The sequence below is a fragment of the Antechinus flavipes genome, chromosome 2 (genome assembly GCF_016432865.1).
Source record: "Antechinus flavipes isolate AdamAnt ecotype Samford, QLD, Australia chromosome 2, AdamAnt_v2, whole genome shotgun sequence".
Lineage (NCBI taxonomy): Eukaryota > Metazoa > Chordata > Mammalia > Dasyuromorphia > Dasyuridae > Antechinus > Antechinus flavipes.
The window spans coordinates 548,911,454-548,983,542 of NC_067399.1; the positions used below are offsets into that span (position 1 = coordinate 548,911,454).

The 72,089-nt window shown below is 38.1% G+C and overlaps 2 long non-coding RNA genes across 2 annotated transcripts; one reads left to right on the plus strand and one right to left on the minus strand.

Annotated features, from left to right (window-relative positions):
* The first annotated feature begins 13,717 nt into the window (after positions 1 to 13,717).
* Positions 13,718 to 29,428, plus strand: LOC127551314 (uncharacterized). The gene is made up of 2 exons (XR_007951056.1): positions 13,718 to 14,319; positions 28,319 to 29,428. It is a non-coding gene; the product is annotated as an uncharacterized LOC127551314 (long non-coding RNA).
* Positions 29,429 to 38,735: 9,307 nt separating this feature from the next.
* On the minus strand, positions 38,736 to 56,721 carry LOC127551315 (uncharacterized). The gene is made up of 4 exons (XR_007951057.1): positions 56,529 to 56,721; positions 49,483 to 49,523; positions 39,624 to 39,777; positions 38,736 to 38,986 (listed from the first exon to the last, which is right to left on the minus strand). It is a non-coding gene; the product is annotated as an uncharacterized LOC127551315 (long non-coding RNA).
* Positions 56,722 to 72,089: the final 15,368 nt, after the last annotated feature.

Here is a 72,089-nt window from a genome sequence, read left to right on the forward strand (position 1 = left end):
TTCTTTCTTTGGGTATAGCTGCTTCTGTCCATCATTGATCAACTGGAACTGAATTAGATCTTCTCTTTGCTGAAGAAATCCACTTCCATCAGAATACATACTCATACAGTATCATTGTTGACGTATATAATGTTCTGGTTCTGCTCATTTCACTTAGCATCAGTTCATATAAGTTTCTCCAGACCTCTCTGAAAATCATCCTGCTGGTCATTTCTTACAGAAAAATAATATTCCATAATATTCATATACCACAATTTACCCAACCATTCTCCAATTGATGGGCACCCATTCATTTTCCAGTTTCTGGCCACTACAAACAGGGCTGTCACAAACATTCTTGCACATACAGGTCCCTTTCCCTTCTTTAAAATCTCTTTGGGATATAAGCCCAGTAGTAATACTGCTGGATCAAAGGGTATGCACAGTTTGATAACTTTTTGGGCATAGTTCCAAATTGCCCTCCAGAATGTTGGATTCAATCACAACTCCATCAACAATGCATCAGTGTCCCAGTTTTCCCACATCCCCTCCAACATTCAAATGAGAAATTATTTTATGATCTCCAATGCCATCCATCTGCCATGAAGGATACAGTGTCAGAGATCTTGCCAACAGCATTGACTAAAGTTCTAGCAGTCTCTCCCTTGGTTTTCAGAGGGTGGCCAAGGAAGAGAGGTTTACAGCAATATAATATACAGTAGAAAGCCCTCAGTGCCATCTGACACAGTGGAAGATAAGATTCAGGTTAAAAAATGTTTTAATTTTAAGAATTTTTGTTGTACAATATTTGTGGTATTGTAGATTTTATGTGTTATGAAAAGTGATTATTTTTTGAAATTTTTAAAATTGAGATGTTGGCACAAAAAGTCAGAATTCTAAGAAATTACAAAAAGAAAAATATTTTGCATGTTGCCAGTTTTATTTTGTGATCTGGGAATTTTTTGGATTGTTTCATAGTTATTGTTAGGAAATGTGCATATAATCAGAATTAATATTGTATTATAAAGAATTATATGCAGAAAAGTGTATTTTAACAAGATCTACTGAAAGATTATGAGTTTTAATGGCTATGGAAATCTAACCTTCTATTTCCTATCGGTTCAATGTATCAACATTTGGTTTTTTTTTTTTTACTTCTATGCCATTTTTTAGGAATAGCAACTTTGTGAAAGTTGAAAATTGACTGTAATTTCAATTCAATAAATATTTATGCTGCTACATGCACAACACCATTCTTAAGACAAAAATTTGATAAGACTGGGTTTACAATTTAGAAGAGAAGTGAATAACATATATAAATAACTATAATATAATATATTAGAAATGCAGGGGATAGATATAAGAAAAACAAAATGAGATCCAAGGGAAAGTCTAAACTGGAAAATTAGGAAAGGCATTCAGGAAGAATGGGATTTTAAAGAATAGGCAGGAATTTGAGAGTTGAAGTTGGGTTAAGAGAATACATTTTAGGTAGAGATTATGATAAATAAAGGCAAGAAAATGGGAAGGTATAAAGCATATACAAGGAATAGTAAGTGATGTAGTTTGGCTATTGAGTTCAACATGTTTCAGGCATTTGGGAGCCAAGTAGGACTGAGGTAATGAGACATACAAATAAGGAAGATTAGTTTGGTGTCTGATTGAAGGATGGCCAGTAAAGACAAGAAAATGAAGACAGCAGGAAAATGTCTTAAGGGACAAGTTATTATTGTTTTAATTGGTCTTTATTTTATTTTCAGATTCACATTTTCTCATTCCTATCTTTCTTTTTTCCTCAGTCTCCAACCCAGTTGAGAAAACAAGAAAAACAAAATTCTTGTTACAAAGAATCTTTTATAACAGTGAAGGCAAGTGCTAATAAAGGGCTGTCAGGGTGGCAGCAGTGAGAAAGAAGTGGATTTACAATACAGCAGAAAGAGCAATGAGTCAAAGAACCTGGATTCAGAAATTATTTCTGATCATACCTGGATGAGCTGAGGCAAGAAACAACTTTGTCAGGTCTTAGCTTCTCATCAATAAAATGAGAAAGTTGGGCATCTAATTAGGCTGTTTCAGGGATTGGAGAAGTAAAGTGATCCTCAATTCCACATATACTTTCATAGCCCTATTTTTCCTACTCAAATCTGATCTCTGATCTTTATTCAAAGTAAGATGGAAATGACTAATACATTAAAATGGTACCTTTCCCAGAATGCTTTTTCTTTAACGGGAATAAAAACATCAAGATAAAATTGGCATATTTCCATTCTTAAAGCAGGGAAGATAGAATATTGGGGAAGGGGGAGGTCAGCCAGGATCTTTTTTTGTATACCAGAATGAGGTACAGATGGGGGGAAAAATAGTATTGAATAAAGAAGGAGGGATAGGGCAAGAATAAGAAACTGAAAGAAGAAAAGTGCAGGGGTGGGCAAAAAAAGGCAAGTCTGTGAAAGAAAGAGGAAAATGGAATACCTTAAAATAGATCAAGAAAAATTGGAGACTGAGAAAGACCCACAGGAGAGAGAGAGAAACTTTCTTGAGAAAAAAGAAAGGAGTCAAGATAATGTACTTAGTATATGTGGCATATCAATGTTCTTATCTCCTTCTACCTCTATTGATTATAACTCCATCTGTGCCTTGCCATCTTGTGCTTAAATCTTCCACAAAGTGTCCACTTAACAGAAAGGCCGTTTTATTCTGGTTCTTGTTTTACCAATCTAGGGGCACTATGAGTATAGTACTTTGGATGCCATCTCTTGCCACTCATCCTTAATATACAATCTGGCTCATCTTTTTTTCTATCATACCTGAGTACCAAATGGGGAAAGAGCACTGACTGTGAAATTCAAGGCCCTAGGTATGAACGAACCCAATCCTGCTCTACTAACTGTATGATGTTTGGCAAATTATTTAATTAACCTGTGACTCATTTTACCCATCTGTAAAATGAAAGGATTAACCTGAGTGACTTTTGGGATTTTCTTCAGTTCTAGATTTATGATTTCATGTCTTTTATACCAGTATATGAAACTCAAATAATAAACAGAAACAGAAATAATTCTCATCCTCCTCACACCCTATTTTCTTATTTTAATTTGCTCTGATGCACTGGAAATTCCTCTCCTCGGCTCCACCTTGGGCTCCATTCACCTACCTTCAATTGGGGAGAATGGATCTTCAGTTTAAGACTTATCTCTGCTCACAGGATCATAAATTCAGATGGAAGAGGCTTCAGAACCCCTCCAATGCAACGCCCTCATTTAATATCTGATGCAACTGAGGGCCAAGTGGGGAGGACATTGGGAGAGGGAGGAGTCAGAATATAGGGAGACCTTTTTAGTGTCTCAGATGGGGGAGAAGGAGAATATTGGAGTGTTAAATGACTTGACCACATGGGTAGTTGGCTTCAGAACTGGAATTTGAACCCAGATTTCAGCTCCAGACCCTCCCTGTTCTTTTTACCCTGACATTCTCCTCCCCTCAAATGTAATACAATATAAAAAACTTATTTTTGAACATTATCTAAGCATTCCTTTGCATTTCTGTGTGATTTACACAGTTTCTGACGATTCCTAGAGTCTCAATGGTTTCATTTTGTTCTGTTTAGGGGAAGACAGTAGGAGGAGGAGAGAATGGAAGGAGGGGGGAGTGGGAGAGGAGGAGGAGGAGGAAGAGGAAGGTTGGTCATTCTTCCCTGTGTTTATGTGTGTGTGTGTGGCGGGGAGGTTGTATAAAAGAGACATGCTAGGGCTGGGAGAGTGGTGCTGCAATTTTAGAATTGGGGCTTTCTGAATAGCATCCCTGAGTGATGAGATGTTATTCCATTTTCCCACCCCGCCCCACCCTGCGTCTGAGCCCCCTCCACTTTCCTGATCCCCGTCTTCCTCCCCCAAAATTCTTGCCTTTTCTCTTTGCCTCCCCAGCCCAGCTGTTCCCCCATCCCCTCCCTGGAGGGACAGAACATGCTGCACAAGGCATTTGGCACCGGGGCTGTCGGTATCAGTGTGAGCCATGCCTCAGAGTGTGAAGTACCCTAAAATAACAAGCTTCCCTTCCTCCAGAGCACACTCATGAGTCACAGAGCGCAGCCCGGCCCAGCCCGGCCAGCACAACTCGGGGCTTGGGAGGCATGTCTCTGAAATGTCTACAGCAATTTGCTAACCAAAGGAAACCAGCCCTTCCCTCTGAAAACTCACTCTCTCCACTATGTACAGCGGCTTCATTTTACAGGAGCGGCGAACCGCTCTTCCCCGCCCCTCTCCTTTCGCAGAGGCAGCCTGCAGTCTCCGGGTTCTGCTGGAGGGATGGTTGAGGATCAAGGTCACCTTCCACCCAAGCCTTTCATTGCTCTGGGAAAGCCTGAACATGGCTTGATGCGCCCCTCTCACCTCCAGGCAGTGGAGCTCTCAACTCTTTTAATCCCCGAGTCCATCCCTGTGGTCCCCACCATTTATTTACCCAGGACTGCCCACTATGTTGGTGCTCACTCAGACTCATCCCAAAAGCCAGACCGGCGCTTTCTCCCATGTCATCTCCATCTATGCTGGAGAACCCATGAACCACATTGCACTAAACTATTAATAGCAGATAATTGGTTTTTCTTGTTATTATTCAGTCTTTTTTTTTTTTTTTTCAGTCACATCCAACCCTTTGTGACCCCATATGGGGTTTTCTTGGTAAAGATATTGGAACGGCTTTACAATTTCCTCCTCCAACTCATTTTACAGATAAGGAAACTGAGGCAAGCCAGCTTAAGTTACTTACCCATGTTAGTAAGTCTCTGAGGCCAGATTTGATGAGTTTTCCTGATTCTAAATCCAGTACAGGATACATTGTGACACTTAGCTGCCCACATAATGGCTTAATCTCACCCAAAGTGAGGTAGGATAAATCATAATATAGACAGAGCTGGCTTTGCAGTGGGAAATCCTGAGTGAATCCTACTCTGGCTCTGCCTATGCAGATGACTTTGGACAAGTTATTATACAGTGTCTCATGTTTTAGCGTGCTTAGTGTATTTAGTCAAGAAGTCCTGAGTTCAAATCTTGCTTCAGGCACTTACTGCTCATGAGAGGGTGAGTCAGTCACTTAACTTTTCTATCCCCAACTTTCCTCATCTATCAAGTGAGGGTTTTGGACTAGTTGGCTTGAGATTTCCCTTCAAGCTCTCAATTCATGAATCAGCACTGATGATTTAACAAGATACATTGATAGAGCCTTCAGTTACTCAACCCAGCATTTCTTAAACTAATTTGGCCAGAGAGCATTCTGGAGCTTGAAATCAATTGACAGAATCTGGATCATAAATTGTGGCTCAGAGCGTCACAGAATCAGGAGGATTTTGGAACAAAATACAGGAACTTAAGCCTGGTTTTGTACCAAACATTTTTCACACGTAATAATTTCCCCATACTCATTCAATAAACATTTATTAAAAGCCCATGAATAAACAACAAGGCAACTAAACGGTGTTGTGGACAAAGGGCCAGGTCTGGAATCAGGAAGACCTGAGTTCACATGTGACCTCAGACACTAGCTGTATGGCGCTGGGCAAGTCACATAAACCTAATTGCCTCAGTTTCCTTATCTTATGAAAAAAGTTGGAGAGGGAAATGGCAAATCACTTCAGTGTCTTTACTAAGAAAACCCCAAGTGTCATTATCATAAGGAGTCAGACATGACTGAAAAGGACTGAACAAAATTAATAAACATTTATTAAGAGCCTACTATGTGCCAGGCACTATGCTAAATTCTGGGGATACAAGAAGAGGCAAAAGACAGTCCATACTCTGAAGGAGCTCACAGACTAATGGGAGAGACAACAGGAAAGCAAACATGCACAACCTATATATAGAATACGTAGAAAATAATTAAAAAAAGAAATTATTTTCTGGTAAATGTCATTTCTCTTCCTCAAAAACTTTGGTACCTGTATTACAATTTCTTGTTTTCCCAACTCCTGCCCTCATACTTAGGGACTTCAAGATACCAGATACTTAATTTCACATGTGATATTTTAGAAGGGATCCCTCACTCACACAATAGGAATTACTCATCCAGATCCATAGAATATCGGTTGGGAAATACTGCCTTAAATCTCTAGTTCTGTTGGGAATTTTAGCCAGAAGGGCTCTCAGGAAGCCACCATGGGTGTTAACCCACAATCCCCACATGTACATCTGGGCCTGTGCCAGGAAACAGCAGCAAGTTTCAAAGGTCTGGAAATTGGCCATATTTGTCCACAGCTTCCAAAGCATAGCTCAGGGCTCAGAAGCTACCCTCACATCCACACAAGGCCTCTCCCTATCCAATTCCTTTCCCGATACCTCAACCCCCAATTTGTTAGTGTTAGCAGCCTCTAGCAGAAATTGTTTTAATTTTATATTTACTTATCTATGTCCTGAATTATAAGATATTTGAAGGCAAAAAAAATTTTGTGTGTGTGATTTTGGCTTTGTGTTTTGAATATCTGGCCCAACTCTTTATTCCCTTGATCAGGCCCGAAGTTGTCCCTTGACGTATATACTCCAATCTCTTAGTTCTGGGCTTTTTCTCTGGCTCTCCCCTATACCTGGAATACTTTCATCCTGCCCTCTTACTACTTACAGGCTTCTCTGGCTTCCTTTAAGTCCCAACTAAAATCCCATCTTTTAATTCCTCAACCACTCTCCATCCCAGTGCCTATTTATCCTGTGTACAGCTTTCTTTGAAAGAATTTGATCAAGTGACGTCTCCCCCAGTGGATTGTGAGTTCCTGGAGGACAGAGACCGCTTTTTGCCTCTTTTTGTTGCCTGACCGCTTAGCACGGTGCTGGGACCCAGCCGACATTTGTTTAGTTGTTTTTCAGTTAGGTCCCAGTCTTTGTGACCCCCATTTGAGGCTTTCTGGGTAAAGATACTGGAGGGGTTGACCATTGACTTCTCCAACTCGTTTTGCAGATGAGGAAACTGAGGCAAGAGAGGTTTGTGTTGGCCTATTTGGCAAAAGCATTCTCTAGATTTTGTGCCAAAATCACACACAAAAATTTTTTTTTGCCTTCAAATATCTTATAATTCAGGACATAGATAAGTAAATATAAAATTAAAACAATTTCTGCTAGAGGCTGCTAACACTAACAAATTGAGGGTAGAGGTGTCGGAAAAGGAATTGGATAGGGAGAGGCCTTGTGTGGATGTGAGGGTAGCTTCTGAGTCCTGAGCTATGCTTTGGAGGCTGTGGACAAATATGGCCAGTAAATGGCTAGTAAATGTAGTAATAAGTACTTTATAAATGTCCTTGCATCGAATCACAAGACACTTTTTTCACTATAAAAGCCTTGGGAAGCAAGTCACGAGAGAACGTTCGTTATCGCTGTTGATCTCTATTTCTAGCTGAAGAAACAGGTTCAGAGAATTGAGGTGACTTGCCATCAGCCAGAAGAGGGCCACCCCAGAGGTCCCATCCTTTGGCTCCAAGGCCTAGTTTTATTTTGTTTTGTTTCTGCCTCTTCATAAAAATGCTTTTTATTTACAAAGTGGTTTGTAGACATAGCTCCGAGTCTCCCCCCAGCCTCCCAGCCCAGAGGGGCAGGAGATGGGCACCGATAAGTTCCTTTTGCAGGCCGGGATGCCAGCGGGCCTGCCAGGGCCACACAGCTAGGTCGTAAGTGACGAGTCATCGTCCAGTTCTAGGTGTTCCGAGGCCAAATCCATGCTCCTTTGGCCCCACCAGGCTGCTCCTTTCAGGGACATGCTGGTAATTCTCTGCCATTTGCGAGGGGGTGAGTCTCTCTGTAAATATTCCAAGCAAATATTCTGCAAGCCTCTTGAGAGGTTTGTGTTGGCCTATTTGGCAAAAGTATTCTCCAGCAAATTCTCATGGCTTGACAGCACGATGTGCAAAGAGTGTGATTACTCACCGAGCAGAGGGAGGAGCTCCCTTGGTGAGAAGAACCAGGACTGATTTAGTCCCTTTTACTAATAAACCATCTGATCTTAACTTCTGGAAGCTTCTTTTTTTTCTTAATTTGTCAATTGGATCCATTTTTTAAAAATTCAGTTCAACAAACATTTATCAAGATAATGATATGAAATATAGACTCCTCTGTCGCGCATTTAAAGCCTTTCATAAATTAACTTTCTAGTCTTATTATACAGACCTCCACTGCCTCCTCATTCACCATCCCTGTCTGCCATGAACTTCCTCCCTTCTCAGAAACCAGTTTTCCACAAGGCTCAGTTAAATTCCAGCTAGTATACGAGGCCTTTCCTGCTCTCCACAGTAGCTAGTGACATCCTCTTAAAATAACTTTTTATCTATTTTATACATTATATATTTTGTATGCATGTATACACATATAGGCTGCATGCTTCTTGAGGGCACAGATTCCTTCTAATTTCAAATCTATTCTACCATCATGTAACTGTTTTTACTTTTGTTTTTGTGTCCTCAGTGCCTAATGCACGGCAGGTATGCTTATTGATTAACTGATTGATGAAGGTAGGCCCAATACCTGGAGTAATTCTTGCATTGTTATGACTAAGAAGGGTCCGCCAAAATTCCTTCCTTGGTTGTTTCTGCCCAGATTAAATGCCATCTATCCCCATCCTAGATGCTACACTAGACTTTGTTTATACCATTCCCAGCTTTTGTGTTTGGAATTTATTAATTTGTCTTAGAGATATTTGTGTTTGTATCTCTCTCCTTGCCACCTGTATAGACTGCAAGCTTTATGAAGGCAGGGTCTATGTTTTATTTAATTTTTAAATCTTGTCCAACACCTAGCAGAGTGAGTTGCATATTGTAGTTATGTTTGTTGCATTGAATGATGGTGATGCAATTTGGGAGATCTTCTCTCAAAGATTTCTTCTGTTTACCATGCTGTCTGAAATTCCACCATTAGAGCTAATTTTCTAACAGGTGCTTGATAAATATTTGATGAATGAAACTAGAAAAAATCATGAACTAGACATACCATCTCGCAGTTCCAGAAGCTATTTTTTTTGGACTGTTTCCCATGCCTGGACTGCTCAACCTCCTCATTGCCACCTCTGGCTTCTCTATCTTCCTTTGAGTTCTAGCTGAAATCTCTCCTATAAGAAACTGTTTCCAATTCCCTCTTGTTATGTCTAATTTTTCCTCTAAGTAGCTTATTTGCCCATTAGTCTGTAAGCTGCTTGAGGGAAGGGGCTGTCTTGTCTCTTTTTGTCTTCCCAGCATTTAGCATAGAACCTTGTATGTAGGAAATCCTTAATAAATTCTTATTTATTTGACTTGATGAATAAAAGATCACATGAGATAATAAATGAAGAGAGAAAGCAAGGACATAAGTATTTATTAAAGGCCTATTATATGCCAAAATTCTTTACAAATATTATCTCATTTGATTCTCTCAATGATCATGGGAGGTAGGTGCTATTATTGTCTCTATTCGGTAGTTGAGAAAACTGAGGCAAAAGTTAAATGAATTGTCTCATGTCATCCAGTTAGTGTGTGAAGCTGAATTTGAACTCAGATCTTCTTGACTCCAGATTCACTAATCTATCTTCTGCACCACCTAGCTATCTCTAAAATGTGGGAAAAGGTGGGAAAAGATGAAATTTATACAAATACAAGATTTCTGTTATTGTTAACATAACACTAATACGTGAAAAAGTCAATAGAAGGAAAACGTTTCCTGATTTAACTGGTTTTTATTTGTTTTGTTTTATTTTGTTTTTTTGCTGAAGCAGTTGGGATTAAGTGATTTATCTAGGGTCACACAGCAAGTGTTGAGTGTCTGAAGCTGCATTTAAACTCAGGTCCCTCCTGACTGCAGGATGGGTGCTTTATCCACTGTGTCATCTCACTGCCCCCAGGTAACTGCTTTTGGGGGGGGGAAAGGGATATCTATCATAGATAATGAAATCTAGAGGCTGAATAGGTCAGGTCAGACATGAAACTCAGGAAGGATTTAGTTGTACCATTTGGGGAACACCCTCTGGGGTCTATTTTATTGCGTTAGGGATTTGCCAACAGTGAGGAAAGTATAGCAGATGTCATCAGGGAGCTGCCAGAGATGACTGAGACAGCACACATCCTGACTCCTTACAAAGTCCTTTGCTCTAACTCTTCTTTGAAGCCCAATTTTTTTGACTGAGGATAAGAAAAAGGATTTAAAAGACTCTCTCATGAACTACTAACTGTTGTCTTCTTGCCTTTGGCAGGGAGGGTGGGGATGCAGAGGAGGGAAGTGAGAATCATGATGTTAGAGTTGGAAGGGGAACTTAAAAACAATCTCATCCAACTTACTCATTTTACAGATAAGGAAACCAAAGGGCAAAATAAATAATCTGCCCAAGGTCACACTGGTAATAAATCAGGACTGAGTTTCTAATCTAAACTCTGAAGGCAATTTCCAGAGATACTCAGGAGCAGGGAGGATAAAACTCAAACAGACACACACACACACACACAATCATACATACACTTCATATGCACACACTGCAACACATATGTATACTTGTATTTTATAGGTGCATATAATATGCACACACATGTATTTTATTTATATAATGAGTATAAGTGTCTAGTATATATGTATATGTATATGGCTATATGTATATATACACATGTATATATGAATAAATGTGTATATATATTTATGTTTTATTCTCTCTGTTCCTTAGTATTGGAGAAATTGCCTTCAGAAAACCTAGTTTAGAAAACTAATTCTACAATTATTACCAGTGTGATCTTGGACAAATTATTTAACCTCTGCTCTTCAGTTTCCTCATCTATAAAATGAAGAAGTTGAACTAGATGGGTTTTAAGATTTTTTTCCAAGATCTATCAATCTATCTACTGACTTATCTATGTATCTCCTCTCTCCCTTTCTCCCTCTATCCATTTCTCCTTCTCTCCCTCTCTCTTCCTCTTCCTTTGTCTCCCCTCCACCCCACTTTTCTCTCTTTGAGGGCTGATTATTGAAAAATGGAGGCAAAGGAAAGATCTGAAGCATTTGGTCCACAACAGTTGGAAGGGGCAAATATCCAAGTATTATTGTTTTCCTCTTACAGATGAGAAAATGGAAGCTTTAAGAAGGCCAATGACTTACTCAAGATTTTTTGACTCCTAAATATCAAAGTGGGATTTGAATCCAAGACTTTCCCACTCGGAAAGCCGATACTTTTTTCTTTTATAAGGTTATCAAATGATTGGTCTGAAGTAAGAGGAAGAATTTCTCCTCAATGCAAGAAATATCAATGGAAATTCTTTCAGAATGGAATCCCAGAGAACTCAGTAAAAGGGAGGCAGATGAATGCTACCCTGGACTTGCACACAAAAAGATCAGGGTTAAACTGCTGATTCAAGACACCTAGCAATGTAGATCAGTCACTTCACCTCTTGGGGTACCTTACTCTCCTCATTTATAAACTGAGAAGGTTGGACTTAACAATCTCCAAGCCTTCCATATCCCTTCTTAGGAAACAGGTCCATGGCTAGAGATTGTGTTGTAGTTTTGCATTGCAGAGTGATGCTGGGAAAGTAATTTCATTCTCTAAAGCTACGATGGAACAAATGACCTTGATCTCAAATTATAGGTTTGTCCCCTTCTCTTTCCTACTCTTTTTTTGCTCTCATCTTTTCCAATACTGATACTAGTTAGGACAGGGTCATTTCTTAGCAGAGAAGCTGCGTGGCTGCTGATGCAGGTAAAGAGAAGTTAACCTTGGGAAGAATCCAGTAGAAAACTAAAGTTCCTCTGGGTTTGTCGGCTCCCATTTTCACATTTCTCTACTCAGATTCATCCACATCAAATGACAGACCTAAGGTTAAATCTCTTCACAGTGAGTAACACAGCAACAGCAAGATGGATATGATGATCAATTCTGAAAGACGGGGCTCTTTTCAATAGTGAAACCAATGATTTAGGCCAATTTCAATGGTCTTGTGATGAAGAGAGCCATCTGTACCCAGAGAGAGAACTGTGGGAACTGAGTGTGGATCACAACATAGCATTTTCACCTTTTTTGTTGCTGTTTGTTTGCTTTTTGTTTTCTTTCTCATTTTTTTCCATTTTGATTTGATTTTTCTTGTGCAGCATATTTGTGGAAATATGTATAAAAGAACTGCACATATTTAATATATTGGATTACTTGCTGTCTATGGAGGAGGACAGCGGGAAAGGAGAAAAAATTTTAGAATACAAAATTTTGCAAGGGTGAATGTTGAAAATTATCTATGCATGTTTTGAAAATCAAAAGCTATTAATTAAAATATTATGAATTAAAATCTAGATCAATGTAACTATATGTGAAGAGAAAAAAAGGTAAATCTTCATCTCAGACACATACTATGTGACCTGTCCAACTCACTTAACTACTTCAAGCCTCAATTCCTCATTTGTAAAATGGTGATAACCATTGTACCTACGTCACAAAATTGTTGTGAGGATCAAATGAGGTTACATATGAAAACTGCTTTGTAAACTTTAAAGCATTATATAAATGTTAGCTATTACTACTAGTAGTATTGTTATTATGACACCGAATCCTAAGATTTAGAGGGAAAAAAGACATAGAAGTCATCTACTTAACCCTTTCATTTACAGATAGAAACTGAGGCCCAGAGAGAATGTAGATTTGGAGATCAAATGGTTGTCAGAGATCATTTAGACCTTAGCTTCTTAAACTATACATTGTGACCATGGAGTCTCACCTGAATGTGGAGTCACAAAATTATGATATATTATCAGGAAATATTTGATTTGTTTACCTCCTTTATATATCTATATGAAAGTGTGTGTGTGTGTGTGTGTGTGTGTGTGTGTGTGTGTGTGTGTGTGTGTGTATAAAACCCAGATTCATATAAAGATTTCTCAGGCAAAAAAGGGATTGTGAGTGGGAAAAGTTTAAGAAGCTCTGTTCTAGACAATCCCTTCATTTGACAGAGTAGGAAAGCAAGCTCTAGGGATGTGAAATGACTTGCTCATTCAGATGGAAAATGGTGATCTGGGATTTCACGTTATATCCTCTGACTCTTATTGCATCATGACTGCCTCCAAGCATGAGCTGGACTGGGGATCTCCTGTAGAGCGAGACAGATGCTGTTCTGCTTTCTGAAGGATTCCCATCCTCACTGGGGTCCAGCACACATGTCCTGGTCCATGCTTTTTCCTCTCCCCCCAACTTTCCCACTATTAAAATCTGCCTCAGGAAAGAACCTAGTCATTCACACTTAAGTACAATGTGCTTAATAAGTCTCTCCTCCCAGGGCCATTTGCATTGTAAAGGAGGACCAAACCTGGGGAGAGAAAGACCCTTGCCACAAAATTTCAGAGATGTAGTAAGCTAGTTCCAGAAGCTGGTTGTTTTGGGTGTCTTTTTAATTTATTTTTTAAAGGGGAGGGCTCTAGGGTTAAGGTGGTTTTGTTCTGAGCTTCTAAAGTCCTATCCCATTGGTGGGTGGCCTCCCATTCAAAAGGTGTCATTGTGCTACCATAATAGAGCTGATTCTCTTGGATCATGCGGTTTAATCTCTGGGGGATGGGAGAGAGCTGTGGCCTTTTGCTAAAACACACACACAACCTTGTGGGCCTGCTCCCCACCCCATAATGGCTTGTGGACATCAAAGAGGATGAGTCATTGAGCCAGGAAGAGCCACCTATTTAGTAAATTTTAAAGAGAGAAAATATCCACCCTAAATCTCTTCTTACTCTCTTCTGAACATGTCTCTTGGAATTTTCTGTGGGTTTTCCCGCAAGGTGGAGAGGGAAAGAGCTTTCCCTTCCCCACCCTGCACCCTACCCTCTGGGAACATGCATATGTACAACAAGGTGAACCTGAGCCTGACTCACTAGGCCTTGGCTGCCTCTTGGGCTTTGAGGAGCTTTCCCTGAGCATAGGTGATTGAACAATGACACACTTCCAACCCTGAGAGATTAGGAGCTCCTGGATCCCCCAGTCAGTGCTGACTGTCCCTGGGGGGGCTGCTCCCTACAACCGTAGTAATCCTTCTCCAAGGAGGGGGCCACTTACAGAAGGGACTACCCAAGGCATTGACCTGATTTGTTGGAAGATATAGACCTTGAGGGAGCACATTACTGACTCAAGATGAAATGGCTTTTCAGCAGTGTCACTGTTCCATGATTTTTTGTTTTTAAGAATTAATCTTGAGAGAGGATTTTGGGAAAATAGCAGCGGGTCAGAAAATCCCAAGATCTCCAGGTTCCTTTTCAAACAAGACAAAAGAGCAGCAAAAGTAAATGAGAGTTGGGGCAGAACAACGATTCTCCTGGGACAACTGGAGAAGATTGAAGAAACATCCCGGGACGAAGGTTCAGCTGAGTGAAGTGTAAATCTCTCCCGAAGCATCAAGAGGTGAGCCCTAGAGGCAGCTGGGTTGGGAGGTAGGCTCAGATTTAGCCACCTGAATTTTCACCTCCCAGACAGTGAGGGGGAGGGAAGGTCAGCATTTGCTTTTTAGGGACACCAAGCCAAACTGTGCTGCCCAAAGGGTCCCTGGGTAGGAGGAAAGCAACACAAGCAGTTCTGAGCACAGAAGCAGGGGCGCTGCTGGCAGTGAGTATTTGCAAGAGTAAGTAAGTTTGAGTTCCAGGCCAGAGGGGAGAACTGAAGATTACAGCTCCCACAGGGTCCTCAGGGAGCAAGAGCATTTTGAGCACAGTGTGTCACAGAAAGGGGTCTGGGGGGCTACTCTAGCTGTGCAGTGGGAAAGGAGTTAAAAGGTTGGCCCAGGACAAAGCTTAAAAAATAAAAAGAATGAAAAAATAGAAGAGAATGTGAAGCAACTCATAAGAAAAATAAGTAATCTAGAGAAGAGATCAAGAAGAGAAAATAGGACTACCTGATGATCAAAAAGAGAAAGGAGTTGGGGAGAGAGAGAGGGAGAGGGAGGAGGAGAATCTTAATAAAATAATATAAGAGGGGCAGCTAGGTGGTGCAGTGAATAGAGCACCAGCCCTGAAGTCAGGAGGAGCTGAGTTCTAATCTGATCTCAGAAACTTAACTCTTCCTGGCTGTGTGACCCTGGGCAATCACTTAACCCCAATTGCCTGGGCAAAAATAAATAAATAAATAAAATAATAGAAGAAATAAAGAAAATTCTCCTGAAGTTTTAGAATAATAAAAAAAGTAGAAATAGGGGGAAAATTCATTGATCACCTGAAAGAGGATGAAGAAAATCTATAGGAATATCACAGCCAAATTTTGAAATGTCCAGATTATGGAGAAAATATTACAAGAAACATGAAAAAAAATTAAAATATAGTGGAACTACAATTAGAATTATATAAGACCTAGCAGTGGCTATGCTAAATGATTATAGATCTTGGGACACTATATATTGAAGAACAAAAGAAATGAAGTTGTGGCCAACCAGCAAAGTTAAGTAAAATCCAAAACAAGAAAAAAAATGGACATTCGGTAAATTGACAGACTTTCAGAATTTTGTCACAAAAAGGACCAGAACTTAAAAGAAAATTTGATGCACAAGATCCAGGAGAAATAAAAGGTAAAGATAACAAACCAATTGCAAAGGACTCAATAAGGACAAATTGTTTATTTTTTATATGTGGAAATGTAAACAGTATGTCTAAGATTACCATTAGCAATTTGGTAGTTTGAAAGAATTATTAGCATAGAGATGAATATGATGTGATTCTAAAAAGCAACATGGTGTGGGAAAAGGTAAAAAAAAGTTATTATCTCATACAAATGAGGCACAAGAGGAAGAACTGATATAAAGAAATTAGATGGGGGAGGAGGGCTGGTAGTTCTGGCATCCTACTCACATTAGATATGGATTAGAGAATAACATTTATTGAGGTTATAAAACTCTTCTAAATTTGCAAAGAAATAAGAGGGTGAGGGAATAGGATAAAAGGGATATGAAGAGCATGTGAATGAATGAGAATGACATATTTTAAAAAGTTTTCAAAATTCAGAAAAAAATAAGAGTCAAGGGGATAGAGTAGGGGAAGAGGATAAGGGAGGAATTTTTGAAGGGGGGTAAATTAAGGATGGTCAAGGTAGAAGGCAGAAGTAAAGTAGAGGAGTGAGGAGAGATAGGAATAATAAGTAGAATAATAAGAAAAATATGAAGGAGGAAAATATACAAGAAGTAATTATATCTTAGAATGTGAATGAGATGAATTTACCCATAAAATAGAAGCTGATAGCAGATTAAAACTTTGAATTCAACAATATGTTGCTTTCAGGGAATGCTATAAAAATGAGAGATACACATAAACCTAAAATAAAGATCATGAGTGGAAATTATTATGTAAGAAAAACAGTGGAAATAATTATGATCTCAGAAAAAGTTAAAGCTAAGATAGATTTACTCAAAAGAGAAAAAATAAGACTACATTTTGTGTCAACCATATTAATAAATATTATTTTAGACCTCTTAAAATAACCAGACAGTATAAAACATCTGAGAGTATATCTGCCAAAAGAGACACAGGAATGTTATAAACCCAAAGAGATTTTATACTAATAAATTTAGATCTAAATAATTGAAATAATATTTATTGTGCATGTGTGGGTAAGTCAATATAAATTTCTAAATGACTGTTTTACCTAACCAATTTATATAATGTCATCTCAATTAATTTACTAGAAAAAAACTTACTGAGTTAGAAAAATAATAAGAGGGTTCATTTGGAAGAGCAGAGGGTCAGGAACTTCAAGAAAACCAGGGGGGAAAGATGTAAAGTAACTAGATTCTGTAATATAAACCCTTAAATCAAATTATAAAGTAAGAGCTACGTTGAAGTATAAAGTGGATAATTCTGATTAGTTTAAATTAAAATTTTCCTGCATAAATAAAACCTATGTAGCCAAGAACAGAAGGAATGAAAGAAATGGGGGACAAACTTTCACAGACAACTTCTCAGATAGAATGTGATTAGCTTGGAATATCACTGTGGTGTAGGAAATCATGAACTGATGAATTTAAAAAAATATGGAATGACTTGGATTCTTGAAGGAAGAAGCTATCTGTCTTCAAAGAAAGAGATGAAAAGTAGAAGTAAGCATTAGTATAGTCTTAACTTATATAGATGAGTGTATATGTGTATATATGTATGTTTATAGATATTTATTCATATGTGTAAATATATATTTGGGGGGGTGTATGTGGATGTGTGTGTGTGTGTGTATCCACACTTAATTATAACCTGGGGCAGGTAGGGAAAAAATAAAACAAAAAGCACACAGCAGAGAACAACAACAACAACCTAGAAAGAAGCAAAGAAAACATGGATAGCTTTGAAAATAAAATGTGGTATTTATTATATAGGTTTTGAAATGAAAATGTATTGTTTAATATTGAATCTTCTCATGTTCTGTGTAATTGTCAATGTGTTTTTTTTTTCTTTTCTCATTTTGTATTTGTTTAAAATATATTTTAAAATTAAAAAATCAATCTCCTCCCAAAATACAATAGAAATTATAGGTGATACTATTATCATATTTTGTCTTTGTCAGTGCATACTTATAATTCTTTCATGCTTAAAGAATGTCTTATGTTTGAAGAATGTTTTTGTGTGTGCATGAAATAAATGGTTATCTTATATTAGATCTAAACTGTTCAATGAATATCTTTCTCTTTTGGGAAGACTCTAGGCATGAACCAACCCCAAACTCTAGATGATTCCAATGGGGTTCCAATGGGGAGTTCTAAAGAGCTAAAGAAAATGAGGAAAGAAGGAGCCTTGTCCCTCTTTCAAGAGTTCAGACTCCCCTGGGACTGAACTGCCCCCCTTGTGTGAGACCAGAACAAGGACTTCTTAATAGGAAAATGCATTACCCCCCACCTCCCTTGAGCCAAAAACAGGATCTGTGGTTACTCTAATAATAATAATCCTAATAGGAAAAACCTTACTGAGAACAATGGTTTGCATTTGACTCGCTGAGTAATAACATGTAGGTCCCAGCCAACGGAGAATTTTGGTTCTGTGTAAGCAGAATGGAGAAGAACTCATGGTTCATCCAGTATGAGGGCTGGTCTGAGTCTAACATTAAACAAGGGCTTTGTGAGGGGGATCAGCTCTTTAAAATCTGTCTTCCCTTCCTACAGCGTGGGCCCCAGCAGGTCCAAATCTAAGGAGGAGATTTGAGTCATGCCAGTGCCTGTGTTTCCTTCCAGAAATGGATATGCCTCAAATCCAGGTGTTCTATTATGAGAACATCATAGGGGCAGGACCTAAAGGAAATTTACTGACGAAGACCTGGGGGAGAGGGGTGGGACCTGGCAGCCCTGTGGAGTACTGATCCACCCTCCATCCAGTGTGCCAGTATTTGTACCTCTACCCACGCTGTTCCTTTGTAACATAACATAAGTCTTTCTCTGGAAAATGGACATGTGACCGAACTCTCTCACTGGGCTAACACTGGCTATAGATGAACGGATTCTTCCCGGATAAGCCTCAGAATGCAGCAAGGCATCCCTTCACTGGATATCAGGAGAAAAAAAAAAAAAAACTGAGGGGGAAAAAAGTATAATTCTAGCAATTTTGATCAAGGGAATCTCATAATATGATGATAAAGGACAAAAAACCCCAAACAGTTCTTACAGATAGGTAGAATCATAAGGTCTTTGACATAGAAATGTTTGTTGCATTGAATTAATGTGGTATGATATGAAAGCTATTTGGAAGTTCCTCCCACCTCCCTGGTCTACTCCCAAATATGCTCCCTATTTTCCTACCACACTGGCTGAAATCCCACCACTTAAGTGGAGAAGGGGAAATATTTAACAGTCCTTCTCCTTTAAAATCCAAATAATTTCATCCTATTTGCTTAAAAAGGACATAACTTGTATAATCTGGTACCCAAAGATTCAACAATGTTATTTCAATTAATATGACCTAGATAGAAGGGACTACCTTTTTTCTCTTCCCCACTCCATATTTGTAGAGGCAAATCAGTATATTGAATATACTTCAGAATCGGGAAGACTTGAATTCTAGTTCTATCTCTGACAGATATTCCCTACATGTCCCAGGCAAGTAATAGTGACCTCTCAGTATCCCCAGGCAACTGGCTAGAATTCACTTATTCTAATTAGCTTAGAATAAGCTAAATTCGAGTTGCCCATCTTCTTTGCCTACCCCTTGGTAGAGGGAATTTTCTGTATTAATAAAACTGAACACCAAAAAATTATCTGTGTAGGTCAGTGGTCCTTTTTTCTTTTCTCACTCCACTTTGTTCTTCTTGAAACTACACACTTCACAAGAGAGAATAGCTAGAGAAATAGGGTTTTCCTTCATTCAAAGATAGACTTACTAGTTTATTGTGATTTTATAGTTTTGTTTGGTTTAAAAATCTGATCACTCTTTGAAAAATTCCACTGGGAAACTAATGCTTTATGGTATTATTTGTCATTGATATTGTTGCTGTTTGTTCTTGTTCTTGAAGAGGACTCTGATGTCAGGGAGGTGATGCCATGACAAGCAAGTGAATTGGATTTAAGTGAGGGAGGGATATGCAAAGTCACCAGCTTCATTTCTCCTCTGGAGCCATCTGGGTTCAGTACTTAGTGTGTGAAGGAAGAACAGAAAGAGAATTTTGGCATGAAAGTCAATCTACTTATTTACTTTTAATCCTGGCAACTAGATTCCTCCCTGGTAGATTCAATACTAGTCCAGATTTTGAAACTAGCCCTGACTCCAAGGCAATGCTTCCATCGATGTAAAATGAGGGAGTTGGACATGATGAATTCTGGAATCCTTCCACCTCTGTGGATTTGGAATATAATCTTATGTCAATAGTACCACAGCTGCCCAGACAGGCTCCTTCCCACAAAAAGTCTCCAACTCTAGACCCACACAGATTGGATTCAGATCTGGGAGCGCTTGATCCCAAAAAGGGACAGTTCAGGTTTTTCTCAATCTCTTTGGCTCATCACAACCCTACCCTGGAGTAGCATTCCCAGGCAAAATTTTGAAGCAAATCCCCAAAACTGCTAACAGTTTTCTTTCTAAATAGAATACTCAATGTACAAAGTAGATCTCAGATATAGGATAGCTATTTATTTCTTCTGTCACAATTAATAATGATCATAACACAAAAAAGCAACTAGCATGAACAGAAAAGATGCTTAAAACATGAAACTGCTCCTAGGAGGAAAAGATAACTTTGTAAGACTGCTCAACAGACAATTCACATTCACTCTGAATCAGTATTTTTAAGCATGGTCCTTAAGGAAGAAATCTAGCTGATAAACCCCAAGATGTCTTGGGAGATGTCAGCAATCAAAATTTACATTTCTTTGGGAAGAACACCTGCTGGTAATGGTATGATATCCTATGTGGTTGCAGGAAAGGAAAGAAAAGAAAAAGAAAGAAAGAAAAAGAGAGAGGGGGAGAGGGAGGGAGAAATGAAATGAGAAGAAAGGAGGGAGGAAAGAAAAGAGGGAGGGAGGGCAGGAAGAAGAAAAGGAGGAAGGAAGGTAGGAAGGAAAGAAAGAAGGAAGGAATCATGCCTTAAACCCAAATCACTCTAGCTCCAATAGGCCCCAGTTGATCAGTTTGGGCCCTGATTGGCTCAGAATAAATAGCAATTATTTCTATTTTGATCAGAAAATCCAAGGGCATTTCTCTCCCAGATTGATTTTTTTTGATTAGGCAAAAGTAGCCATTCTTTGCCTTAATATTTCCCTAGCTTTTAATGAGTGTTGCTTCAGTCAAACTGAGATCTCTTAAATCCCTTAGCTTAAAAAGGCCAAGATCCAGGCTCTGGAGGAGAAAATGAGACTTGTGACTTTGCACAGTACTCCCTCACTTAAATTTAATTCACTTGCATGTCATGGCATCTCTAATCCATAGTCCTCTTTGTGAACAAATGGCAAACAAACAACAACATATGTTTAAGCAACTCACAAGTCTATATCTTCTGGTCAGCCAGGCTACAGAATCCCTCTGGCATAGCATCATTATCTTTTGAGTTATGGAAATCATTTTCCACAAGGCTCATGTCTTCTCTAGCTAATGAGGTCACCATCAGACATGAAAATATCAGTTTCTCAAAATCATTGTTCAATGACCTGGATTTAGATAAAGAAATACAAAATAGGGTGGCAAGTAGGTAGTATAGTGGATAAAGCACTACCCCTGAAGTCAGGAGGACCTGAGTTCAAATGTGGCTTCAGACACTTAATATCTCCTAGCTGTGTGACCCTGGGCAAGTCACTTGACCCCAATTGCCTCAGCAAAAAAGAAAAGAAAAAGAAATACAAAAATAGAAGAGGGAATCGGGAACTTGAGGTGTAGATCCATACTTACTTACATTAGCATTTATCCTTGTTTCCCTGAATATGAAGTCAGTTAAAAAATAAACATTTATTAAGTGCCTACTACATGCCAAACATGATCCTAATCATGGGAATATAAAAAGAGGGAAAAGATACTACCTTCCCTCAAAGAAGAGCTCATAATCTAAATATGTAAAAACAAGCTAGCAGGAAGTCATTAAAAAAGGGAAGACCCTAGAATTAAAAGGGATTGAGAAAGACTTTCTGTAGAAAATAGGATTTTAGGTGGGACTTAAATGAAGCCAAGAGGAATTAGAAATCAGAGATCAAGAGGAAGAGCATTCCAGACATAAGGGACAGCCAAGGAAATTGCCTAGAAATGAAAAAATGGAAGAATTTTGTTCATAGAACACTAAGAAGGTCACTAAGAAGAGGATGGCATAGGATGTGGCTGGAAGTAAGGGGTAAGAAAACTGGAAGTCCAAGAGTTTGGCAAATGCCAAACAGTATCATCATTGTTGCTATTGGGAGAAATTGCTAGTGGTGGTAGGAGAACTGGCATTAGATGTGTCTCAACAAAGATGCCCCACCTATAAAAAAAGAAAATGTTTTCATGATCCTTAGAGTTTACAGAATGGGTGCTTCTTCCAAGATCAGTTACAATCTTTAATGAAATTATCTGTTGTTTTTATGACTTGTTCTTTAACCTATTCTTTTTGGGGGGATTAAATTATTTAGTCTACCTTTTTTTTTTTTTTTTGGTTTTAAATACATTTTTATTGAAGTTCACATTAATTTAAATCACTTTCTCAGGGGCCCTTTATTAAACATAATTTTTAATTGCATTGAGTTTAATAGCTCTGTTTTTCCTCATGTATATGTAAGGGTTTTATGCCTTAATACATGAGTAATTTTCATAAAGTTGTTGTGAAAATTAAGAAATCTGTATGCTTCTTTCAAAATAGAAAGCATAGAAGCATATTGTGACTCAAAAATTGTTGAAGATCTATTATACCTAATTTCTATAAAATTCTATTCAGTACCTTAACTTCTTATCAATTTTGAGGCAGTTTAACTTGTCTAGGTCTGAAAGAGATACATTAAAGTCCCCAGCATTTGAATTTTATTGTCTATATAATTTAATTTTGCTTTAAGAATTTGTATGCTATGAAATTTGGTAGATATATTAGTATTTATATTAATTTATTATCTATGGTATCTTTCAATATAATGTAATTTTCTGTTTATCTTATTTAATTAAGTCTCCTCTTGTTGTTTCCTTGACTGAGGTCATGATTGCTTTCATTAAAGCACAACTTGGCTTTGGGATATGAGTGACATAATTACACAGTCAAGTATTCCTACTTCCAAAACAGTATTAGAGTCCTCTGGATCCTAAATCTCATCTTACTCTAGTGCATGGTTTCAGGACATAGTAAGTCCCTAAATTGGAAAACTCTGCATAGAACCCTGTAGACTTCTGTCTCCCCATGCAAAATGGAATGGAAAAATGATTCACTCTGCCTTTTTTCTTGAGTTTCTTGAGTTGGATTTGGTCTGGTGCATTTTCCATGTTTTTGTAGAGTAGTTTGTAGGGGCAGCTAAACTATGTAGCTTCTTTCTATTCTTCCATTTTGACTGGTTCTTTTCAGTTACCAACAATCAATCAACAAACATTTAGTTAGAGCTTATTACTTACATATTAGCCACTATGCTAATTACTGGGCATATCAAGAAAGGCAAAAAAAAAAAAAAAAAAAATGCCTGTCCTCAAGAAGTTAATATTCTAATGGGGGTAGACAAAATGCAAATAACTACATCCAAACAAGGTATATGTGATGAATTAGACATTATCTCAGAGGGGAGATACTAGTGTAATGAAAGATTTGGAAAAACTTGTTAGAGAAGATGTGATTTTTAGGTGAGACCTGAAGAAGTCAGAGAATCCAGGAAGTGAAGATGGGAAAGGAGAGCATTCTAGTTATAAGGAACATAACATGAAAATATATGGAATCAGAAGATTAAATGTCTTCTTTGAGGAACAGCAAGGAGACCAGTGTGTAAAAATTCTGGAAAGAGGAAAACACTAGGCTAGAATGAGCTGTAAAAGCTAAACAGAAGATTTTGTATTTGATCCTGAAGGTTATGTGAGTGACATGCAGACCTGTATTTTAGAAAGAGAAATTGATAGCTAAATAAAGGATAGGCTAGAGTGGGGAGAAATTAGAGGCAGGAAGACCAATTGGAAGGCTATTGAAATATTTCAGGTATGCAGAGATGAATATCTATAGCAGGATAGCAGTAGAGTCAGAGAAGGAAGGTACTATATATATATAATGTATATGTATATATGTTTCTACATTTATAAAATGAACTAGAGAAGGAAATGATTAATCCCCTCCAATATTTTTGCCAAGAAAACTCCAAAAGGGGTCACAAAGAGTCAGACATAACTGAACAATAACAACAACAAATATATATATATATATATATATATACACACACACACACACACATACATACAAGCGATGTTACTAGGATAGAATAAACAGGACTTAGCAAAAAAATAGATATGGGGGGAGAGAGACAGAGACAGACAGAGACAGAATGAGAGAGAGAGATACCCAGACACAGAGAGAGAGAGAAGTCAAAGATGATATGTGAACGTGACTGACTAGGAGAATGGTGATTTTCCCATTGTCTAGAGTGAACTCTAGACAATAATAGCGAAGTTAAGAAGAAATGTGGGAGAGGGGTTAGAAGAAAGATGATGAGTTCTGTTTCACACATGGAGTTCAAGATGTCTATGGGACATTCAATTTAAGAAATCCAATAGGCAGTGGAAATGTAAGATTTTTGAGTCCCCAGTCACAGGGATAAATATGGGATTGCTACATTGCCCAAAAGCACAAATGCTTCTATGCTGAATCTAAATACTTGTCCTTTCCAATGGAACCAGACTACTAATAGCCTCTGTTACCTCCACAAATCCTGGGATCAACATGATATCAACATCACTGCCAATGACTTTGGTATGATAGTATCCAGTGATTAGGCTTATAACTTAATTTCCCAGTGAAGGACTTCTGGCCTTGGACCCCAATCTCTAGGGTAAAACTAAGTAGTTTCAAAAATTTACAGATGGGAGAGACCTTAGATGCAAGGTTGATAGGGATCTCTGGAGTCATCTTGTCCAACCTTTTGATTTTACAGATAAGGACATTATGGCTCAAGGAGGTTAACTGACTTATAGAAGATTACACAGGTAGGAAGAGAGACAAAGATAGAGAGACAGAGACAAAACGAGTTAGAGCTCAGGTTTTTTTAATACCAAATCCAGTGTTCTTTTGTTCACTGCATTCTTATGGAACCGAGGAGCTGATTACTCCTACAAACTTCTCTCATACAATTGTCTGTCTGCTTCTCTCCCTCAGCTACCAGGATTTCTTGCCCCAGACGTACTTAAATCATCAACCCTGTTTGAATCTCATGTTTTTCTGTGATCCATCCTAGAATAATAGATACCTGACCCAGCTTCCACATTTAGTATTAGTATCACTTCATGGCTTTTTGTCTAGTCCTATTGTCCTTTAATCTCCAAACTGTCAATTCTGGCCTTCCCAAGTGTGTCCCCTCTGTCCATCGCTGTGTAAGACTTACTTGTGATATTTGGGGTGGAGATCAGTGAGGCAGAAGAAAATGGTTGTCACTGAGGACAGAAACTGTGCCTTCCATATCAAGGCTCTGCAGGGAACAGCCAAATGGTAGTATTTAAAGGGGCACACATTGTGCGGGGGCCATGGAGGATGCAGAACAGACTATTTTTAGTCAACTGTTCTGACTGAGTGAAAAACCTGAAAGCTAGTGGCAGTGATTGTCTTTATTCTAGCAGCGCAGCTGGTGCTACTAAAATTAGACCGTAGCTCCTGGGGTATTTTGCAGTTCACATAAGAAGTCACCTCTCAATGTGGAATTGTATCATGTAAGGATGCCTTAATTTTTACTGTGCAACTCCATTTTTCCTAGCACTTCTTATCCCTTGGGTATAGCCAAAATAAGTGAAAGCAAGTTATTCACTCTGAATGTCTAATTGAATGAGCGATAACATGGTCATTGGGTCTCCTTATGCCTTCTCCGTGAAGTCTAACATTGGAATCTGAAAAACCTGGGTTCCATCTTATACCTGATACACATTTGCTATGTGACCTTTAAGAAATCACATAAACTCTCACTGTTTCCGAGTAATATTCTGGGATTATAAACTATAGAAGAATTACTCATCATCAATGGCCAAAGTTGTCTAGATCAAAAAAAGAATCAAGCTGAATATAGATAAGAAATCCTGGGCAATAATTTTTCTCCTATCCAAAAAGGGATTACAATTAGACACAAGATGATCCAATTATTGACCCCAGAGTATTGGGGTGCACTTATTCTCTTGATCTTCACTTTGGCAGCTATTATAACCTCAGGACCTCATGGTCTTCTGTTTGACCCCACCCCTATAAGGCAGTTGCCTTCCTAAGAATTCCATTGCCACAGTGCCCTATTTATCCCCACAAGGTCATTATGAGCATCATGAATACCATAACATATTTACTTAGTCCTTCATGGTTTGGAAAGAATTTTTTTGTGATAAGCCTATGAAGAAGACATGAAAATATTTTTCAGCCCAGGAGTAGAAACTAGGGCACAGGGAAAGTAAGTTTTTGTCCACAATTGTAAGGCCAGTAATATCTGTGTCAGAACTCAAACTTATGCTTTCTAACTCCCAGTGGGAAGAGAGGTAAAAAGTTCTTTCTACTATACCCCACTGATATACAATAATATACATAAGGCTATATGTAACCATAGAATATTATGGAAAAATAGTCAGGTACCATAAAATAAAAGCTTTTTAAAGATAGGAGCTGGGTTCAAAACCCACCTTTGACTTACATCATCTTTGGACAAGTCATTTAATCACATTGGATTGATCAATCTGCAAACATTTATTAAACACCTAGTTTGTGCCAGGCACTATCCTAAGCATTGGACTTTATTTTCTACATACGTAGAACCAAGGGGTTGAATTAGATGGCCTCGGAGGTCCCTCTATTATCTTATGAGTCCAAGTATTTTGTTGCCTACTACATATATGTAACCAAAGACAAAGATATATCTAAGCAAGAGAAAAATAACAATTAGACTCCTGAGCATAGCATTTGTTCCCATGTCTTTTTGCTCCATTTATTTGCATGGATTTGAGAGTAGAAGACCTTTAGGATCCTTCATCCAGATAGATCTTGGCAGTTTGAAGAGAAAGTACCCCATCTGCACTGTTCTTACCTGGATACAATTTATTTTTTTTCTCAATAATATTTTATTTTTCTAAATGCATGTAAAGATAGTTTTTTACATTCATTTTTTTTGTGTGTGTAACTTTGTATTCCAAATTTTTTTCCCTCCCATCCTTATCTCTCCTCTCCCCAAGATAGCAAGCAATCTGATGTAGGGCAAATATGTGCAATCCTTTTAAACTTATTACCATATTTGTCATGTTGTGCAAGAAAAATCAGACCAAAAGAGAAAAAAGAAACATGAAAAAGAAAAAATAAACAAATAAAAAAAGGTGAAAATACTATGCTTCTATCCAAATTGAATCTCCATGATTCTCTCTCTGGATGTGATTGGCATTTTCCATCCCAGGTCTATTGGAATTGCTTTGAATCATCATATTGTTGAGAAGAACGAAGTTCATCACAGTTGATCATCACATAATCTTACTATTACTGTGTCTAGTGTTCTCTTGGTTCTGCTCACTTCACTCCCCATCAGTTCATATTTTTCCAGGCTTTTCTGAAATAGCCTGCTCATTTCTTAAAGAATAATAATATTTCATTATATTCCTGTACCATAACTCATTCAGCTTTTCCCCAACTGATGAACATCCACTCAATTCTGGATATAATTTAGCAATTGGACATTCCTAAAAGGAATTTCTAATTATATATAACAGCTAGTTTTCTGACTGAAACTTAGGGAACAGGAAACAGTTGGGTTTTTAATCTTTTTTTTTTTTCTCCTAGATCCCTTTGGCAGTCTGGTGAAGCTTATAGAACCCTTCTTACAATAATGTATTTAAATGAATAAAATAAAATACACAGGATTACAAAGGAAACGAATTAATTTGAAATCTAGCCCATCAAAAAAAATTAAATCAAATTCAGGAACTTCTGGTTAAGAACCCCTGAAATAGAAGTCTGTGGGGCACTAACCAGTTGGGACTGTTCTTTGTTCCAAAGAGCATGGTACCTAGAATGAAAAATCCCCTTTTGGAAAGAAAATGCTATTTTAGGCAATGCTCTATTCCTGATGGAAGGAAAATTATTAAAGGATTTTTTCTCTAATCTATATATGCCAAAATTTTGCCTTCTAAAGAAGCTCAACCTTAAGTCATAAACTTTAAGCTGGATAGCAGGGTTCCTTCCCTCTTTTAATTCCTCTGAGGAAGAAGTCACCCCTCAGTTGATAACTCTACCTGAGGTCAGGAACAGGAAGCAGAGAAAGCATCAAAATCTCCAAGATTGCTGAATTGTTAAGTGACCAGCCCATCTTCTCTTCCCATCATACTTTTCCTGATATCTTTTATATTCTTATTCCTCAAGCCTACTCATTTTAATATAGCCACTAGGCTCTTTTCTATTGTAAAATATTCTTCTTCTCGTGTAATATTCATTTTCATTTCTTCAGACTTTTTCATTCCTTTGGTAGGTATTTATCAATAGTGGTAAAACTTAATAATATTAAATTTAAATTTAAATTAATTAATTATTATTAATATTTAAAAGATGAGTCTTTGTCTCTGGAGATGCTTAGAGTCATTAAAGAAGCTTCACAATATTCCAGAAACAATCCAGCACTTCTCTTTTTAAATTCTGGGTACAATTTGTTGTCCATTTGTCCCACCTCTACCATATAAATACCACTGGAGAAGTTCCATGGTTTTCCCATCCAACTATATGCCATAACAAGGGCAGTAGACACCCTTGATCAACTTGATTTTTCCCCATTGTGGATGATCAAGCTAAACTATTTTGAGTGGTTATGGATCTCTTCCAGGAGGCTCTACAATGTTCCAGGGCTTAATGTAAGCAGCATAATGAAATCCACAAACAAGAACAGCTGAAGGACCTCACCATCCATAGGGAAGCTGTCTCCAAATTGAACTCTTCACTGGATCTCGATCAAAACAGCTACACCTTTGGCAAGTATATTGGCTCCCTGTTTTGTGTCTTACAAGATGTTTACAATCCTTGGGTTATTGAATAAGAATATTTCTATTCTACAAGGAATCTTGAATGACTTTGGTGAATGGATGGGAGACACCACGCTGGAAATAAGTCTTTAAGGAATACATTTTGTATTAAAAAATTAAATTCTCTTTCCATAGTGATTGAATGATAAACAAACAAGCATTTATTAAGCACTTAGAATTTGCCAGGCACTGTATTAAGTGCTGGGAATGCAAATAGAAGAAAGCAAAACACTTTCATGGAGCTGGAGGAAAATAACACATAAAGGGAGCTAGAAAGAAAGAAGAGGAAGGATACACATTCATGGGGCATGGTTTGGAAATGACTGAAAAGTAAGTTGGAGGCCTGTTTAGGGGCAAGAGAAGGTCAAAGTTTACCTATAAGAGTTCAGAGAGATTCCAGGAAGAGTCTAAAGTTCTAGTGGGTAAGAATGAGTCCAGTGAGGAAAATTAGGGCAATGACCAATTTGCAGGTGGCCTAGTGTTTGGGAATAAAAAGATAAAAATAAAATACAAGTGTCCCTGATCTCAAGGAATTTATTATTGGTTCTACTATTCCAACTGAAGTTCATTGGGAAGCCCATTTAATCAATGGTGCGGCACTAGAAACCCCTACATCTCCAGTTTCATCAGGAACCATTGAAATATGTCTTCAAGCAAACATTAAACATAGGCCCAAAGGAGGCTAAAAATGGCTACTGGGGAAGAAGTGGTCAAAGCTTCAAATCCACTGAACATTGTCAGCAAAATTTTAAGGCTTGAGGTAGACTGGGAAGTGGTGGTTTAACATACAGCTGCCCCTAAAAATTATTTCAGCTGCTCTTAAGCACTTCAAAGTAAAAGCAAACAAACTTTTGGATGCAGAAAAAAAAAGATAAAACTCAAGCATTTTAAATAAAGAAGAAAGCCTTTTTCCATATCCTGAGGATGTGTATTTTTTCCCCTTTACCAGACTTTCCAGAGAGTGAATTGAAGCCAATGTGTGTTTGTGTGTGTGTGTGTGTGTGTGTGTGTGTGTGTGTGTGTGAAAGACCACATCTCAACTACCTTTTTCAAAAGTAGGAAAAATTTTGTGTATAAAAGGGGAAAAGATGTAAGTTAATACCTAGATTTCTTTCCCCTGATTGCTTGTTCTAAATTAGCCCCAACTGCTTAAGGAAAAATGGTATGGTATAGAGAAAAGGCACTCTCCATAGTCAGAGAACCTGCATTCATTTCTTTGTACCAGTATTCATTATATGGACAAATGACAATCTTCTTGATTTAGTTTTATTTCCTCAGCTACAAAATCAGCAGCTTTGATTAGATAAGGTCCTTTTGAATTCAGAATCCAAAACCTTATAGATGTGGGGATAGTACTTTTAATTTTCTTATTTCCTACATATTAAGCTTTGACTACGTAGAACGTTTATTTAGACAATAAGAGGAAAGCTATTTTGTTTTTATATGTGGTTGGGTTTTGAGCAGAGAGTCAAATCACATGTCAAATTGGGATGCTTCAGAAATTCTGGGTCAGTGATGCAATTGTCCAAAGTTTCAGTGCCAGCTTGACTACTTATGTGTGGATGATGTTTCATATATGTATATATACATGTATGTGAATATATTTTTCTCTTCCTTCTAGTGGGTTATTTTGGGTGGTGGCAAGTGGATTTTTTACCTCATTGTTTCTTTAACCTTGGCAGGCAAGAGATTGCCCTATTGCCAAATGCCCGGGAAAGCTGAGTTAAGGCTTTTCCTGTATAGTCAGGAATTTGGAGGCTGTGATCATCACTTCAGGCTCATTCTTATGTTCTGGGGTCTTAAACTTTGCAATCTTAAATTAAGTCCAAAAGAGGGTGGGGGGGGGGGAATCACCTGCTATACAACCTTCTCTTTGTTACTCTCCCCAAACATCTTTCCAAAGGATCCACCCACTCCTTATCCCTTAGCACCAAAATCAAAATATAGTCAGTTGCTAATTTACAAACACCTGGCTGATAAATAACACCCACCTCCTCCTCCCACCTTTGCAGTTCCTCCACCTCAAACAAATGGCTGCTCTTATCTAAGTTGCTAGTCTCTCCCTAGGGCCCCCAGTTGCTGCCAAGAGAGCTGCTTTGTTGTGAGGAATCTTATGGCTTTCTTTTGAGAGTACTCGTGGGTTCAGAAGTAGGATAAAGGAAGACATTTCTAAAAAGGGAACAGTTTGAAGGAGCTAATCTTGGTGGCCCCTTCTTAAGCAGAGCTGAACTGCTCACTTGGCAGTGCCTCTCTTCCATCAGCTATCTGAAATTCCACCAACTTGAAGATCCTTTGAGCCAACAAGCCTCCTCTTTTATGAATGAATCCATCTTTGGAAGAGCAAAGGGACTAACAGCACACTCACTCCATCTTCCACTCAGCTATCAAAATACAGGTCTGACTATGTCACCCCTGTACTTAATAAACTTCAGGAGCTGCCGTATCACTTCCAGGATCAAATAGAAAACCTTCTGTTTGATGATTAAAACACTTCATCACCCACTCCCCCTATCTTTCGCAGTTTCCACCCTTTACACAGTCCACTATCCAGTGACACTGCCCACCTTGCTGTTCCTTCAACAAGATATTCCATCTCTCCACTCCATTTTCCCAGATTGTTCCCCTCCCTCTTCATCTTTGCCTTTTAGCTTTTCAGGCTTTTTGCAAGTCAAAACTGGAATCCCATCTCCTATAGGAAGCCTTCCCCTTTTTAAGCAATCACTTTCACCTGTCAGGAAGAGGAGGTAGGCGATTTGGGCATTTAAGACACTTTTTTGGGGGGGGAGGGAGGGAGAGGCAGCTAGATGGCATGTAAATAGAGCACAGGCCCTGAAGTCAGGAGGATGGGAGTTCAAATCTGGCCTCAGACACTTAATACTTTCTAGCTGTGTGACCCTAAGCAAGTCACTTAACCACAATTGCCTCAGGAAAAAAAATACTTTGGGGAATAAGAAATTGGAAGAGCTAGAATATTATAAATATTATATAATAACATTATATTATATAATATAAATATTATCTTAAATTCTAGGGAAAGAATGGGGGGGGGGAAGTGGAAAGATTTAATGAAAAAAATTCACCATATCTAAAAATTTGCCTAAGACAGTCCCCAAGACAAAAAAAGAAAGAAAAAAAGAAAAAAGGAGGAAGGATTCTTCTTTCCCATACTATGTGGCTTCCTATTTCCAGGACCAGATTTTAGGGTACTTTAATTAAAATTTAACATATCTCAGCTACATTATGGGTTATAAAAGTTATATATTTAAGCTTTACATGGTTAAAACTGCACTAAGACTTTGTATTCACTTGTTTAGGTTAGCCTGGGAACCTACATTATGAATATCACTTTTTCTATGGGAAAATGAATTTTGAGTTCCAAATAATTGTTTTGCAAATGAACTTTTAAAACATAATCTACTCTATCAATTTAATTCAACAAAGATTTATTTATTTACAATAATAACTCACACTGATAAAATTTTCCTCAGTTCTTGTTTCCCAACAACTCTAGAGCAGATGGTATATTATTCCTTCTTTGCAGCTGAAGAAACTAAGGCTCAGGGACATTAATGACCAGCCCATAATCATGTAGTTTGGGAAGGATGGCAGGTTGGCACTTAAACGCAGACCTCCTTACTTCCACTAACTGCAATGTGATGAAAGGCTGGAGAAAAAATGGTATCGGGGCTTCTCATCTTGTCATTTGTGTTCATTTGTTATGACTTAAACATTTAAATAAACAGAACCCACCGGACCCCACCCAGACTGGGATTTTGATCAGCACAACACCTGCTTTGCAGTAGTCTTGTATTTATTCTAGGGCTCTGGCTTTGAATGCAATGAAGGAAAGTAGGTCAGCCCTTGGAATGTGAATGGAAGAAGTGTTGTTGTCTTTGGAAAGGGGCCTTCCGAGTGGAATCAAAGGAACCAGACTCGGAGCCCAGGCGTCTGTTGCTGTCTGGATTACACACTGGCTACAAAGCGGTGCAGGAGCATGTTGGCCTTTTGAATAGGAGGCCTGCCAGCCTTCATAATGGTCTCCACGACTTAAATGGAGCGCGTGCGACAGGGCCCTCGTGCAACGCCGACTTACTCAGCACCAGCATGGGGGCCACGGTTTTTCCCCTGAAAAACAATAAAAGGGTAATTATGCTGCTGCCTTTTGGACTATGGTAATCAGCGTGGCACAAAAAGCCCCTCGGATGGGATGATGATGTACGTGCTTGGGAAAGCTTGGCTCTTATGTTTTCTGCGAAGGGCCGGGCGCCGGGCCTTTATGCCGATTCTGAAAAATAGCTGACCCAATGGGCTCTTTCATTTCAGAGGATCACAGGAATTTATCTGGAAAGGCCCTGCAGGGGCGCCCAGTCCGAGCTCCTCATTGTGCAGGGGAGGAAACAGATCCAACCGGGTCAAGGGCCCGAGACCAAAAAGGAGGCAACGCACAGAACTCTGATCCAAACCTTTGGGCTTCAAGCAGAACCTGGGTCCGTAAGCTAGAGAGTCTTTGGACTGAAGGAACAAGGCTCAGGAGACTAATGGTATGACAGGACTTCAAACAATTACAGGGAAGTCAGGATAAAGCAGGATACACGGGAGGAAGGAAGGGAAAGGAAATGGGAGAAAGACCAGTGTGAAGATGATTTATCCCCAGATCACCCATTATATTCTCTGCTGTCCTATTCCAATAGATTTGTGATGAAAAGTGCCATCTGAATCCAGAGAGAGAACTATGGAGACTGAATGTGGATCAAAACAAAACCTTTTTGTTGTTTGCTGGGTTTTTTTTTCTTTCACATGTTCTTTTTTCCCTTTTGAGCTGATTTTTTTTTTTTTTTATGCAGCACAACAAATATGGAAATATGTTTAGAAGAAATGCAAGCATTTAATCTATATGGGATTTCTTGGTGTCTTGGGGAGGGAGGAGTGAGAAAAATTTAGAACACAAGGTTTTGCAAAGTTGAAAGTTGAAAACTATTTTTGCATGCATATGAAAAAATAAAATACTATTAAAAATAGATAAATAAACATATTCTACCATCCAGGGACATTGACTTCTTTGCTGTTCCTTGAACAAAACACTTCCTCTCTCCACTTTGGGCATTTTCCCTTACTGTCCCCTATAAAGACATTGTTTTCCCTCATCTCTCTTCCTGGTTTTCCAGGCTTTTTCAAATCCCAGTTAAAATCCCATCTTCTACAGGAAGTCTTTCCTGATTCCACAGCATTCTAGAAGGGACTTCAGGCAGGTTTATGACCCTTTAGGAACAATTATAAAACCTTAGGAATAATTATAAAATTGTGTAAATCATAAGAAATAAATGTCTTTTTATATTTAAGATGAACCTCTGGATCATCTCTAAAGTATATTTTGGAAATTTCACCTCTAATACTTTAACAGCCTATGTGACACTGAACAAGTAACTTCATTTCTCCGGGTCTCAGTTTCCCCATCAATAAAGCGAGAGATTTGGGTAAAATATCTTCTAGGTCTAAAATTATGATGCAAAAAGGTGTACATAATAAACTTTCTTCTTATTCTACACTATCCAGTGGATTTTGGCTGATTCTTGTCTGGGTAGAAGAATGGCACATTATCTCACAGTGCTCATATTTGAAAGGCACTGGCAATGTTTCTCAATGTGAGCTTCCTTTTCCTGGGAGCCTCATCCTGGGCTCCCTAACCCCTTACCCCATCACATCTCATCCCAGGCACAAAAGTTCCTTGCTATGAGGTAACACTGGGGATAGGAAATGAACCTGTGATTTTAAAGATACAAGGAAATTCTGGGGGAGAAAACTTCCACTTCCAATAAAGATTGGTATATTCTGCAAAATTTGTCTTCTCAGAGACTTGCCTAACTGAAAGGTTAACAGATTTGCACAGGGTTACACAGGCAACGTGTGTTAGAATTAAAATGAAGATTTTCTGCTTTGAGGACAACCATTCAAATATTATGCCTCACTGCAATAAAATTACATTTATTATTATATAGCCTTTTAAGGTATACTAACAACAAACTTTTGAGGTATGTAAATATTATTATCTCCATTTTAGAGATGAAAAAAGACTAACAGAAGTTAAATTATCTCTGGTCACATAACCAGTAAGCCATCAAAGCTAGAATTGGAACCCCAGACTTTCTGACTCCAAAGCCAGCCTTCCTTCCACTGTGTACTTATCTGTTTCCTGTTCTTTACTGGGTCTACATTAGCTTCTCTGGGTACCCTGGCTCCTTCTAATTTCAGAACCTCCCTGTGGTTTTCTGGGGCCTGAGAAAAACTGGTTGAACCAGAGGTTATGAAGAGACACAGGAGAAAAGGGGAGTATAGATGTTTTATTCTGAGTATTTTTAAAAATACATTTTCTTATTTGTAAGACAGGATCAGAAATATTGCTACCTGAAAATGTGCACAGGGCAAGTTTGAGTCAGGAGAGAACAGTGGTTGGATTACTATTTTATTAAGATATGTCTAAAAGAAATTTGTAAAAGGGGGACATCTATTGATTACTCAGTCACAAAGGACATTTAAAAATTTTCATCAAAAAAATTGATCAAAACAATCCTTAAAGAAATGAGAATTTAACTAAGCTTTTTAAAAATTAAAACTAAGCTTTACTTTAAAAATAGAAACTGTTCAAAGGATTCTTTTTAATCAAACACTCTTACTTAAAATACAAAACAATTTTCCTCTTCTTTGCTTGGATAAAAAGATATTTTTCCAACTGTTCTCTGCTCCCCTAAAATTCACTTAGCCATAAAGGGCCAGCAATGAAGTGTAAGGACTAGTGATCAGAGGCACAGTCTTTGAAAATGTAAAAATTTAATGTTTTGCCTGACTTGTCCTCCAACCAGATCCCCTTGAGTTATGTACTCATGGCTGAGGTACAGAAGAAAAAATTAGCCAAGGAAATCAGAGGGGAAATTTTTTTTTTTTTCCCTAATCCAACAGAAGCCATCTGGAGTACCCCATTAGACATGATCAGTGGGTTTCCTAGGGGTGGGGAAAAAAGAAAGATTCTCCTAATCTCTGACAGGAAGTAGGCTCTGCTAAGCAGAAGAGCTGCAGAGAGATTAGGGAACAACTCCTAAGGAGGCCCCGGTTGTTAGGGCAACCAAGTCACTCGACACATCTCCATCTTCTCATGAGAGCCTCAGAGAGTGTAGAGGAGAAGCGAGGGGAAAGCAGAGGGAAGAAGAGGTCCCAAAGATAATATTAGGGCACTGAGCCCATCGATGCAAGTCTGCCAGGGCAAGAAGACTACTAGAAACTGCTTTCCATCTGCAGGCTTAAGGCTGGCTGGATGATAGCAGTCTCTACTGTCATCACTCCCTGTCCAGGGCGCCAGGCCTAGGCCCTCAGGAGGGTTGAAGAGAAGGCAGAATGGCATCATGGGGGCCGGATCCCAGGAATGGCAACTCGAGTTGTTTGGATTCTAGGCCTTTATTGGACCAAGAGGTAAGGTCCTAATGTTAGTCACTATGGGCAGAAAATAAGGAATTAGACCCTCCTGCAGATGTTCCCTTCCCCAATCACAGCCCTGTGCCCCATGCGAGTTATAGCTTTGGATGTTACTCATAAACTCTGTCAATATTATACAATATATTTATAAGCAACAAATGATTAATAGTTGCTTACAAATATCAAACAATAATGTTTAAAGCACAAATTCTTAGGTAATTTTAAACTATACACATATTGCTTCTCCACTGGAATTCTGGTCTGATGCTTCATTATGGCATATTGGCCTGAAATTCTTAAAATTTATGCCAGTGGAATATAAGCCCTGGCAAATCCTATCCTTCTGGAGAGGGGTTGGTAGGAACCCAGTAAGGGGCCATGTGTCTGACAATCAGGTAAGCTAAATTTCAAAGAGGACATGTTGGACTTCAGGATGAGGAATATTTAACCAGAGTAATAAGACTTAGTACTATTATTGCTCTTTGAACTGGGGAGGGAAGCCTCATACCAGTAAAATAGTGTATCCTTGAAGAAATACAACAATATGAGAAAAAATTAGAATACATGCTTTCTACTCCTTTGTACTTACATTGTTTAAAATGCTAATAATTTCAGCTTAAGTGTGATGGGAACCTTGAAGAACAAAATGTCCCACCTCCTGTTATAATGGATTGAACTTACCCAGGAAGACAGATTGACACCTTCAAAGTAGGAAGCAATTAACAAATATTTGTACAGTATGTACTATGTACCAGGAATGTTGCTAAGAGACTTACAAGTATTATCTTTTTTCATTCTCACAACAACCCTGGGACATAGGTGCTATTATTATTCCATTTTACAGTTGAGGAATCAGACAGACTGAGGTTAAATGACTTTCATAGGATCACACAGCTTACTAAGTATCTGAGATCACATTTGAATCTGGGTCTTCCTGGCTCTGGGCCCAGTGCTCTCTCCACTGTGTCAGATGTCTCTAAAGAGCTTAGTGCTTAATCATTGGTTTTCTTGGACTAAGATTGTACATACGAGATTCCTGTGCTAAAAAACATTCTGCTTGGTGTGGGTATCTAAATTAGATCTTAATCCTAGGGGACCAATGATGAAACACTTTTCCTTCCTCTTAGTATAGAGATAAAATGAATGAATCAATGGAAAATCACTTGATGCTTTTCTATATGCTGGAAGTACATAGAAAAAGGTAGACAGTCCCTGCTCTCAAGGGGTTTACATGCTAATAGGGAGAAAAAACATGTATAAAGAAGTAACATCCAGGGAGGGGAGTCAGGAATGGTAAATGCAAGCAGAGGGCAGTCAGTTGTGCTCTTTCCAGTGCAATGGCAAGACTGATTTGATTAAGATCCCCAAAGTATGAGCAAGAGAAGTGTCAGAAGGGAGGCAAACACATGCAGATGGAAAATTATCCAGGGTGAATTGATGTGGAGCATGGTGTGGGGTGCTTAGATGCAGTGGGTCAGGTATCATTCACTTACCCATTCAACAATCGGGTCTATTCAGCCGGCCAGTTCTAAGAGTTGCATAGGTCAGCAGCTCTCTGGCCTCCAGTGAGGGGAACATAGTTGCCAAAAGTCTGGTCCTGACATACTCCCCTAGTAGGGAGAGGGGAACAGCATCAGGGGAGAAGTGTGATGTCTAAAGCAATGAACCCGGGGCACTCAGTGTGTCTATGACATCAGCCTCAGCCCTGGCGTCTGTCTGTCTCCATTAATTGTTTCACTTTTTGAAAGGGAGAGGAACTGTTCTTGTGATTTCATTAGTAAAGGGTCTCCCAGGAGAGGAATCTCCCCTCCTAATGCAGGTCCATGTGTTGTCCCGTGTTATATGGGCAGGACTTTAACCCAGAGTTTCCTGGATTTAAATCCAGCTCTCTATGCTATGTTATAAGGAAGAAATTGTGTGTGTGTGTGTGTGTGTGTGTGTGTGTGTGTGTGTGTGTGTGTGTATAGAAGTGACTGTGGGGTAAATTAAAAAAGGCATCAATAAAACAAAAACAAAAACAGTTTAGACCCACTTTTTGGCAGCAACATGATTCTGAGGGTGTTGCAGAGGAGGGCTGGTCCCCTTTACCATCCCTCTATCAGGGACAGGGGAACTGGTTGCTAAGCAAACATTGACTACCTTTCTCTGAATTGTACTTTCTTCTGGTTGCAGACTATTTGGTGTCTCAATTCCATGGCTGCTCACAATCCCCTAGAGAAGAACACAGTGCCAGGAGATGCCCATGGAAGACCTAATCAAAAGAAAATCCACAGGGTTGAGCTTGTTTCCTGCTTAAAATAGCGTCTTGGGGCCGCGTCATGTGTCTCTGCGGAGCCACTGAAGAATCACAACCACAGTCCTGTGATTTTATCCGTGGTGAGGCAGTGTGGTTGTCCCAGGCTGCGAGCTTATTAGCCCACTCTCATGTTCAGACATCTCTGAAAGGCATCCTGGAGGGAATGCCTGGGAAACCAGTCGCGCTTTATGCCACGTGAGAGGCTGCTGGGCAGCCGGGCTCACTGCCCATCCCCCGAACCATCCCAAGTGGGTCTAGGAAACTTCTCTGAGGGAAGCTGAGCTTATCCATGAGAGGGTTCATGCAGGCTTTAGACGCAGTGGATCTCAAAGTATGGTCTAGAGAATCCTGGGGATCTCTGAAACCCTTTTAGAGGGTCTACAAATTCAAAAATAGTTTTTATTTCCAATATGGTAAATGTCTATAAATATAACCCAGATAAACAAAAACGCTTTGGAGAAATCCTCAATAATGTTTAATAGGATAAAGATACTGAAAACAAAAGTTTGAGAACCACTGCAGAAGACTTAAAACTGATTATGAAACCAAAGTATGGAAGAGGTGAGTGCAGAAAAAGCTCTGGTCCGAGTTGGGGAACCTGGATTCGGGGCCCAGCTCCGCCACCCACTAGCTGGAAAAGTCACTTTGCTCCTCTGGGTTTCAGGTTTGTCGTCTATAAAAAGAGGCTCCTGGACTCTGAGAGGGCTTGCCACTGTGGAGAAAAAATTGCAAGAGGAGTCAGGAAAAATCTAGGTTCACACCCCGAATCAGATAATAGGCTGCATGATCTTGGTCAAGTCATTTAGTCTCTTTAAACTTTTGCTTCTTCAACTACAAAATGATGAAGTTGGACTCAATGACCCCTAAATTGCTATTCAGATTGAAATCTCCAATTCTGAGTTCTCTTTCTACTGATTGCTCATGAGGTAAGAGACAGAGCCCAATCTTTTTTGCATACAAATACCTCTTTTAATATACAAAAGCGAGCCCCAATATGTCAATTTAAGATAATTCAACATCATTTACTGTGTGCCACACACTAGGGAGACAAATAGAGGCAAAATATAATGACATTCTAAGTAGAAATTGGCTAAGGGGATACATAATGACAAAGGCAACCATTTATTTAAGAATGTTTTTAAATGGAATTCTGTTTCATTCATCACCACAGTATACAGACATTTGTGAATTAGTTATGCAATACATGAGGCATTATTTATTCAGTCTATAGGAAGTAAGTTTGCTTATTTATGGATTCACATATAGAACTACTGATCTCAAGTAGAACATAAAACATATGTGAAGGCTCAGGGAACTGCTTTAAAAAGTACCATTTTCACATAACTTACTAAGTGGAGCCTGCAGTTCAAATTAAGAGATGGAAGTTTGGTCTCCATCAAGGCCAGAAGGTAAGATTTTGTAGCAGTTTCTTCAGGATCTTCTTTTTCTCCCTCCTTTCTTTTTATACTGGCCTCCCTGTTCCATCAAGGCTCAGAAGGTCAACTGTGGGGAGGGGGAGATAAGATTTTGCACAGGTATTTCCAAGCATCAGCATTTCAAATTTTACCAGATATAACATCAGCTCTGCTAATCCTCTGTTTTAAAAGTTCTTCAGAAGTTTTTCGAATCTGCCTCCCATCCTGCTGATTCTCCATCACTGACTTGGATGATACTTTTATGTCCTCCTCCAGAATCCTCACCCTTCTCACAATTAACCCTACTCCATCCTAGGCCCATTCCAATTTGGTTTGATCATCTCTTAACTTATTCCATCTTGCCTGTGGGGACTCTTTTAATGACAAATTCTCCTACATCCTCAAATTTTTCAATCTCAACTGCTTCTTCAACTATTTGGAATTTTCTGAGTTAGAAGCTACCATTGTTGCTTCCCTAACCTGCAGACCAGATGTGGAACTGAATAAATTTTAAATACTACTCCTCTACCCCATCCCTCAATATTTATTTATTTTTTTGAAATTCATGCCTTTTGACCACCCTTTACCAAATTTTTCTATCTTCTAACAAGCCAGTTTTCATTGCTAACTATGATCTTAGCATGGTCTTCCTTTCTATCTTTGCTCTAACCATCATCCTTGGGGATTTTTAATCTTATTGTAGGTCATCTAAGGCTCTCTATAATCTGATGCAGCCTTCACCTTTTTGGTCCTCTCTAAATAGCCTAATGTTGTAGAAACTAGTTTCTCTGCTGTTTGAACATATCTTGTATTGTCTTTCCTTTTCTCACATTGCTTCCTGTGTGGATCATATCCTTCCACCACCTATTCATCCATTGCAATCCCACATGTCCTTTAACATTCAGCACAAATGCCCCTTTCTCTATGAAGTCTTCTCTGATCTCACTCCTCCAGCAATTCATCCCCTTCAATCATGACTCTGCCACTGGAACCTTTATCACATTTTGGTTTATTCCCCTCTGATGTATTTTTCATATATTACTGTTTCATGATAGTTACCTGAAGCTATATCTTTCTCCTGTAGTAAACTGTAAACTCCACAAAGGCAGAGGTTGTATTTTACTTTGACAAAGAATTTTTTTTCCAACCTAAGCAATAGTTCTCTGAACCCAGAAGGTGTTTAATAAGTGCCTGTTGAATTGCATTGAAATAAATCATCATAGGTCTAGCCGTTATCTTATGGAAACCACTTTCTTCTCAATGAACTCAGCCTAGGTTTTAAGGTTCAAAAGTTGTCAGGGCAAATGGCAGGGAATGTGACCAAAAAGGAGGGGTTTTCCATTGACCTATCTCCCACCCACCCCCTTTAATGTCTCTGTTTATAATTCAGTCTCTGTCTGTGGCATCATTTAGCCAGTGTTTGATTCAGTGATGTGCAATATATCTTGGGGCAATAGACAAATAATTGCAGTGTTTAATTTTCCATTTGGTGATTAATGAAGGCTTTGCTCATTTTGTATGTGTGGGAAAGAGGCAACTTTAATATATTTGTAATTGAGAAAGAGTTTTTAGTTTTACTGTCTTGGCATCCATTCCAGGCTCCGGGTGTTTTTTTTTTTTTTTTTTCCTTCTTCCTCCCTTCACATTGTAACATAACTCTTTTTATCAGAATCCTAGTCACTACATGCCCTGGAACACAGAGGGAGATTTTGGTGCCAAAGAGTGGGGCAGAGAGGGGGGTGGAAGTATTCTCTATTCTCAGCCCATCTTTTATGCAAGTTTAATATGCATAAATTAAGAAGTAACCATTTCCTGCCCAAACATGAGACAAACAATAAAATCCCACAAGTGAAAACCATTTGTAATATAAGATCTCATTATCTCCACACATCTTGGACCTGGCATATGGTTTTTCCTGAGTGAGAGTGAAACAATCCCTACTTTCCTTTCATCACTTCCCTCTTTTCTACCAAGAGGGTTCTATTAAGAAGAACCAAACATTGGATTGGGAGAGAGGAGCCCTGGGGGCCTTAACCTGGCTCTACCACTAACCAGTTTGGGACAAGGCAGATGACTTTCATGGACTCAGTTTCTTCATCAGTAAAATAAAGAAGTTGGAATTTATGATCTTTATTGTCTTTTATTTATCTTTATTGTCCTTTGCATAATGAGATTTTATAATCATAAATATGTTTTTGTAACGCTTGCCTACAGACAGCTTTATTACCTCATTAAATATTAACTAGCTCTCCCTAATTTATCTGTGTTCAAAGGTATAACTATCATCTAAATTGTTCTATCCTCCTGCCCTCAAGGAACTTAAATTCTGTTGGAGCAAACAACAATAACAAAATACTCCTCCTCTTTTTACTCCTCCTTCTTTTCCTCCTCTTCCTCCTCTTACTACTACAACTACTACTCCTATTACTATTACTTCTACTACTACCATTTATTCTTGTACTACTACTACTACGTAGCATTTACAGAATGTTTTATGGTTTGCAAACCATTTCCTAGGTTAACTTATCTGATCTTCATATACATATGTAAGCATATATAAAATATCTTGTACTTCATTTAGGAAATGATGCATAAGCTGAGTCTTAAAGGAAACTAGGATTTCTAGAAGAAAAGGCCAAAGGGGTACATTCCCGGAGAGATAGCTCCTATCTTTGTATAGAGGTAGAGGACAGAAGGTTATATATGAGGAGAATAACTAAGAAGTTCTGTTTGAGTTAATTGTAGTTTGTAAAGTGAAGCAATATACAGTAGGCCCAGAAAGATAAAACGAAGGCAAGTCGTGAAGTGCTGAAATGCTAAACAGAAGAGTTTATATTTGATGCTAAAGGTGTAAGAGAGCCAATGGAATTTATTGAGTAGGAAGAGGTGAAATACAGTCTCGAGGGAAATCATTTTGGCAGCTGTATGCAGGTTGGATTGGAGTGAGGAAAAGATTTGAAGCAAGGTGATCAATTAGGAGACTACTGCAAAACTCCAAGCTAGAGATAATGAGGGCCTGTGTGCAGTGGAGATGGGAGTAGGAAGAAGGGGACTTAAGTGAAAAGGTATTATGGAAGTAAACAAGATTTGGCATCTAGTTGTATAATTCCCAAACTCTATAAAATACTGGACTTAGCTACAATATTCATTTTTCCTAAAACTTAACTACAATTCTTTTTTTTTTTTTAAATTTCTTTACAGCATTATCCCTTGCACTCACTTCTGTTCTGACTTTTTCCCTCCCTCCCTCCACCCTCTCCCCCAGATGGCAAGCAGTCCTATACATTTAACTAGAGTTCTATTTGGAATTCTGGAACTTGTGACAGATTTGAGTTGAGTAAGGGACAGAGATCCGAAAAGCTCAGGGAGTTCAGTGTGCATCGTGGAAGAGAAGAAGGGCTGATGTGGCATTCCAAGCAAGGATTGAGACTAGTTGTAGGGGAAAGTCCCTCTATGTGCTCAGAAAGGGAATTGGAGGCTGATTACAATCTGATTCAATTGTAGAAATCTTAGAGGCCTCCAAGAAATGAGACCACCATCACCACTGATCCCCTCTCATCCTGGGTATCCCAAGTTGCATAGGAGCCTATGCCTGGTGATATAGGACAGTCTGTTCTATTGGGTGCAGTTGTGCTGATGATGGTGAAGAAGCAGCCTGGAAGAAGGGGATCAGGGAGGAAGGGGACCATAAGAGTTAAACCCCAGAGTTCTTTTCTGGTCTTGGGATGCATCTGGAACCTTCCTCACATAACTTGGAGGAAATATACTTCCCAATCTTGGCACCCTGCAGAAAGAAAGCATTTTCCCTCTGGAAGTCAGTACTCTGGGACAAGCCCAGTTGCTCCTTGCTTGTAATAGCTCTTCTTTAGAGCTCTGTAAGAGCACTAGAGTTTATTAAGGGTTAAATGCTCATGTGGCTCTGGGCTTGGAGAGGAAAGTACAAAAGTCCCTTTTTTTTTCTGCAGAGATGTACACACCACATGAGGGATTGGTAATCTGTTTGTTTTTTAATTAGCAAAGAGCAAGGAACTCTCTCTGAAACTTTGGGGGTTTAAAATTTCCAGTTATACTCCACCTTGTACCCAAACAATCATGTATCATCAGCTGGAAAAATATAGAGAACGAGGCCACTGGGGATTATATTTCAGGGTGCTTTGTGTTCTTACTTGTCCACAAACTCATTTGGCTACAGTCAAGAAAGGACGTTCAAAGTCATGGAACCCAACTCTCTCATTGCTAAACTGAGAAAAGGAACAGTAGAGACTAGACTTCACCAAATGACATGGATAAGCCCAAACTGGATCCCTTATGTCCAAATCCAGTGATCTTTATACCACCCCAGAATGTGGTGTCTTTTGGAAGACATTTATTTAATATAGATGGGAAACCTGGATTTAGAGTTGAGAGGGACCTTATAGGGGTCTTCAAGTCTAACCACCTCATTTTGAAGCTGAGGCACTGAAAAATCAAATGACTTGCTTAAAATCACGCAGGTAAATGGGATCAATGGTTTGAGTATCAAAAAAAGTTGCGAATAAAATCATAGGATTTGCCCCACTAAAGGTCCTGGTGCTCCACTTAAGGTACAAGGGAGCTCAGTCTGGAAGTTTGGGAAGGGGTGAACAGAAGGGACTTACAAAGTGCCTCTGAGATTAGAACTTAGAGGGAGTATTCCTGATTAGCTGGCCTCCTGCGTAATCACCCAGGGGAAAAATACATCTGCCATAGTTTTTGTTTGTCCAGGTACTTAAAAGTAAACTAGACAGATGGTGCAAATGGAAAAACTATGGCTTCAGAGTCAGAGTCCCTCAGTTCAGATCTTGGGTTCAGATCCTACCTCTGATGTTTACTAAGACAAGTCATAACCTCCGTTTCCTTATCTGTAAGATGAAAGAGTTGGACTAGATGGCTTTTGAGATCCCTTCCAGCTTCAGATCTAGGCTCCTGTCTGAAAATTCAAGGAATTGGGCTAGCTTCTTTGTAAGAATCCTTTCAGATCTAAACCCAAGAAGCCTGTGAACACAGCAGGAAAGCTCTTGGCAAAATTGAGAAATAGAGGAAGGTTAGATCTGGTGGGCACAACCTCCACTTTCTGCCCCTTTTATTGTCCTTCTTCCTATGAGGAAAAACAGATTGGTTTCTGTCCTAGTGAGAGCCCCAGGATTATCTAATGGGTCCTAGAGACCAAGTTGAGGAGGATGAGAGAGTGGGGAAACAATTACCCCAGAGAGAAAAGCTGAAGCTGGGAGATGTTGTTATAGCTGCTCCTTAATCAAAGTCTGTAAGCAGTCCAACATCCTTAGGGAGGTGAGAAGTGGATAAGCAGAAATTAAAGTCTGAGCCAGTTCAAGTTTTTGGCAAGAAGACATGCATAAAAGTCAGCCAGGTCTCCATCTCCCAACTCAATGCCCAGCTATCATGACAGGGTTCAGTAAGACAAGGAATCATTTAGTTTGGGGATTTTTAACCCTATACTTTTTTTTTAGTTGTGATCTTTCACAGATGCTGGAGTGTCTCCCCTAATGCAGCTGATAGGGTGGGTTTGCCACTATCTTCCCACCAATCCTGGATCTCTTCCATGCACATAAGGAAGAAACTTCTGTGGGTACTGTGAGTGAAATGCAGGTCAAACATCATGAGGTTCAATATAAGTTCTGGTGTGTGTTCTTCTGGTTTTAGCCTATCCAGTTAACAAGGGAGCATATCATTAAGGAAACCATTATCTCCTAGTTCATAAATCCTTCTTGACCTATCAGTATTAGAGTTGATAATACTAAGTAAGGATCTTCTAAATTCTTTTGAATTTTCCACATCAGAGTCTAAAGAAACAATAGCTTATCTGCATCCAAACAGGGAATTCAAGTTGAAAGGCCATGAAAGTAATCACTTGTATTGGGAAAGAACCAGTCAGTAACAGCATTCTCCATTTTCTAGGAAAGACACTCTGATCCATCATGTTTCAAGGATAATCTGACCTTGTCATTTCTCCATCAAGGTTCTCTGGATTAGATTCAATTCAATTTATCAAGCAGCTACAACGTACAAGGCATAGTATTAAATGTTAGGGATACCAAGAGAAAATTTTAAAAAAGGAAGAAAAAAGAAAAGGAAAAATAATCCCTATTCTCAGAAACCTTACATTTTATTGAATTTTCTAGTCTTCAGTTTTCAGTCCTCAGTCCCTTGTATGTAAGTTTGGAAAAATGCAGACTAGTTTGGAAGAATTGCCCTCAGACCTTTCAGATACTGATCAACTATAAGAATGGCAAAGGATGCAGTGGTTAAAAAAAAAAAAAGCCAATTGCCTTATAGCCTCTGAAATAGTATTTTAAGGAATTGTTTGTCTAGTTATTCTGTCCATTGTATTGAGGTGGCTTGTAGTGGAGAGATGCACTTTAATTTGTAAGGTGATTTGAAGGAAAAAATAAACAAACTGAAGTTCTTGATCTGAAATAATGTACTCGTTCTATGGATAAAAGAAGACTTGTGTGATCTCCATTGCAATAAAGAGGTTGAGACAAGGAAAAAAATATACTATTTTAGTGAGGAATGAGAGATCCATCAGTACCAAAATGAAATGCTGATCCCCAAACCAGAATTCATCTGTATTTCCTTGTGAGGTTCTTTGTAGAGACACAGACTGTATACACATTCTTGTCAGACATGACATTATGATACACATGAAGCCACCAAAAATCATTTGTTCCAAGATAAAAGGTTTTCCACATTGTAGTCCATTTAAGTAGACTCTGTCTGACTTGGGCTTGTGCATAGTCAATGAATTAAGAAGAAGGAAGCAGAAACTGGCCCAGGATTTCATGCTTGCTGACTGTGTGTTAGAAAAAAGTTCTGGTCTGTTGAAGGGGGAAAGTGAGATAAGACTTCTAAGGATAAATTTGAATTGCTAACTTGAAAGGGAGCAAGCTGGGAAAAGACTAATGAAACAGAGGTTGTGCCCAGAAATGTAAATAAGACAAAATTAAAGTCAAGCTCAGAGTTGAAATTGATGAGAGCAAGTAGAATCCAGTCAAAGCTTTTTTCTCTCCCCATTTGGGGGAAGTTCCTGTTAATGTTTGATCTCAATTCCTTTTCTTCCATTCCCTTTAGACCATCTGGGAGGAGAAATGGAGGAAAAAAAGGAAAAATCAATCCCAGCTATAATATTTTTGTAACCTGTTATGTATTGTATTTAAAAAAATGTCTATTTGTGTTTTCTATGCTGTTACCAAACCACATGGCCATTAAAACTGAATTATGAATCTTAGGAGTTTCGATAGTCATGACTAATGAGGAGAATTTAGTTCATGGAATGGGGTCTCAAGCTAAGTGATGAAAGATTACTATTTAGAGAATAATTTCTGACTATATTCCTGATCTTAACCATTAGGTTCCATTAAACCTTAGGGCTGATTGAAGCTACACATGAACTTGAGAGGAAAAACATGAGGTAACTTGATAGGCAGTAGGAAGAAAAGTTATTATGCTATTCATGGTTAATTGGAGCACCATCTTGTGGCCAGATATTATACTACCCTATCCCCAGCCAGCCAAGTGATTAATGGATTATGTGACAACTTGCTTATTTCTCTGGAAGAGCAGAGAACGAGTAAGGAAACCAAGGGTAGTATATTTATCAACAACCATTCCATTTAACAGTGAATCTTATGCCTACATATTTCATGTCTCTTTGGCTCCATCTATACAGACAACCATCTTTCTCCCTTTATTTTCTCTTATAGGTAAAATTATCAACTGGAAAAAGTGATAATTCTGGAGAGGCTGGAGCACTGAAGAGGTTGAGTGATCTCTGCAGGATCGTTCAGACGGGATATAGCAGAGGCAGGATAGCCACGTTTATTGAAGATCCCCAAAAGAAAGTTCTTGCCACTGCCATCATTTTACCAGTAGAAATGAAATGAAAAAGGAAGCATTTACATCTGCTTTGCACTTATACCTTAAGGACTAGAGGACTTTTTAATCTGACTTTCATCTAAAGCCTTCCATATGGATTGTCTCCCCCATTAAAAAGTGAGCTCCTTGACAGCAATGGTTCTGATTTTTCTATTTGCATTCCCAGTTTAGTGCTTTACTTTGCATAAAGTTAAGCACTTAAATTCACTCATTCAATCGAGGTCTTCATGATTTTAAGGTCAGCTCTCTATCCATTAAATACTACACTGTCTCTCACCACACTTTGTTACCTCTCGTTACCAAAAAACCTGTCATGAAAAGGATTGCAGCTTATCCCCTAACATCCATTATAAAGGATAGTGAAATAGGGAAGTTCTATGAAGAACTTGATAAAGCCTCCTAGAAAAAGTTAATATATAATTTGATACTCAGTGCCTTCAGGGCAAAAGTGAAAGTAGTTAAAAGATAGTGAAAATAGATAAGAAAATTTAATTCAAGAGTAAGTGAGAGGCTCAAGGCTTCTAGAATATACAGAAGTATCATTCTTATACATTATAAATCTATTCATATAGGAAAAGAAAGCTTAAAGTATAAATTGAAGGATTCCCAACAGATGGTGATGTTCTCTAGATACCCCTGCTTGGGAATGACATTGGCTTGATTGCATTAAATCTTAGAACAATGAAGAGTTTTCTAAATGCAATCCTTCTTAAGAATTTGGCCTAACTATCCACACAGGAAAAGCAAAGTGGATGACAAATGCTAATTCCATTAATGCGTATGTATTATGTTTTATATCTTCAATATCTGCAAAAGAAAAGATGGAAAAAAATGTAGTAAATAATGTCTATTTATCTATCTCTCTGCCTGTCTGCCTTTATCTACCTAATCTCTTGAACAAATACTGCAAATGTACCTTTGGTTGTGCTGAGAGGTGAACAGGTGGCTTCTAGCAGGCTAGATTTCCTTTGGGAAATTATAAAGTTCTTTTAATGATCTCAGGCTTTTCCCTGAAATAAAGACCACCTTTTAAATGTGACATTCTTCCTTTCTTTTTGTGGCTATGCAATATTACTATCTGCAAATAGTTGAAACTAAGAATTATCCAGAAGAAAATTGAGATGTGTTGGGTGGGTATGAGCAGGCTATCACTTAGACAAATAAGATTTATGCTAAAGAAAAGGAATAAAGAATATCGTCAGTGGGATGGATGATTGAAGCAGATGGGCTTATGATGAGAGATAACTGATGGACAGCTTACGTGCTTCACTGGCATTCCCAGGATGCTAATAAAAAATAAATAAACATAGTCTCCAGTATATTGGGCCAACTCCTGAGACAGACTTAACGGAGGACTTGAACAAGATTGGTCACACACACAGAAGAATTGTAACCTGCATCATTGGAAGGGATACTCAGCAGGAAAGCCAATTCTATTGCAGGATTTGAGCATCCTAAGTAGAGTCCTCATGCATCATGACATATTTCTTTCTTCTGAGGGACAACATCAGGATTTCCTCCACATGAGATCCTTTTTGGTGTTCTGTGGAACAGGGGGTGCTTACAACAAATAGATTCGCCTGTATTAATAGCCTCTTGGTTGTGTTATTTCAATGGTTTGGTTCTCTTTTTTCTCTGCTACCAGAACATGCCCAAAGTCACATATGTTAGTGAAGGAGACAAATTTGAAAGGCAAATGTTCTGACTCCAGTGTCAATTCTCTCTCCACTGCACCATGTTGCTCATCTTATGACAAAACCCTTCTTAATTTCTCTGGGCCTTAGTTTCCCCACATGTAAATTCTTGCACTTGGATGAGGCAGCATGGTACAGTGGAAAAAATGATCTATTTTTGGTCAAAGGAGCTGGTTTTGATCTCTTACCTGTGACAACCTTGAACAATTCTTTTATCTTCTCCAGGCATCTGTAAAATAAAGAAGAAGAGTAAAGATCATTCAAGCTCTAAATCTACAATTCTATGAATGTCCTGGCTAGTGTAGCTTTGTTTTGTGAGCTAAACCTGCCCAACTGCTACTGCAGACAGTCATATTCACCCTTCTTGGTAACTGGGATGAGGAGGCTGTGAAGTTTTCAGTTCCCAAAATTGCCCACCTTAAAGGCTTCAGTTTCAAAATCCTACATTTTTGCCTAGACATTATATTCCCTGAAGATCTACAGAATACAAAAACAGAACTGAACAAAGAATTTTGCTCCCTGGACTTAATTCAGTTTTTAGACTTACCAGAGTTACCTCTGAACAATGGACAGACTGTAGGTAGATGTAGGTGTGGCGTTCCCTGGGGATAATGGCACCATGTTTCAAACACAGCCTTTATCACATTTATTTCTCTTATGTTGTATAATTACATTTTGCCACCAAGAAATGGAGAACATTGGAGGAGTCCGTCTGAGAAATGTCAGTTCCAGCAGCTTTCATGGGGATAGCTAACTTTACTCTCAAGGGGAGAACCAGGACAAGTTTAATGAAAATGCATATTTGTCCAGTTAATATTCTGTCTTCCATTACCAATGATTGCTGAAAGCTTATAGGGGACTTGAGGAGGTTACCTTGAATGGCAATGAAATAGGAAAAGAAGCCAATGTTAATTCCTGCCAGACTGTGAAATCAGTTATTGGAAATCCTTTACTGTGGGTGATGCTCTTTCATGGTAAGATAATATCCATGTTCCAGGATTCTATTTGTATTTCAAGTCTGGAAGGCCTGGTTGAAATCCTGCCTCAGCTACATACTAGTTGTGTGACCTTGGGTAAAATACTTAACCTCTGTAAAATGAGACAATTAGATTCATTGGTCTCTTCTAATTCAAAATCTACAATCCCTCATTCCCAGAACTCTATTTTGCTCCACATAGACTGGCACTTTTTGAACTTGACACACAAATGCCCTTGGAGTGTCTACCCAACTTTACTGAGCCAGTCAGCCTGTTTCCTATGTTACACCATACCCCCATAATGTCAATACCAATAAATGATTGTTAGTCTTAGTTAACAATGGTTTAGAAAGCAAATGTCTTCCAGTAGTCCTTGAGCAAACACAGCAAAATGCTGCTCTTTAGTTTTCTCAAAGAACAGGGTCTCTGTTATATTGGTTTCATATTCCATAAGCGTAGCACAATACTTGACATTTAGTGATTGAGTGCTGCATAAATATTTACTGATTTGCTAGTTCCCTAAAATCTATCCTGTTCTGCTTGAATTCATGGGATCAAAAGGTCAAAAATAGAAGGTACTTTAAAGAGTGACTAGTCCAGGGGTTCTTAACATGGGGATCAATTTCAGGGTGTTCTTAAACTTGGAATTTAATATTTTGACAATGGTATTTCAATATAATTGGATTCCTTTGTAATCTTACACATTTAAAAACATTATTTGGGAGAAGGGCCAATGGCACACATACACACAGAAAGTTAAGACTTCCTGATTTAATTCCTTCAATTTACAAAAGAAGAATCAGAGGCTCAGTAGACAAAATGACTTATTCAATGCTAGACAACAGAAAAGTAGCAGAGTTGAGATTCAAACCTGGGTCTTTGGACTTAAAATCCAGAATTATTTCCATTTTGAATCTCTACCTGGACAAATGAACTAGTGTTTTTTTTTTTTTTTTCCTTTAGCACCTCTCCATCAGAAGCTTTGCTACTTTCATTGATCAATTATTTTTGATATCATAATTGTTGATTAATTAACAATTGATATTTTATTACTTTCTAGTTATTTCAATGAGGATATAATAATACACCCCTACTCCATTCTGCTCCCACCAAGACCATTCACTAGTTCTTGGAAAAAGAACAGCAAAGATTAGATAGGAGCTCATAGATTTGGAGGTTGGAGCAACCTTCAAGGTCATCTAATCTTATTCTCTGATTTTACATCTTAGGAAGTCTGGTCCACTATCACCTTGGAAGAGCCCAAATTTAAACGTAGCTTTTTTATTCCAAATGCAGCTCTCTTTCCATAGATCCTCATTGCCTCTTCCAGGATGGGGCTTTCTATTGCTAATTGCTGATAATTTCTTGATTAAAACTCTGATCTAACCCTTAAAGGGGCAGCACTCCTATTGACTATCAAATATAAAAGGGGCAATTTTGCCTCTAACTTTTCTGGTGAGCTAGTAACAGGCTATAGAAATTCTAACAAAAGACTTTAGAGTGAAAACATAGAAAAGACAGGGGAAAGCCTGTGGGACTTTCATGCCTCCATTTATCTTTTTCCCTTTAGTGCCCAGAAAAGAATCCAAATTCAGCCTTCTGCAACTCCACGCTTAGTTTCATTTGCAACTTCACGCTTAGTTTCATTTGCAACTTCAAGGATTGTGTGATTTTATATCATGGTACACCCAACGTAGCCCAAGATAGGCATTGATTCATTATCTGATCTCATCACATCTGCAAGAATGCTTGTGTATCTTTAAGGTTATTGTTAAGAATTATATACTCAATTTAAAGAAATTGTTTTTATTTAATAGATTTCCATATTTGCACTAAACGATATTTTCTCAAAAGTCCAGGGTTTGGCTGGTATTCATTAATACCATTCATTCATGTCCTATCTTTTAACTTCAGCCAAAGTGGCCTTTGATTAAATAATTTTTCAGTTTGCTGACTGGCAAGGAGAATTCATTGCACACTGAAATCCCTTTCCATAACAGTGTTTGTAAGATCACACCCATATATTCCCTTCCTGTAGTGTACCAACTGAATTCTGATGAAAGGGTGTGGCTCGGGGTTGGTAAATACTCCTATTCTGCTTCTTTCTTAGTCCTTCTCACCAGTGTACCCCTCCCTGCCACTTTGGGCAGATACCCTTACAATCCTAACTGTGACTCAGAGATTTAATGCCCTACCTTACCCTGCAGTCAGCAACAGCAATCTCAGAACTGTGTCTACACCGAGTTAATATATGTGTTGGAAAATGCCATATACATAAACTGCTAGAGTATGGTGGGCATGAGACAGTCTGAGGGCAGAATGACTTGGTACTAAAACAACCCATACATCCATCTTCAATTCGAGTCAACAAATGCTCATTAAGCACCTACAATCCACCTTGCTAGTCAATGATAAAGAAAGACAAAAATTTTAAAGTTCCTGTCCTCAAGAAAATTATATTTTACCATAAAGATACAAGATATAAAGAAATAAATACAAAGTATATGCAAAGCAACTTCAAGAGAGAGTGCTAATAATTGAGACAATTAGGAAAATTTTCATGGCAGATGTAGCACCTGGGCAGTATTTTGAAGGAAGTGAGCCATTGTATGAAGAATAAGAACATTCATATGGATGGGCAAGATAAACCTGGGCAAAAGTACAGAAGTGGAAGATGGAATTTTGCTTATGAAGAATAGTTAGCAGACCAGTTTGACTGGAATGGAAAGTAACATAGAAAGGAGAATAATATGAAATAAGACTAATCCATACCTGGGTCAAAGAAGACAAAACCTATAAATAAGACCCACGTGATGATCACTAGTATATGTTAGCCAAGTTAGCCTATTGGGGGTAGAGAAAGGGAATTCACAGGGAATAATAAACGTTTAGAAGCAAATGATCAGATTTGTAGCAGTTTATTTACTGAGGCACTGGTATGTTTTCCTATTTTGTTCAGTGTTTTCCTCCTTTAATGTTGACTATCAATCCTCTGAGAGATTAATCAGGAGCTCATATGTCATGTCTGTGTTCCTCCTGGTATTTGCATATGAATTTATAGTCAGACACTAGGCTGCTCTAGAAACCAGATTCAGAATACACTAGAGATCTGGGTGATAATAATAAAGCTCTTGCTTATTTAACCTAAGGCCAACACTGATCCTCCACTTAGACTCCTCCTTAGGAAAGGGTGTGAGAATAAGTATTATAATTATTCTAGCAAATTGAGAATTAAGAGCAATACCAGTGCCATATTGTGACTGCATTCAGAGTCCAGTAATTATGGATTTCTCTTCCACTCTTTCAAACAAATAGCATAGGAACCCTGCCCTAGATAGGATGCTGCTATTGAGAAACTCTCTCAGGATCTTAGCTCTAAGCCAATTAATAAGTAGAAAAGTATCCTCTAGGGATCATAGTCTCTGTAACCAAGACAATCAAGCAATTAAAACTCTTAAGTAGAAGGGATCTTCTAGGGGAAAATACATCTGTGAACAAGCTCTGGGGGCAGCTGGGTTGAGGCAGGCTCAGTTTTAGAAACTTTGCCCTCAAAGACTGTGTGGATCCACTCTTGCACTGTTGAGAGCTGTGCAGCTGTACTAGCCAAACTTTCCTGGGCTCTGGCTGCAGGGAGAAAGACCTGGCACATGCTTGGAGAGGGCAGTGGTAAAGGGCCAGGATGTAGGCACTTGCAGGAGGACAGTTCCTGGTTCCAGGGAAGAGAGGACAGCTGTCCCCACTGTCCCAGAAGGACCACAGGGAACAAGATCATTTGTGGCTGGGGCTATCGCTGTGGCTTAGGAATGGAGAGCAAGGTTAGGCCCGAAGACAGATTGCAAAAAATATCAATAACCTGAGGCCTAGGACGTTGTTCCTCCTATTTCAGGGCTACAACCTGATTACACTAGTAGCAGCTAAAAACAAAATAAATAAATAAAATAAGGAAACACAGGACAAGGAACCCAACCTTAGACAGTTACTCTGGGGATAAAGAAGATCTGAGATCAGACAAAGATAATGGAGCTAGAAAAGTCATTACTTTTTCAATAAGAAACATCAAATGGTTCCAAGCACAAAAAAAGCTCTTGGATCTTAAAGAAGGCAAAGGAACCTGTATGTGCAAGAATATTTGTGGCAGCCCTCTTTGTAGTGGCCAGAAAGTGGAAACTGAGTGGATGCTCATCAATTGGAGAATGGCTGAATAAATTGTGGTATATGAACGTTATGGAATATTATTGTTTGGTAAGAAATGACTAACAGAATGATTTCAGAAAGGCCTGGAGAGACTTACATGAACTGATGCTGAGTGAAATGAGCAGGACCAGGAAATCATTATATACTTCAACAACAATATTATATGATGACCAATTCTGATGGACATGGCTCTCTTCAAAAATCAGATGAACCAAATCAGTTCCAATAGAGCAGTAATGAATTGAACCAGCTACACCCAGTGAAAGAACTCTGGGAGATGAGTATGAACCACTACACAGAATTCCCAATCCCTCTATTTTTGTCTGCCTGCATTTTTGATTTCCTTCATAGGCTAATAATACATTATTTCAAAGTCTGATACATGATGGACATGTATATATATATATATTGTATTTAACATATATTTGAACATATTTAACATGTATTGGTCAACCTGACATCTGGGGGAGGGGGTGGGGAAAGGAAGGGAAAAATTGGAACAAAAAGTTTTGCAAATTGTCAATGCTGAAAAATTACCCATGCATATATCTTGTAAATAAAAAGCTATATAAAAAAAAGCTCTTGGAAGAACTTAAAAATTTTTTTTTTAAATCAAGTAAGAGATGAAAGAAAAATAAGAGCAATCCAAGAAAATCAAGAAAATTTATGAAAAGAAAGTTAATTAACTGGAAATAGAGGATCAAAAATGTAAGAAAGAAAATTCCTTAAAAACTAAAGTTGGGCCAGGGAAGTTAATGATGTTCTAAGACCCCAAGAAATCTTAAAACAAAATTTTTTAAAAATGAAAAATTAGAAGAGAAAGTGAAATATCTCATCAGAAAATAACTGCTCTAAAGAATAGATTGAGGAGAAGTTGGAGTGCCTGAAAATTACAATTAAAAAAGATTCTTGATACAATATTATAAGAAAATATCAAGGAAAATCACCATGAAGCTCTAGAAGAAGAAGGCAAAGTAGAAAATAGGGGTAAAGGGGATATCTATTGATCACCAACTGAAGGAAATCCCAGGAGGAAAATTTACAGAAATATCATAGTCAAGTTTCATAACTATCAGGTTAAGGAGAAAATATTGGAAGCAAAAAGAAACGAACAATTCAAATATCATGGAACTACAATAAGTATTACCCAAGACCTAGCAGCTACTATATTGAAGCACCATAGGTCTCAGAATACTATATTCTGTAGAGCAAAGAGGCTGGATTTGAGACCAAGGATAACTTACTTGGCAAAATTACGAGTGATTCTGAATGGAAAAGAATGAATATTCAATGAACTCAAAGACTTTCAGTTTTTTGTGACAAAAATCCCAGAACTTAAGGGAAAATTTGACATGGAAGACCAGGTCTTTCCATGTTTTTCTAAATCAACTAACTCATCATTGTCCTTTTTATACTCCAACAATGTTTATGATATAGTTTAAATAATATATAATATAGTTTCTGCATTCCTTCTGTTCTTAGCTACATAGGTTTTATTTATATAAAAAATTTTAAATTTACAATAATGGCCCAGACATGAGAAGAAAGATGCGATCCACCTAGATGATAAGAGGAAACATAGTACCATCATATACATATGTGTGTGTGTGTGTGTTTATAGTTGTCCTTATCTCTGGCCACATATATCCATGTTTAATTGTAGCCTTCTTTAGAATCAGGGGATGAGAAAGGAAAAAATAAAGTTAAAGATGCATAGCAGAGAACAAAAGAAAACCAAAAAGGAAGCAAAGAAATGCTGGGAAGCTTTGAAAGCAATGTGTAGTATTACTTATATATATTTTCTTGAAATGGAAATATATTGTTTTATATTGAATCCTCTCTTTTGATCTGTTATGTACATGGCATTTTTTTTTTCTTTTTTTCATTTTGTATATAAAATACAAACATTTACCAAAAAAAGAAAAAAAAGAAGCCACCTGATGAACTTTTTCATGGGCCATAATATGAACAAGATATAGACAGAGTTGAGAATTATGTATCATTGCAGCATGAATTTCCATGTCTCCTTTGACATAACTGTAGGTAGTTCCTTTCCAGCTTACCTCTAGCATACAATCCTTGTTGTCTTTCTCTACCTCTGTGCCCGCTGCTCTCTCCCACTCAAAGTTGGCCATCTGGTATTGTCTTTAGTCAACGCTGCTACAATCTAGTGATTGCTCCACCAGACAAGCTATAGGTTGAGAAGCCCTCTTTGGCTTGGCCCTGAGTGAACCAACACAACCATAGCTTCAGGTATAACCGCACCTAAGATAAGAAGCTACTGAGTTTATCCACACTGCCTCCACAGTAGAACTTGGCAGGACTCCCTGGGTGGGGCAAAGATAGAGATCCCTAATTCACCTATTGCCTTAGCCAGGGCTATAAAGCTATCATTCTCCCAGAGCCACCCCCCCTCCCTCCTCACCTTAGTTTTATCTAAGCAAATTTGCTTGAATTATAATGGTAGTATTGTGATATATTCTTTCAAAATTATATTTCAGCTGAGGATTGCTGGTACAGCCTCTTCCATAATGGAATACAAGATGGGAGTAAATCAAATAAGCAAGGCAAAACAGTTTAGAAAATATCCCATTCTATGGAATACTCCAGGGCTCTTTTTGAAAATTTAACTTTGAAAAAAATGAACATTTATTTTTGTCTCCTTCCTATATCCTGCACTCCACCATCACTCCTCCATTGAACAAATAAAAGCCAAATAAAAACCATATACCTAATCAAGCTAAATAAATTCTCACACCCTCAAGTCCAAATGTATGTGTAGGGAGGAGAGGGATCATCATGTAACCTGAGTCTGTCACCTCTTTGTCAAGTAGATTCTTCATCATTGGTCCTTTGGAATCATTATGGCTTCTTGATCAGAGTTTTTAAGTCTTTCAAAGTGGTATATCTTTATTATGTTGCTGCTGCACAAATTGCTATCTTGGTTCTGTTGCCTACTTTACATCAGTTATACGAATTTCCTCAGCTTTCTCTGAAACTATCTCTTTTTCTATTTCTTCTGGTATACTACTATTAGATGGATATGTACATATACATATACATACACACACATACACACATATATATACATAATATGTGTATATATTTATACACATATAAAGAGAGAGAGCATTATTTGTGCATCTAGTCCTCAACTGATGAACACCTCTGACATAGTTCACAGTTCTTTGTCACTACAAGTTGTGCTGTTATAAATATTTTTGTGCACATGGGCCCTTTTCTTCTCTCTTTGATCTCTTTGGGGCATAGACCTAGTAGTAGTATCACCTGCTCAGCTGGTATTCCTAGATTCTTTGCAGGAAGGTAAGATGATTATAAGCTAAAATCAAAGTCACAACTAACATAGTCATTCATTTCAAACCTGCAAACATTTGTAACAGGTACAAAAATTTTTGAGCAGATTTTCACTGAAGTTTTTCCTCAGAGCAATAGGTATGCCCAGAAAGCTATGAGGATCTCTGCTTAGCCAGCCCCTAAGAATATAGACAGCATGCACAGAAAACCACAAGGGAAGAAAAATTCTATATGAAAGGATTAATTTTTTCTCTCTCTAATACCACATCCAGGACATATGCACCAGAGAGAGAAGATGTAGGAAATGGTGGGAAGAAGAACCATGAGGAATACAGAAGAAAAGCCTTAGCAAGATGGTAGACAGAGGTCTTTCCTGCCTCCAGGTGAGCAGCGAGCTATTCCTAAATTTAGCTGAAAGCTTCAGAATGTGGTGGAGCCACATGCTGTAGGAGAAGCCAAAAAAAGTACCGGGGCAGCCAGGAACTATAGAATCGGGATAGCAGAGCAAACATGTAGAAGTGGGGCTAAGACCAGCAGGCACTAAACTAGGATTACTGAGCAACAGCAAGCTCAAACTATTAAGAATTTACCAATTGGTCTCCAGAGGCTTTTGTAAAAATTGTAGCTTATTATTGGGGAATGCTGGGAATAACCAGCTCACACCTGGAAGGGGGCTACATAACTACTCCCTTGTTAAATCGATCTGAGTGAGCATTTTTTAAGGGAAATGCCAATAAAATTCTTTCTATGTTCTACACCTTAGAAGCCTGGTTTATGAGACAAATTCAGTACCCTTGGGGGAGAGTTAAACTGAGCCACACTCTGATGTTCCAAGAAAGGCTTTTCTGGGTGGGGACAAACCTGAGTCATAGAGATCACAGAGAGTAATAATTATTGGGAAGCTTCCAAGGCATGAACTCAGATCTGTGTGAGTCTTGTATATCAGTAATGATCTCTGGGCCTTCTATATGTTAAGCAACTACCCTGAGAAAGAAGGAAATAAGCATTTATTAGGCCTGTGCAAAGGCTCCACAACAATTCTAAGTGGCAGCCTCTGTTACCCCCATTTTATAGTTGAAGAAAATGAGGAAGACATGGGTGAAGGGCTTGTCCAAAGTCACAGAGCTAGTAAGTGTCTAAAGTCACTTTTGAACTCAGGTTTTCCTGACTCCCCAGTGAGTTGTCCGAGGTACTGGGCAATGCCATCAGCGGGATGTTGTGAGGGTCAGCTGCAAGTTAGAAACCGTCCAGCACAAGGAATGTGATCCACAGCACTAGAGCACTCATGCCATCCATGGGAACTGTCCGTCTCACACCCACTCTTTTTTTTTTTTTTTAATTTTTATTTAATAATGACTTTATATTGACACTCGTTTCTGTTCCGATTTTTTTTTTCCCTCCCTCCCTCCATCCCCTCCCCTAGATGGCAAGCAGTCCTTTATATGTTGGATATGTTGCAGTATATCCTAGATACAATATATGTTTGCAGAACCGAACAGTTCTCTTGTTGCATAGGGAGAATTGGATTCAGAAGGTATAAATAACCCGGGAAGAAAAACAAAAATGCAGATAGTTCACATTCGTTTCCCAGTCACACCCACTCTTAACTTTGCCTGCTCACTCCAGCCCATTATGAGCTTCTCTTCAGGAGCAGATGAAAGAAAGGATGAAACTCTCAAATAGAAGTAATGAATGGCAGAGGCCATGTGGTTCAGTGGAGCTGGGAAAAGTGGGCCTTGGATTCAGCAAGACACTGGGGGTGTGGTCCTGGGCTGAAGACCTCTCGTCTCAGAGAAGGGGTCTTGCTTCTATTACAGGTCAGCAAGTTCTTAGAGCATCATCTAGAACTGCTGTGGCAAACAGAAACTGGACCTCGGAAGCCACGTTGTCTTAGAAAACCAGAAATATTATTTTCTAGACTTTTGGTCTAGAAAAACTTCATTCTAGAAAACAGTCTTTTCTAGAAATTGAGTCTACTCCAAATATGGAAATAACTCTTTTCTAGACAACACTGTTTTCTAAAGCCTCTCAATATAGAACTGCTCTTGTCTAGACTTAGAATTTAGAAACCACTCTTCTTTCAACTCAGTCTAGAAAAATCTCTCCTCTAGGGATTCCAGGAGAGAGAAAGCACTCTTTTTTAGACAGTTTAGAAAATACTTTTCTAGACTCTAAAAAGCACTCCTTTCTAGAATTTTGGTCTGGAAAAGCATTCTTTTTGAGAGCCTCTAGTTTTAGGAGGCACTCTTTTTGAGGACCTTTCATTCTAGAAATTACTCTTCTTTGGATTCGTATTTGAGAAAACACTCTTTTCTACACTCATTCTGGAAAAGGATTTTTTCTAATAATCACTTTTCTAATCTCAGTTTAGAAAGCACTCTTCTAAAAAGTTGCAATCCAGAAAAGCACTCTTCTCTAGAGACTCTCATTTCAGCAAGCATTTTTCTAGAGATGATCTATCTAGAAAGTACTTTTTTCTTGAGTCTCTCAATCTGGAAAAGCACTCTTTTCCAGAGCTTATTTTAGAAAGACCCTTTTGATCTAGAAACATATTTTGTAGACTCTCAATCTAGAAGCACTCTTCTGGAGCCTTGGGATCTAGAAAAGCACTTCTTTCTAAACTTTTGGTCTAGAAAAGTATTGATTAAAAAAAAAACACTTGTTTTGTAGAATCTCTGAATATAGAAAGTTCTTTTCTAGAATCCCTATCTAGAAAGCACTCTTTAGAGTCTTGATCTTGAAAATATTCTGTCTTTTCTAGATTCTCTCAATCTATAAAGTATTTTTTCTAGACTTCCATCTTAGGGAAAAAAAAAACTTTTTCTAGCGCTTCGTTATCTAGAAGTCTTTTCTAGACTATCTAGAAAGCATTCTTTTTTAGACACTATCTAGAAAATACTCTTTTCTTGAAGCTATTAATCTAGAAGGCACTTTATGCTAGAGTCAGTCACTCTAGAAGATAACTCTTTTCTAGTCTCTTGATCTAGAAAGCACTCTAGAGCTTCATGATTTAGAAAAACACTCTCTTTTGGAGCCTCAGGATCTAGAAAAGTCTCTTGATCTAGAAAAACATTCTAAAACCTCTAGAAAACAATCTCTCTAGAACCTCTCAATCTGCAAAAGAATTTTCAAGACTCAATCTATAAAGCATTCTTTTTAGAGCCTTGAATTCTAGAAAAGCATTTTCTACACTGGTAATCTAGAAAAACACTTTTTAGATTCTTCATCTACCTCTTAATCTAGAAATCATTTTATTTATAACTCTTCTTTCTCTAGAAAATCACTCTTTTTTAGACTCTTCATCTACCTTTTAATCTAAAAAATCACTTTATGTTTAGCTCATTATCTATAAAAGCAACCTTTTCTAGAAGCTCTCAATCTAGAATGATCTTTTTAGATTCCCTATCTAGAAAACACTATTTTCTAGAGCCTTTTATTCTATAAAGCACTCTTTAGAACCTTTTAATGGTTCTTTTCTGGACCTTTTCTGGACTCTCAAAAGAAAAAAGCACTCTTTTCCAAAACCTAAGTTTGAAAACCACATTCCCCCCTCCCCCCAGAGCCTCTTATTCTAGAAAACACTTTTTTTCTAGAGCCACTCAATCTAGAAAGCACTTTTCTAGACTATGTAGAAAGCAATTTTCCCAATCTGTTGGTCTGTAGAATCACACTTTTCTTGAATTTAGAGCTAGAAAACACCTTTTAAAGAGCCTCTCAATTTAGAAATCACCTTTCTCTCACAACTCTTCTTCATCCAGAAAAGCACTTTTGTAGGTGCTTGATCTAGAAAACATTCTTGTCTACTTCTTCTCAATCTAGAACTCTTTTAGACTCCCACTTTATCTAGAAAAACACTGTTCTAGAGTCTCTCAATCTAGAAAAACACCTCTTTCTAAACTCATCCCAGAAAAACTCTTTTCTGGACTCTTGATTAAGAAAAAGACTTTTTAAAAAATTTCTTCTAGAAAACACTCTTTTGAGGTGCTTTATGCTAGAAACACTCCTTTCTAGAGCCTTGGGATCTAAAAAAGCATCTCTTTCTAGAGCTTTGGGATCTAGAAAAATCACCTTTTTTTCTAGATCCTGAGGCTCTAGAAAAGCACCCCTTACTAGAGCCTTGGGATCTAAAAAGCATTTTTCCCTAGAGGACTTGGATCTAGAAAAACAGTTCTTTCTAGAGCCATGGGATCTAGAAAAGCACTTCTAGATATTTTTCTAGAGCATCTGGATATAGAAAAGTAATCCTTTCTAGAGCCTTTTATTATAGAAGTCTTTTCTAGACTCTCTATCTAGAAAACACTCTTCTAAAGCCTCTTGTTCTAGAAAATCACTTCTTTCTGGAGCCTTGGCATCTAGAAAGCATTTCTTTCTAGAGCCTTAGGATCTAAAAAAGCACACCCTTCTAGAGCCATAAGAATCTAAACCCCTTTATAGCCTTGGAATCTAGAAGTCTTTTTTAGACTCTTGATCTAGAAAGCACTTTTCTAGAGCCTCAGGATTTAGAAAAACAACTTTTTCTAGTGCCTCAGGATCTAGAAATGTACCCCTTTTCACAGCGTTGGTATCTAGAAGTTTTTTCCAGATTCTCAATCTAGAAAGCACTCTTTTAGAGCCTCTTGTTTTAGAAAACCACTTTTTTCTAGAGCCTCGGGATCTAAAAAAGCATTCCTTTCTAGAGCCTTGGGATCTAGAAAAGCACCTTTTTCCAGAGCCTTGGGATCTAAAAAAGCATCCCTCAGGATTTAGAAAAGCACCTTTTTTCTAGAGCCTTGGGATCTAGAAGTTTTTCTAGATTCTCAATCTAGAAAGAATTCCTTCTAGAGCCTCTTGTTCTAGAAAAAACACTCTTTCCTAGAGCCCTGGGATCTAGAAAAGCACTTCATTCTAGGGCATTGGGATCTAGCAGTCTTTTTTTAACTCTTGATTTAGAAGTCTCTTGATTTAGAGTCTCTTGTTCTAGAAAGTACCTTTTTCTAGAGCCTCTGGATCCAGAAAAGCACCTCTTTTTCCTAGCATATCCAGATCTAGAAAAGCACTTGTTTCTAGAGCCTCTTATTATAGAAGTCTTTTGTAGATTAGCAAGAAAGCATCCTTTTCTAGAGCCTCAGGATCTAGAAAAGCACCTCTATATAGAGTCTTTTCTAAATTCTTGATGAATAAAAATCCTTTTTTAGAGTCTTTCAATCTAGAAAGCCTCTCAATATAGAAAATTCCTTTTTAAAAAACACTCAGTCCAGAAAACTCTCTTTTCTAGATTTATAATTTAGAAATCACTCTTCTCTACAGATTCTCAGTATAGAAAGCACTCTTACTTTGAGGCTTGCCCTCTGCATTTCTTAAAAAAGGAAAAAGCAAACACTTTGCCTGTGTAAAAGTCATGTTAATTACAGTCATTTCTTGAATGGTAGCATGATGTTGGGGGGGGGGGGAATCCCACCAAGTATAAAATTAGAAGTCCTGATTTTAAGGGCAAGAGAAGTCTTGGCACCTTCTAGTCACATAACTTTGAATAAACCTCAACTTTTCCCTGCCCATAATAGTAGGTCATAAATCTTATTCTTTTCACCTCATAGAAGAGGTTCATGGAGAACATTTTGTAAATGCACTCAAACATGAGCTGTCATAATCATAAAATATACATGTGCCTCCTTCCTCATGTCAGAGAGATGAAGGATTACTGGGATAGGATGTTGTTTACATTGTTAAATATGGTCACTGTATAGGATATTTTAGCTTAATTGTTTATTTCTTAAGGTAAGGTTCAATCTACAGGGGAAGAGGTTTTTCCCTGCTCCCCAGAAATGTGGTATAGACTGTGATACAGACAAAAGGAATCAGTAAAATATATTAAAAATAAAGCAAGGCCACTGCTTTATAACTTATCACATGTGTAAGAACTAGCAGTGATATATATTGTATTCATTTTGTGCTGTTTGATTGCAATGCTAAACAAACTCTTTACCCATATGCTCAGTATTATGTGGCTAATGCAGCCTGGTCATCTGTTCATGCCGTATGTTTGTCAGCTCACTACTTAAAAAATAAGCTGCCTGTTTTGCCTATGTAAAGCTGGATCAGGTTCTAACCATACCCCCTGGCAGCATCATGGCATCCCAGTAACCCCTAATCAGAAACTGCACGTGTATTTATGCTATTAGGACATACCAGGCAAAGGCAGTCCATATTTTTAAAAAATATATCTACTTGCAGTGATCTATTAATTATCAACAAGCATTTATTAATGTCTTAATTACTACAGAGCTCTTCCCTTGCCTGGTACCTCCTCCTGGCATCGACATTCATGGATTAACTTTTTTTTAATGTACTGTGTGGGAAGAGCCTGGCTTCTTTACCAGTTCAGTTTGCTGAATCATTTGCCCAAACAAAGCCAGAGAGGTTAACCGATTGCATCCAGGAAAAGACACAAAGCTTCCAGTGTAAAAAGGTAGGTTAGAAACAAAATTGTGCACTAAGAGATGCTAGGGTTCTGCCTCAAGAGAAATGCCTCCGGGTTCTGTATTCTGTAAAGGAGGCTGCTCTAGAAAAGAGAAGTACCAAGAAGGCAGTGAAGCTAAGGAGAGACCAGTGGCTCTGAACAAGGATGACTGAACCAGACGCATTCAAGATATGTGGCTCTTGGTAAATTAGAGCTTAATAAAACAATCTTACAGAGGCAGCCAGGTGGCACAGTACCCACTCTAGAGTCAGGGGACCTGAGTTCAAATCCAGTCTCAGATATGGACTAGCTGTGTCATCTTGGGCAAGTCACTTCACCCTGCTTGCCTCAGTCTCTTTTTCTGTAAAATGAGCTGGAGAAAAAATGGCAAAGCCCTCCAATATCCTTACAAGAAACCTCAAAATTTTTTATGTAGAGTCAGCCATGACTACAACAACTTAATAACATTAAGGTAACTTAATAACATTAAGGTAGTCAGCACCAGGATCTTGATTTTGTAGATGAAGATTCTCCTACAAAAAAGGTCAAAATAGTTTTCATTAACCAAATGAGACATACTATTAAGCATGAGAAGTGAATAAATTTAAATAAATAAATTAAATGGGGGCAGTAGATAGAGCTTTGGATAGAGTTCTGGTCCTAGAGTCAGGAAGCCTTAAGTTCAAATCATCTCAGACACTTACTAATTGTGTGACACTGGGCAAGTCACTTAATCTCTGCTTTCCTCAGTTTCCTCATCTGTAAAATGAGGATAATAAGAGTACTTTACCTTCCAGGGTTGTTGTGAAGATCAAATGAAATAATATTTGTAAAATGCTTAGCACAGACCCCGAAACATTCTAAGCACCATATAACTGTTAGCTATTATCGTTATTAAGATACTGATAATTTCTGTCACATCATGAACATAGCTGATCCCTCTATGGTGCTAATCACCATCCATTCATACCTCATTCTGTGCAATTCTTGCCCATGCCATTATTTCCTGATGTATTCCCTCCCTGACTATTCTGCTTATTTTGTATTTACTTATATGTATCTGTATGGTTATTTCTCCTGATAGAAAATAAATTCGGATAGTGATTACTTTTTTTGGTCTTTGTATACCATAACATCTGATACATAATAAGTGCTCAATATATACTTGCTGCTTGATGAAAAACTACAGAAAGTCATTTCTGGAGGAGGAGAAGGTCTTTTTCAGGAACTCTTGACATGACACAGAAACCAAGAGAGCATCTAGACTGTTAGGTATCCTTTGCTCTTTTGATGTGACCAGTTTACTTTCCTATCACACAGGGAAAAAAAAAAACAAACACATTTTTGGTGATGTTTCTCTTTCATAGTCCTTTGCTGGTAATGTACATTTTACAGTCTCCTCTTGCCCACCATCTAGCTCTCCATTTCCTTTTATATGGCCTTCAACTTTAATTCTTAAGAGATTATGTTATTATGCAACTGGTGAACATACAGCATCATTTGCTGATAATTGTTATTAAAAAGATAGACCAGGAGGTAGAGTCAAAATTGCAGTGCTCAGAAGCACATGGAGAGCTCCTTTCTACAAACCTCCTTTAAATAAACCTAGAAAATGCATGAGACCTAATTCTACTGGGCAAATCCAGGAAAAGTAACAGGGAATCATTTTTCTAGCCCAGATGAGTACAGGGAAATCAACAGGGTGGTCGTGGACACTGGGAACAGGCTCAGGCCAGAAGTCTATTATGGAAGTAACACTCCAGTGCCTATGCATCCCCATAGGAAGAGGTCCCAGACCTTCCTGTCCTGGGCTTCTTACTCACTACTTGATTCTAGGTCACAGATCCAGGCCAGACTTAGAAGACCGGCATATGAGGGTGTTATAAGAGAGACAAAACCCTTATAATAAATATGGATAATAGAAACAAATTATTGCTACACTCTATTACCTCCTCTTTTTTTCTTTAGAAATAATAAATCTTTTTACAACTGAATTTCCAGAATTGAGAAAGCTGTGGTAGCAACAATGATTAAAGATAATGCTGGCTGTGAGCTCTCTCTGTAAACACTGCAAACAATCATGTTTTTGTTTTTGTTTTTGTTAATAAATTGTACAGCTTACAAAAATAAATTTAAAAAATTAATAAATCTTGTTGATTTAGAGGGATTCTCTTGGAGGAGAGGGGAAGTTAGAGAAATGTAAATTTTGTGAACTTTGGGACCACTTCGAGCATTTTATTAGTAGAATTAATGAAGTTGTATGCCATTTCTCCAGCTCATTTTTGCTCATGAGGAGACTGAGGAAAACAGGGTTGAGTGACTTACTCAGGATCACTTAGCTAGTGTCTGAGGTCACATTTGAACTCAGGAAGACAAACTATTCACTGTACCATGTACTTGCCCAATACAAATCCAGAAGATATAAAAAGAAAAGATATGAATAATATTAAATATTAAAAATACTTGCATTACTTACCTGATAGTTTTTTAACTGTAAAGTTCTACACAAATGTGAATTAAACATTAATTAAGTACATTATATAATCCCCATACAATATAATCAATGCAAAACTTGATCAACCATTAACTATATATAGACTATGAATATAAATGAATTAAGCAGAAATTTCTCCCCCTTCTCTTCCAAACATATTTCTTTTACACATCTAAAGCTTACCCCTAAAGTGCTTCAGGCCCCAGAGGGCATATGGGTAGTCTAGAGAACCCTGAGCAGGCTCCAAAGGCTGCCTCCAGTCCCAGAATAGGAGTCAGGTAATATTATATATCTGTATATTCTGAACCATTTGATTGTTACAAAGTTTAATGAATTTAAGGCATTTATGATTTTTTAAATGTACAGATATAATGAGATTTTTCTTATTATGAGAATTTATTCCCAAGTTGCTATTATCTGGATCCCATTTAAAAAAAAAAAGAGAAAAGGATCCAGGTAGAAAGAAAATCTGCCTTAATCAATTGCTGGATAGCCATGTCTAATCCCAGAAAATGAATTTCAGAAAGTAGCTCTCTCATCCCACCTGCTGGCCCTGATTGGTTTGACACATCTACAGAAGACAGAAGCATTCCTTATTAAGGGATGCCACCAATTGATTAATGATAGCAGAAATAATGCTATGTTTTATTTTATGGATATTTTAACTTGTTAAAAATGCATGTGAAATTTAGAAGTGAACAAAATTAGTTGTCATAGACAACTAATTTTTGTTTTCTCTGGTTATTTTATCTCACAACAATATATTTATTAAATAATAACTATTTCTCCTCTAACTTACCAGCAGTGTGATTTTGGGAAAGTTATTTGATTCCAGGTCCCTCAAGTTCTTCCCTAAAAATGAGATTTGAGACTGGACTTCTCTCTCTAAATCCTATGATTCCAAGATGGAAATATTGAAGAATAAAACCCAGGATTTTTTTTACAAGAAATTATGGGTAAACAAAAATCTTAGCTCTAACTTTAGGAAGAAAATGTATGGATGCTCAAGGTTTTGCCTGGCTTCCAAACATGCAGATCAAAGAATGATTAATTGATGCATAATTAAATTTACTGAATGATAGTTCCCATCTATATATCACTTTAATATTTACAAAGTAACTTCCTTTCAACTCAAAGGCAGCTTGGCCTGGAAGCTACAGTGTTGGACTTAGAAGTCAAAAAAATCTGAATTCAAATCTTGCCTCAGATTCTATAAAAGAAGCACAGATAGCACCCCACTAAAGAGATGAGGAAAGTACAGGTCACGGACTTTGTGGAACATACAGTTACATAAGTATGAGCCACAAGAATTCAGACTCAGGTGCTCTGACCGTAAGAAGAGGGCCCCCACTATTGGGCCCTCCAGTCTCTCAAAAGCTTTCCCCTCCATATTATTTCTATTGGATCCCTGTGAGGCTTAGTGACAATGGCCTAATTCCTTACAAAATTCTGATAGTAGCTATGATGTCCTTTAAATGCCAAAATCTATTGAGTGTGGAGAGTGTTTTTATCTTTTAAGGCTCAAAAATCATTTCCTGCTGAGACCCCACTTGACCCACTGACTGCACAACTGGCATCTGTTAATCGGTACCTTTCTAATCAATCTAACCCTTTCATTAGCCTTTCCTCCTGTTCCTTACAATCTCTTTTCTAATAAAATACACCAAGTAGTTCATGCCAACAGCTACCTAAGATCACACTAGTTAGAGTCTGAGTAGGAAATGGATCCCACCCTTCAGACTCCAAGCCCAGAGCCCAGTGCACTGCCCCGTGATGGTTTTCATAACCCCGGCAAGTCCGAGGCAAATTCCTACTGCAGACGATAAAGAAAAATCAGCCTTTGTCTTCCCAGTTGGATTCTTCCAGTTTGTGAATTGTATCATTTTGGAAGGCCCTCTCCTTTCTCAGGAGCAATGTAAGAGGTACAGCTCCTGCCTGGTGGGCAGCGGATCTTTAGGGTCTCACAGGGAGAGCTCTTCGGTGCAGAAAGCCTGTAGATAACTTTGTTACTTGAAAATTAAAAAAGCAAAAGTTACCAAATACACTTCTACCAGGAAGCAATAACAGCATCGTGGTCTGGGCCCTAGCTGGAAGAGTAAACTTCCCCTTTCCCCCAAACCCCAGGTTTTATGTCGGTATTTAGTCAGCTAGCCTTTATGAAGCACCTGCTATGGAAGATACGCAGTGCTGATAATGGGGCCGCGAGGGCACCAAGATGCACTAAACGGGAGGCAGCGCAAGGATACCTGAGTCCTTGAAGGGGAAAGCATTGGAGAAGAGGGGATACAAAGAAATGTGGAAAACAGTGGCTTTCTGCAAGAAGTTTACAATGGGAGAGATAATATACAAACAACAAGATATATAAGGGATAAATTAGAGGTAGACTTAAGGAAAAGGCACAAAGGGGACTGGGAAAGGCTTTTTGCTAAAGGTGGGAATTTATATGTTATGTATAATTATATAAAATAATATAAAATTACATAATTATGTTATATATAATTATATATATATAATTGTATTATAATTTAAGATATGAAGGAAGGCAAGAGGAAGACAGGAGAGAGAATTCGAGGCCTGGGAGACTGCTTTACTTATCTTACCTTCAGCATTGCTGAAGACAGCTGAACGAATGTAGAAGCTTATGAAAACTGTAGTTCAAAAACCCCTAGCCTCTTTTACAGATAAATATATTAAATATTTCCAATAATATGTCATGTTAGGGACGTTTCTAAAATGAAATAAGGGCTTATTGAGTATGAGAGAGTGAGAAGTGACTATCTGCTGTTACGACCCGTACGAACATGAGCAAATCACTCAGTCTTTCACAGTCTCAATATCCTGAGTCAGAATCAGAACCAAGAGAACATTGTACACAGCAACAAGAAGATTGTATGATCAACTATGATGGACTTGGTTCTTTTCAACAATGAGGCGATTCTAGATAATTCCAATAGACTTGGGATGGAAAGTGCCATTCACATCCAGAGAGAGAACTTTTTTTTCACCTTTTTTTTTGTTGTTTGCTTGTTTTTTTTTTTTTCTTTCTTGTGTTTTTCCCTTTTGATCTAATTTTTTTTGCACATGATGAATATGGAAATATGTTTTAAAAATTACACATGTTTAACCTATATCAGATTGTTTGCTGTCGAGAGGAGGAGGGACAGAAGAGGGAGGGAATAAATTTGGAGCACAAAGTTTTTGCAAGGGTGAATGTTGAAAACTATCTTTTCATGTATTTGGAAAAATAAAATAATATTTAAAAAGAAACAAGTTCATAGATAGCAAGTTAAGAGCCTTTGCACTTGTCATAGTCTCACCACTTTATAACTGTGTGACCTCAGTTTCCATTTCTATACATTAAAGGATAATAGGATTTCAAAGGTCTTTTTATCTCCATGGTCCCATGATCTAAGGGAAATCATGAAGGACATATAAAAGCTCAAAGGACTTTTTAAACAAATAAACATCATCTTTCTGCAGACCAGAAGCAGACACAATTCTTTAGATCAAAAGAAGCAATCTCAGTTTTTAAAAAATACCTTCAAAATCATATAAAGTTACAATAAGACCATGGAAAGTATTATGTGTATCTTTTTAAAAATCTTATCCTACAACATAGTTTCCATACCATATATTTTTCTTTTTTTCTTTCTTTTTTTCTTTTTATTTAATAATTACTTTATATTGACACTCGTTTCTGTTCCGATTTTTTTCCCCTCCCTCCCTCCACCCCCTCCCCTAGATGGCAAGCAGTCCTTTATATGTTGGATACCATATATTTTTCTTTTTTTTTTCTTTTAAAAAAATTATAACATTTTATTGACAGAACATATGCATGAGTAATTTTTTTACAACATTATCCCTTGCACTCACTTTTGTTCCGACTTTTCCCTTCCCTCCCTTCACCTCCCCTAGATGGTAAGCTGTCTTATACATGTTAAATATGTTATAATATATCCTAGATACAATATATGTTTGCAGAACTGAACAGTTCTCTTGTTGCACAGGGAGAATTGGATTCAGAAGGTAAAACTAACCCAGGAAGAAAAACAAAAATGCAAGTAGTCCACATTCATTTCCCAGTGTTCCTTCTCTGGGTGTAGCTGATTCTGTCCATCATTGATCAACTGGAACTGAATTGGATCTTCTCATTGTCAAAGATTTCCACTTCCGTCAGAGTACATCCTCATACAGTATCGTTGTTGAAGTGTATAATGATCTCCTGGTCCTGCTCATTTCACTCAGCATCAGTTCATGTAAGTCTTTCCAGACCTTTCTGAAATCATCCTTCTGGTTATTTTGTACAGAACAATAATATTCCATAACATTCATATACCACAATTTACCCAGCCATTCTCCAATTGATGGGCATCCATTCATTTTCCAGTTTCTGGCCACTACAAACAGGGCTGCCACAAACATTTTGGCACATACAGGTCCCTTTCCCTTCTTTAGTATCTCTTTGGGGTATAAGCCCAGTAGTAGCACTGCTGGGTCAAAGGGTATGCACAGTTTGGTAACTTTTTGGGCATAATTCCAAATCGGTCTCCAGAATGGTTGGATTCATTCACAATTCTACCAACAATGCATCAGTGTCCCAGTTTTCCCACATCCCCTCCAACATTCATCAATATTTTTTCCTGTCATCTTAGCCAATCTGACAGGTGTGTAGTGGTATCTCAGAGTTTTCTTAATTTGCATTTCTCTGATCAATAATGATCTGGAACACTCTTTCATATGAGTAGAAATAGTTTCAATTTCATCATCTGAAAATTGTCTGTTCATATCCTTTGACCATTTATCAATTGAAGAATGGCTTGATTTCTTATAAATTAGAGTCAGATCTCTAAATATTTTGGAAATGAGGTCTTTATCAAAACCTTTAACTGTAAATATGTTTTCCCTGTTTGTTGCTTCCCTTCTACTCTTGTTTGCACTAGTTTTGTTTGTACAAAGGCTTTTTAATTTGATGTAATAAAAATTTTCTATTTTGTGATCAGTCATGATCTCTAATTCTTCTTTGGTCACAAATTCCTTCCTCCTCCACAAATTTGAGAGGTAAATTATCCTGTGTTCCTCTAATTTATTTATAATCTTGTTCTTTGTGCCTAAATCATGGACCCATTTTGATCTTATCTTGGTGTATGGTGTTAAGTATGGGTCTATACCTACATATCATATATTTTTCTTAAAGGCAATGGGACAAGGCCATGTCCCAGGGAATAAAAAGAGGGTGGAACAAGTGAAAATTGTCTCTACTTCTCTACTTCTCCTTGTAGCAATCCTTTCCCCTCAAGGTACCAAATACCCTTGTGTTGCCTTCCCTTGGCAGTGCATCTTGGTGCCCATTTGGCCCCATGTTCCTAATCTCTTCCTTCT